General features: G+C 38.2%; 1 protein-coding gene and 1 long non-coding RNA gene across 9 annotated transcripts; one reads left to right on the top strand and one right to left on the bottom strand.

The window, feature by feature from the left end:
* Window positions 1-36,808: 36,808 nt before the first annotated feature.
* LOC122017404 lies at window positions 36,809-38,589 on the bottom strand. The gene is made up of 2 exons (XR_006121335.1): window positions 37,485-38,589; window positions 36,809-37,013 (listed from the first exon to the last, which is right to left on the bottom strand). It is a non-coding gene; the product is annotated as an uncharacterized LOC122017404 (long non-coding RNA).
* A 10,563-nt stretch (window positions 38,590-49,152) lies between these two features.
* On the top strand, window positions 49,153-61,891 carry LOC122016661 (serine/arginine-rich splicing factor SR45a-like). Of its 8 annotated transcripts, none has more exons than XM_042574040.1 (7): window positions 49,153-49,289; window positions 50,348-50,370; window positions 50,469-50,570; window positions 50,662-50,773; window positions 50,878-51,027; window positions 51,343-51,403; window positions 51,469-52,121. In XM_042574040.1, exons 2-7 carry the CDS (start codon window positions 50,348-50,350, stop codon window positions 51,951-51,953), a joined length of 933 nt encoding a protein of 310 aa, XP_042429974.1. In that variant the 5' UTR covers window positions 49,153-49,289; the 3' UTR covers window positions 51,954-52,121. The 8 variants fall into 8 exon arrangements, 7 of the variants coding, with proteins under 7 accessions (XP_042429974.1, XP_042429972.1, XP_042429975.1 ...); XM_042574038.1 differs by having other exon boundaries at window positions 51,454-52,121; XM_042574041.1 differs by having other exon boundaries at window positions 50,659-50,773; window positions 51,521-52,121.
* The last annotated feature ends 10,198 nt before the right edge of the window (window positions 61,892-72,089 follow it).

The raw sequence follows: 72,089 nt of genomic DNA, 5'->3' as shown, positions 1-72,089 counted from the left end.
CCCGACTGGCCAGGATTATTCACTCCCGACGATTTATTTCCAGAGCGCTTAATGGAATGTGCCTAAGCGGGGATGACCGAGCGATGGTATCCGCTGCAACAGTGCTAGAGTCAGAAATAAAGGCGTAAACATGAGCTAGGGCAGTGACAGTGTTTACCTAAAGAATGCGGTAGCTCTTAAGGAATAACACTCAACCCAAACAGATATAGCACATCCTCTATCAACAGCGTGCGCAAATCTAAGCGCTAGCCCGCTAGTTGCTCGACGCCTCCATAAAAGTTGGGTCTGACTGGTAGTCCCCCAGGAAAAGCATCTAGGGAAGACCTGTTTGGCGCTCGATATGCCACGCCACTACAGAGGGGAAGCGGAGGAAGAAATATTTTTCTTTTCACTCTGGCTCGGATGGAGTTAGGGGAAGAAAAAAGGAGGTTCTAGTGCGGGCCTGGAAATGAAAGAGACCCTCACTATGGTGATGGGGAGTGAAGAAGCAGTGAAATAAGCAAGGGGTCTAACGAATGTCGCACAATTTGCAAATAGCAAGGAACCCGCATAGAAGTCGGATGGAGTTGGGAGTAAGATAACACAGAGGGATGCGGAAGTAGTGGCTCACGTCAGAGAAAAAGGAGTGAATAGGAAAACTAAGGCCCGCTACAATCTGCTCCTTGAAGAAGGGCACATTGTTGGTACAATATCCCCAGGGTCTGGTTGACCAGGTTGACTAAGCTTGAGTTGGCTCAAGCTTGAGTCTTGATGTTTGAGTTTCGATCTTTGACAATACGTGGAGATTGCAGGTGCAATCGTCCGATTGGGGAGATTGCTGGAGCAGTTCCCCTCTAGTCAGGGATTGACCAGATTGTTATGAAGAAGAGTCGAGTAGGTCAAGGTTGACCGGATACTTAACTAGGAAAGCCCTAATTGAAGGTTAGGCAGGTGAAAGTCCTGGTGAGTAAAGCAAGGCAGTATGAAAGTCCTGGTGAGTGAAGCAAGGCAGTATGAAAGTCCTGGTGAGTGAAGTCAGACAGATTAAAAGCCCTAGTGAGTGAAGCTAGGAAGATTGTAAGTCTTGGTGAGTGAAACCAAGCACGTGGAAATTTAGGTGGGTCAAGGTCGACCGAACACCTGGTGTTGGGAAGTCCAAGTGGGTCAAGGTTGACCGGACACTTGGCACGAGGAGAAAAGTCCAAGTGGGTCAAAGGGTCGATCGGACACTTGACGAAGAAGTCCCGGCAGGTCAAGTTTGACCAGATGCTAGGCATGAGGTTTCAATAGGTCACGGTTGACCGGATGTTAGAATTGGGGACCTTGGACTTGAGTTTAGCCAAGTCCAAGGATGGTCAATCGATCGGTTAATTGATTGAGTCGAAGCCCAATCGATCAACCGATCGATTGGGGTAGTGTTGCGATAAAACAGTAGCCCAATCGATCAATCGATCGATTGAGAGCTTATATCGCGCACACAGAAGCATTCCCAATGGATCAGCCGATCGATTGGGCACCACCAATCGATCGGCCGATCGATTGGTAGCTGGTTTTCTTGCGCGATCGCGAGAAAGCTTGAATTGATCGACCAATCGATTCAAGCCTTCATCCAGAGAGCACAGAGGTGCTCTGAATAGATCGACCGATCGATTCAAGCCTCCCCAATTGATCAGGCGATCGATTGGGATTCGACCGTTGCGCAGGTACCAAGCGATGGACGGCTGGGATGGCGGAGATCTATCGTGGCAATCGATTGGGAGCATGCCCAATCGATTGGAAGCCCTAGGAGCACGAGGTATATAGTCGTTGGTGAGCTTCTTCTCTGTAACACTTCTCACAATCTTCACACGACGCTCATAACCAGTTCTTGGAGGCTCTTGGGGGCAAGTGCTGGTATGCTTTCAAGGTTCAAGAGGCAAAAACAAGTAACAAGTAAGTAAGAAGAGAGGGTTTTACACTTGTATTCATTATATTTTTCTTCTTGTGTTGAGTGTTGTACGAGGTTTCTCCACATCCGGTAGTTATCGAGAAGGTGGATTTTCTTAGTGGAGAGTGCTCATTGTTGGTGCAATCGACCTCTAAGGTTTTAATGTCCGACAAATATGTTTAAGTATGTTTAATAGAGCTTGATCATGAGAAGTCCTAGTCATGTCTAGGCAAGGGTGAGAAGTCAAGTGAGTCTTGGAAAGTCCTAGTTATAGGCTAGGCAATGGAAATCTCGGTATATCGTGTAAGCTAGGTGGATAGGTCTGGAGGACCTGATCCCTAGGTAGCCGAATACTAAGGCAAAGGAAATCTTGATAGATCGTGGAAGCCAGGTGAATAGGTCTGGAGGACCTGATCCCTAGATAGCCAAATACTGAGTCTTGGTGAGTGAAGCCAAGTGGCGAAAAATCTAGGGGGAGATAACTTTAGGTAACGAGAAGTCTTGGAGGAGTAAACTCCAAGCAAGGTTGATCGGATGGGCGGTCGACCGGACTAGTGGATCTCGGTAAATCTAGGTTTAGGTTTACCATTGTATTCTGAATTATTATTGTTGTTGGCTAATATAATATTGCAGGAAAGGTCTTAGTGGATCAGGCGATCAGACACTGAGCACGCAAAGTCCAAACAGGTCTGGAGGACCAATGTTTGGCAGGTAAGTTGAGGTATGCAACTGGAGGAGCGACAGTGAGGTCATGTTCCTGAAAGGAATAACCTAAGGTCGCTGATCCAACTGAAGAAACCGGGAAGGTTTCGAAGTTTCCCGGTTTCGAAGTTGAAATCAAGACAGTTCTACTGTCTAATATTACTCGTGCATTATATATATTACTGTGCTAACCTTTGTGTTGCAGGGATACTTTGTTTAACTCTGTGTTGCATATTCGGCCAGATCGGTCGACCGAACGTAGGGATTGGTTGACCAAACCAAGTTGACTCAGCATAGATCAGTTCTGTCAGCAATGATTAGAAGCAAACGGAAATTGAGTTGATCGATCGACCGAACCCATGGATCGGTCGATCGAACGATCAACATTAAAGGCACAGTAAATGTGAATCTCAGCAAATCTCGACGAACAGAGAAGGAGCCTGTTCGGTCAACCAAAAAATGAGATCGGTCGATTGAACCCTTAATGACAGTTAATGCAAAAGATCGAGCCAACGTCAGACTCCAACCAGAAAGGAAGGGAGCTGGTTCGGTCGACCGAACAGAGGGATCGGTCGACTGAACCTCAAAGACACTTATAAAAAGGGGGTTCAAGGTCTGAGGTTGTACAATACTTTTCTGATCATCTCAAAGCTCTTCTCTGCAAGCGGACCATGCTACAAGTTCTCTACGACTCTCAAGCTACTTCGTCCGGAAGTACTGACCGAGCTTCAACCTTCACTTACTATTGTCGGTATACTCTATTTGTATTGCACTTAAATTCATATAAGATAGTAGGATTGTTACTATCTTATATCATTGCATACTGTACGCATTACTTCTTTCTAAGGTTTTCGGGAAAAAGAATCTTAGTGGATTGCCAATCGGTGCGATCAAGGATCACGGACCTTGGAGTAGGAGTCAACCTAGGCTCCGAACCAAGTAACCGAATTTGTTCTCTACTTTTTCATTGCACGACTCTGTTTTCTAAAGTAAAAGAAAAGTTTTAAAAGCACGATATTCACCCCTCCCCTCTATCGCACTCATCTGATCCAACACTCGTGTGTGTAGAGCCTTGGATTAGTCACCTCATCTTGAGATAGATACCAAGTAAATCCTTATGTTCACGTTGTAATTTTGTTTCTTGTTCATTCTGCTACATATCATCACCAAGAAGCAAGCAACGAGATGCACGATGAGCTATTCCCCCCCCCCCCCTCCCAAGCATATTTTGACCCTAACACACATAAGCCTGAGGGAGCTGGTGAAGGCGATGAATGTCAGAAGGGATAATGATGTGCATATCTATGGACACTTCGTAAGTGAAATAAAGGTCGTCCAGATCCACGCTGTTGAAAGTTGAGACGCCAAGAGTGTGTGTGGTTGCTGAAGGATATATGAGACAATTAGGGAAAGAAGTAGAAAAATCGGGTCAAAAGGAAAAGAGGGGGAGAGATGCGCGCCTGCAGATGGGAGAATGGCAAGTCCAAGAGAAAGGTGGAGGAGGCTATTTATAGTTGGCAAAGGGGCACAAGGGGAACACCTCGATATAAACGCCAATCATGCGGTGTGAAGAGGGGGGCTGATGTCATCCAAGGGCAAAGAAGGTGCATCATCCATCAGATCGCCCTAAAAAGCCATGCAAGGGTCTATCTTGTTTGGAAAGGAGGGATCCAGAGGCTACATGGTGAAAGGAGAGTGGAAGTACTTAGTACGTGGGAAACAAGCGAGGCTATAGTGACCCCGCTTGGGGAAGTATAGCAACACTAAAGTCATTATAACTCTCGACCGGGTGAAGTAACGGACATGAACACATGTTGACTCGCTTGGGAAAGTAAGGGGATCGGTGTTCGCAGTGAGGCGTAGCCAGCCTGGTATCTTCCCCCAGGATGATACCCACTTGGGCTAAGAAGCCGTGATGATACCTGCTCAGGCGAATGAATTGGCCAGGTATCCACCTAGAGGTCAAGGGCTTAGCCTGAAACTTAGCCAAAGGAGAGGAAATGACAAAGGGGGTCCTGAGTGGACCTAGCGGATATCTTCTGAGCAACATAGTTTGTCAGCAACATCTTCATTTCCTCAACTAACATAATTCCTTAACATAGTCATTCCAACCATAGGGAAAATCATGTCATTGATTAGAAAGAAAAAAGCATTACATGATATCTTGCCCTGCTCATCCCATCCTACTCAAATGTAGGGAAGGCCTCCTCAGGGATTTCATTCAACAGGCGAGTGCAAGCCAAGAAGTCTACAAGTGGAATCGATCATAGTAATCCTTTCCCCAGCAAATGCACCAAAGCCCCTTCGCCACCGTAGCATAACATCTGATCGATCAGGTGGCCTATCTTAGCCCCAAACTCCTCGGAGGCTAAGTAAGAGGCTTTGTACGCCACAAGGCGGGAACTCTCGCATGTCTGGTACTCCTACAGTTCGGTTTGGACCTTATCCTGGTCAGCTGCCACCCCGGCCAATTCCTGGCGGGCGGTTGTCGCCTCAGTCTGGGCTGCTAGCATATTGGCGTGTAGGGACTTAAGGGTAGCCAGGGATGTGTCCATCTTCTTCTGAAGGGTGGCCTCCCGATCAAGGCTGGCCGACAGGGTGGTCGTTTTGGTAGCCAGGTCTATCTGCACAGAGGCGTACACCCCTTGGAGGTCCGAAAGTTGGGAGGAGAAGTTGGCAATCTTTGTATCTTTTGCCTCCAACTCAGACAAGATTTGGACGCGCCACAGGCCTTCAAACTTTAGTTTAGCCGCACTGGTCTTAAGAGAAGCCTCTAAGGACTTCATCTTCTCAAACTCAGTGCGGGCCAGGTCCCTAGCAGCCTGTGTGCGGTCCTCTGTCGTTTGTAGGAGGTACTGCAGTGAGTTCTCCGGGGTGCTAAGAACTTGACCTGTGGTCGAGGGAGAGGCCAGTTCTTGTATCTGAGCCCTTAAGGACTCATTCTCTCGATGGAGCCCAGCCAAGAATTGGGAAACACTCAGCCCTATAATGTAGGTCTGCATGAAAACACCATATCAGTGCCGCTCCCAAAAAATGAACAGAACATAGAGGAGTAGCTAAAGCTTACGGGCACTGTCTGCTGGGAGAAGGCATCATACAGGTCTAGGTGATTGAGATCCAAACTTTGCTAGGCGGATGTCTTCCAAGCATCGACCAGGGCCACATGTAGCTGCACCTGGCCATAGTGAGGGGAGGTTCCAGAAGGTGGAGTGGTGCCCAACATTTCATGGGAAGGGAGTTGGAAGGAAGACGTGAACATATATCGTCCCTTAGAGTGCTCCTTCGAGCGCGAGGACAGCCCAGGAGCCGTAGAAGATGGCTGAGCTGGCTAATCGGGAGGTAACGAGGTGGAAGTCGCGAGCGGGCTGCCCAATCGGGAGGAGGACGGTTCTACGACTTGAGAGGGAGTTGGCGAAGGGGCCACAGTCGTTGAAGAGGCGGGAGTACTGACCTTAGAAGGAGTCTTCTCCTGGGCAGACCCTTGCCGCAAGGGCGGTCTTTGTGGGGATGCTTGGACTGAAGGAGTCACATGGCACCTTTTGCGTTGAAGGCCCAGCGGTCGCTCAGAGGTTGGGGAAGGAGCCTTATCACTGGCAGCGGCGGTAGCAGAAGGCTCCACCGCAGGTTGAGAAGCTCCCTCCCGAGGCTCCTGCTCTCTCATTTGCTGGGGAGAGGCGCCTGTTGAGGCACAATCCTAAGGAGCCCCCTGGCCGATGATCTCTCTCCCGCGCTTCTGCAGGATGTCGCTGGGCAGAGTGGAGGAGTCAAGGGCGTAAGCTCTAAACATGATGTCTTCTGCAAGTAAAAGGAGATACCTCAATTAGTGAAGATACTAAAGAAGAGTTGATGATCTTACCAAAAGGGGTGTTTAGGGTCGTCTGAATTGGACTCAGCCCGAAGGTGTGCAGAACGCTTTCCTGTAGTAAGAAGGGAAGTTGGAACTGCACCCTGCTCAACTTCTCTGAGGCAGCAAAGTAGGCGGGTTGGTGTTGGTGATCAGGTAATTCAGAAGAAGAAGAGAGACCCGAGCACCACTCTGTGGGCCAAGCCATAGGATCAGGAAGCTGTACATAAAAAAAAGTAGGACTTCCAGCCTTTATTGGAAGAAAGCATGCCCGTGAAGAACTTGTACCCGAGTCTAGATTGCACCATGAAGACATCGGGGTTCGAGCATTTTAGGGAGTATAAGTGGTGGAAAAGGTGCGGAGTTACAAACTCGTGTTGGTTGCTACACGGAAAACCTAGAGGTTCCACTGTACAAAAATTTTGTACAAATGTCTGAACCTTTTCCTAGCTACCATGTGTTCTTTTAAATTAAATTTTGGATCACCTGCGGAACTTTACACGTTTGATCCAAAACTTAATCTATTTGTTCTTTTAGGTTTTGACTTGGGTCTCCTGCGGAACTTAACACGTTCGACCCAAATCACCTTAAGTTATTAATTCCATTAAATATTAATTTCCATAATTGGTTCCCAGTACTGATGTGGCGAGGCACACGGCCTTCTTGGATATGGGAGCAACCACCACCGACTAGACAAAACCTTTTATGGAAAGCTAATATTTAATTTCCTAAAATAACTTTAGGTTAACTGAAAAGAACAATCAAATCACAAGGATAAATAAAATAAAAAAAAAACACAATATCAAAAAACATATTCGAAATACTAGAATCGTAAGCCTCTTGTATTTGGTATTATTTCCATAAATAACTAGTATGATGCGGAAAGGAAAAATTACTAGTTATACCTTCTAGAAAGACCTCTTGATCTTCTACCGTATTCCTCTTCTAACCTCGGACGTTGTGTGGGCAACGATCTTCCGAGATGAGAAAACACCAACCACCTTCTTCTTCTTCTAGCTAGGTTCGGCCACAATAAAGAAGCTTTACCAAGGATGAAGAACAAAACACCAACCAAGCTCCAAGAGATGCAAGCTTTCTCTCCTTCTTCTTCTTCTTCTCCAAGTAGTATCCGGCCACCACAAGAGCTCCAAGGGAGATGAAGGATTCGGCCACCACAAGAGGAAGAGAGGGAGAGGATGATGGCCGGCCACAACACCAAGGAAAAGAGGGAGAGAAATAATAGAGGTTGCATCCAATGAAGGCACCCCCACCCCTTCTTTTATATTCCTTAGCCTTGGTAAATTAGGAAATTTAATTACAATAAAATTTTCTTAATTTCCTTGACATGATTTAATTGAGAAAAATAAAATAAAATTTCCCAATTAAACTATAATGGTCGGCCACATCATGGAGGAATAAATTAGATAAGTTTTAATCAACAAATTAAAACTTCCTAATTTGTTTCCAGAAATTTTAAAAATAAAATTTCTCTTCAAAAATCTCTTCATGGTTGATAAAAAGAAATTTCTATAATTTTAATTTTTCAACATGTGAATAATTTTTAAAGAGAAAATAAAATATCTCACCAATTTACAAATAAGGAAAGAGATTTAATCTCTTTCTTTAATCTTTTGTAGATCCTTTACAAGAGAGATATTTTAATTTTAATTCTCTTTAATAAATTATATGTTCCACATAATAAAAATTAAAATTAAAATTCTTTTAAGTTTTAATATGGCCGGCCCCCTCTAGCTTGGGTTCAAGCTAGGGCCGGCCACCTTAAACCATGCTTAGGCCGGCCCTAGCTTGATTCCAAGCTAGCTTGGCCGGCCCCCTTTAGGTGGGTATAGAAGGTGGGTATAGGTGAGTATAGTACTCTATAAATAAGAGGCTACGATAGGGACCGAGAGGAGAAATTGGTTTTGGTCTCCCGATAAAATTAAGCATCCTGTGTTCGCCCAGAACACACAACTTAATTTTATCAATAATAATTCATTCCACTAGAGAACTATTATTGAACTACCGCACCAATCCCAAATTACATTTTTGGGCTCCTTCTTATTATGAGTGTGTTAGTTTCCCTGTGTTTAAGATATCGAATGTCCACTAATTAAGTGAGTTACTGACAACTCGTTTAATTAATATCTTAGTCCAAGAGTAGTACCACTCAACCTTATCGTCATGTCGGACTAAGTCCACCTGCAGGGTTTAACATGACAATCCTTATGAGCTCCTCTTGGGGGCATTATCAACCTAGTATCTTTAGGACACAGTTTCCTTCTATAATCAACAACACACACTATAAGTGATATCATTTCCCAACTTATCGGGTTTATTGATTCATCGAACTAAATCTCACCCATTGATAAATTAAAGAAATAAATATCAAATATATGTGCTTGTTATTATATTAGGATTAAGAGCACACACTTCCATAATAACTGAGATATATGTTCCTTTATAAAGTCAGTATAAAAGAAACAACCTCAAATGGTCCTACTCAATACACTCTAAGTGTACTAGTGTAATTATATAGTCAAGATAAACTAATTTATAATTACACTACGACCTTCCAATGGTTTGTTCCTTTCAATTTTGGTCGTGAGCTACTGTTTATAATTTATAAGGTACTGATAACATCATCTTCTATATGTGACATCACATACTATGTTATCTACAATATAAATTAATTGAACAACTACAAATAAATTGACCAAATGTGATTCTTTATTCAACATAAATGTTTACAAAAGCTTAGGCTTTCAGTATACACTCCAACAATCTACCACTTATACTAATGACTAAGCTGCCATATCTTCTACCATACATCTGATTCCCATTCCCTCCACATGCCGATCGAAAGCTTTCGCCGGAAGGGCCTTAGTGAAAGGATCTGCCAGGTTATCCGCTGATGTAATCTTGGCGATGACAACTTCTCCTCGCTTCACGATATCTCGTATCAGGTGGTACATGCGCTCTATATGTTTACTTGCCTTATGAGCTCGTGGTTCCTTCGAGTTTGCAACTGCACCACTATTATCACAATAAATTGTGATGATTTTGGGCAAACCAGGAATCACATCTAAGTCCATTAGAAAATTCCTGAGTCATACTTCTTCTTTAGCTGCCTCAGAGGCTGCTACATACTCAGCTTCCATGGTTGAGTCCGAAACACATTTCTGCTTAACACTCCTCCATGAAATGGCTCCACCTCCTAAAGTAAACACATAGCCTGATGTAGACTTACTGTTGTCCCTATCTGATTGGAAATCTGAATCCGTGTAACCCACAGGGAGCAAATCGTCTGCTTGGTAAACTAGCATATAATCTCTAGTCCTTCTCAGGTACTTTAATATATGCTTTACCGCAGTCCAATGCCCTTGTCCAGGGTTACTCTGATATCTGCTGACCATGCCCACGGCAAAACAAATATCAGGTCTCGTACATAGCATTGCATACATAAGGCTTCCTACAGCCGAGGCATAAGGAACTGCTTTCATGTCTTCTATCTCCTTTGATGTCTTAGGAGACATCTCTTTAGATAGAGCTATTCCATGCCTAAAAGGTAAGAAACCTTTCTTGGAATCCTGTATGCTAAAACGAGCAAGGATTGTATCTATATATGAAGCTTGGGACAGACATAACATTCTTTTCTTGCGATCCCTTATTACTTTGATCCCAAGAATATGTGCACACTCTCCTAAGTCCTTCATATCAAATTGTTTGGACAACCATACCCTTACGTCTGATAATACCTTGACATTATTGCCAATTAACAAAATATCATCTACGTATAGTACAAGAAATACCACCACGTTTCCGTTACACTTCTTATATACACAAGACTCATCTGGACTTTGAATAAATCTATATGACTGGATTACTTCATTAAACCGGATGTTCCAAGATCTTGAAGCTTGCTTCAGTCCATAAATGGACCGATTGAGCTTGCACACTAGATGCTCTTTGCCTTTTTCAATGAACCCTTCTGGTTGCTTCATATGGATGTTCTCTTCAAGACTTCCATTAAGGAAAGCTGTCTTGACATCCATTTGCCAAATCTCATAATCCATATGAGAAGCAATGGATAAGAGTATCCGGATAGACTTAAGCATGGCTACCGGTGAAAAGGTTTCCTCATAATGGATTCCCTCTTTCTGAGTGTACCCTTTCGCAACAAGCCTAGCTTTGAAGGTTTCTACCTTCCCATCTGTCCCTCTTTTCCTTTTATAGATCCACTTGCATCTAACGACTTTTACACCATCATGTGGTTCTACAAGCTCCCAGACCTTATTAGAGTACATAGACTCTATTTCAGAACTCATCGTCTTTTGCCAAGATGCTGCATCTATATCTTGGAGTGTTTCGTCATATGTCTGGGGATCAGGTTCATATTTACCCGGGATCAAGTCCGAAGACTCTCCCAAAAACATGAATCTCTCAGGCTGCCTGACAACCCTCCCACTACGACGAGACACTGTTTGTGGTTGTGTATCACGTGTTGTAGTTTCTTGTGGTACTTCATCTTGTACTGTTGGTACTAAAGTAGACGTGTCCTCTCTTAGTTCTTCTAAAACAACTTTACTACTGGGCTTGTGATCCATTATATAGTCTTCTTCTAAAAACTGGGCATTGGTGCTAACAATGACCTTCTGGTCTTTAGGACTATAAAATAAACCTCCTTTCGTTCCTTTGGGATATCCCACAAACACTCGAACTTCTGTACGAGATTCTAACTTATCAGCATATGGTTTCAGCACATGTGCTGGACTACCCCAAATCCGAATATGTCTTAGACTGGGTTTTTGCCCATTCCACAATTCTGTGGGAGTAGAAGAAACTGATTTAGAAGGTACTAAGTTCAGAACGTATACTGTTGTTTCCAGAGCATATCCCCAGAACGAATTTGATAATTCCGAATAACTCATCATCGATCTAACCATCTCCATAAGAGTCCTATTCCTTCGTTCTGCCACACCATTCTGTTGGGGTGTACCAGGTGCGGACAGTTGGGATTGAATCCCGGCCTCTGATAAGTAATTTCTAAACTCTCCTAAGAGGTATTCGCCACCACGATCAGACCGTAGTGTCTTGATACTCTTACCTATTCGTTTTTCCACATCAGCCTTGTACTCTTTGAATTTATCAAAGCACTCGGACTTGCGGCGCATTAGGTAAATGTATCCATATCTTGAATAATCGTCTATTAAAGAGACAAAATATTCAAAACCTCCTCTTGCCTGGACAGACATAGGACCACACAAATCAGAGTGAACCAACTCTAACACTTCTTTGGCTCTATACCCCTTTGCCTTGAACGGCCTCTTGGTCATTTTACCTTCCAAGCAGGATTCACAAGTTGGAAAATTTTCCAACTCTAATGAACCCAAAAGTCCATCGGCTATAAGCCTCTGAATCCTACTTGAGTTAATGTGACCAAGCCTTAGATGCCAAAGATATGCTTGGTTCATTTCCGGAGGTTCTTTTCTCTTATTTGAGTTAGAAGATGAGTTATAAATTTCCATGTTTTTCTTTGTGAGAGAAAATAGATTTAAAGTATACAAATTGCCAACTAATGTACCAGAAGAGATAATCACTTTATTTCTCTTAATAACTACATCGTGACTAAAGAAAACTGAATATCCATCTAAAAACAGTTTAGAAACTGAAATTAAATTCTTTCTAAAACTGGGTACATAAAGATAATTTCTTAAAACCAAATTTCTATTTCTACTAAAAGATAAGTAGACGTCTCCCACTGCAACAGCTACCACCTTAGTAGCATTGCCCATGTAGACGGTAATCTCTCCTTCAGATAGTCGTCGGGTTTCCTGGAACCCCTGCAAGGAATTGCAGACATGATCAGTGGCTCCCGTATCTACACACCAGGTGCTGGTAGATAACATCGCTAAACATGTTTCAACAACTAGAGCATGAGATATACCTTTGTTTTGGTTCCAAAGAGGACAATCCGCCTTCCAATGTCCTGACTGCTTGCAGATGAAGCACTTGCCCTTCGGCTTCTTCACTCCAGCCTTTAATCCAGACCTAGAGATTCACTTTCTTTGTCGAGCCATCTTGTTTCTTCTTCTTCTTCTCTCGCTTTAGAAGTAGAACCATTTTCAAGATAGTGAATTTGAGAATTATGATGAAATAATCCTTCTGCTGCTTGTAAGTAGTTCCGCTAATGAATATATCCTCTTATTCATATTATAGTTCAAGCTGCTCAAAACTTCTAGGTAGCGCTTGAGGATCATATCGATCTGGGTTTCCCATCAATTTCTCCTCCAAGGATCCAGATTTCATTCGGATAAGCCATCATCTTTAGGATATGATCCCTCACAGAGTACCCTCTTGCATGGTGGCCATTATCTTTCTCATGGCTTCTTGCCTAGAAGCCCTATCCTGATGACCAAAGAGTTCCTTGAGATTGTTCATAATATCATAAGATGTTGGTAAATCTTGATGCTGATGTTGCAATACATTTGACATTGAAGCCAAAATGTAACACCGCGCCATCTCATCTGCTTTTACCCATTTCCTATGATATTCAATCTCCTCTTGGGTAGATTCACCAGTGAGTGCATCAGGACAAGGCTCAGTCAGTACAAACTTATAGCTTTCAGCAGTAAGAATAATGTCTAGGTTCCTTTTCCAATCTATGTAGTTAGGACCAGTAAAATTATGTTGTAGTATGATGGACAGTGGGTTGAAAGTCATCCTAAGAATCACAAATAACTTTTGGTCAGTACTCTAAATTTAGAATAATATTGATTCCTCAAACAATACTATTTTAAATTAACCAACACCTCAAAACACCGCGAATATTGTATGCCACGATAGTGTGGACGTATACAAATTCAACATTTGTAAAAGGAGGGTTTTAACCCATTAATTTTATTATCTTGTCAACCTAACTTTTTGACAAATAAAATTAATAGTTGGTATTCTTTGGTCACACAAATAACAGAAGTGACTCCGATGGGGAGGATACTATTAAATGTGCCTAAGTGTATACCATTACTTGACACTAAGTCCATTAATAAGATTGTGCCCCTTCCGATGGGGAAGATGACACGCTCTTAATTAATTTCCTATAGTCATCCTAAATAGAAGTTTGTTCTAGTGATCCACAAACAAGCTCATCCGATATGGAGGAAGGCACTCAGAGCCAACGCGCAAGCTTGTTTGTATCACTTACAAACCAGTAATATAGACCGTGGAATTTATTTAAAATTCCTCTCCCACTTAGTTATTTATAAATGAGAAATTTTAACTATGCTAGCCTACTGGACATGTATACTAACATGCACACATAGCACAATATAAAAGAAATAAATGAAAAACTATTTTTCAACTATTATGGCTTTTATCTATTGTTGTCTTCCATGTGTTGTCATCCCAAGCTGCTGTCATATTTGGCCACCGCCACCGGGTCTAGCTGTCACATCCATCTTGCTCCTTGTTCCGCTGCGCCTCTGGTCCTCAAAAGGTTCCACGCCTTGCAAGATTCGATCCGCGACATAAATAGAATTTTACATTTTTCGATCCTATATTCCTCGAAGGAATGTACATGTAAACTAGATCGAACATAAAATAAAAATTTACATCCATCGATCCTATATTCCATAAAAGGAATGTACATGTAACTAGATCAAAAATAAAATCCTAATTAAAAACTAAATACAGCTCCTGCTGTATTTTATAATACAATCATGCACACACATATAATTGCCCTTGACATGTCCAAGGGTCCAATCACACACATAAAGAAAATTATAAGCTATAATAGTTGGATCCTGCATCCACAAAGTTAGCACATCCTACTATTATCCTGCCTAAATTATGTATGACATGTGCATAATTAAACTAATACCAAATACACAGAGGTAAAACCCTAGCTCTGATACCAATTGTTGGTTGCTACTCGAAAAATCTAGAGGTTCCACTGTACAAAAATTTTGTACAAAGGTCTGAACCTTTTCCTAGCTACCATGTGTTCTTTTAAATTAAATTTTGGATCGCCTGCGGAACTTTACAGGTTTGATCCAAAACTTAATCTATTTGTTCTTTTAGGTTTTGACTTGGGTCTCCTGCGGAACTTAACACGTTCGACCCAAATCACCTTAAGTTATTAATTCCATTAAATATTAATTTCCATAATTGGTTCCCAGTACTGATGTGGCGAGGCACACGGCCTTCTTGGATATGGGAGCAACCACCACCAACTAGACAAAACCTTTTATGGAAAGCTAATATTTAATTTCCTAAAATAACTTTAGGTTAACCGAAAAGAACAATCAAATCACAAGGATAAATAAAATAAAAAAAATACAACATCGAAAAACATATTCGAAATACTAGAATCGTAAGCCTCTTGTATTTGGTATTATTTCCATAAATAACTAGTATGATGCGGAAAGGAAAAATTACTAGTTATACCTTCTAGAAAGACCTCTTGATCTTCTACCGTATTCCTCTTCTAACCTCGGACGTTGTGTGGGCAACGATCTTCCGAGATGAGAAAACACCAACCACCTTCTTCTCCTCCTAGCTAGGTTCGGCCACAATAAAGAAGCTTTACCAAGGATGAAGAACAAAACACCAACCAAGCTCCAAGAGATGCAAGCTTTCTCTCCTTCTCCTTCTTCTTCTCCAAGTAGTATCCGGCCACCACAAGAGCTCCAAGGGAGATGAAGGATTCGACCACCACAAGAGGAAGAGAGGGAGAGGATGATGGCCGGCCACAACACCAAGGAAAAGAGGGAGAGAAATAATAGAGGTTGTATCCAATGAAGGCACCTCCACCCCTTCTTTTATATTCCTTAGCCTTGGTAAATTAGGAAATTTAATTACAATAAAATTTCCTTAATTTCCTTGACATGATTTAATTGAGAAAAATAAAATAAAATTTCCCAATTAAACTATAATGGCCGGCCACATCATGGAGAAATAAATTAGACAAGTTTTAATCAACAAATTAAAACTTCCTAATTTATTTTCGAAAATTTTAAAAATAAAATTTCTCTTCAAAAATCTCTTCATGGTTGATAAAAAGAAATTTCTATAATTTTAATTTTTCAACATGTGAATAATTTTTAAAGAGAAAATAAAATATCTCACCAATCTACAAATAAGGAAAGAGATTTAATCTCTTTCTTTAAAGCTTTTGTAGATCCTTTACAAGAGAGATATTTTAATTTTAATTCTCTTTAATAAATTATATCTTCCACATAATAAAAATTAAAATTAAAATTATTTAAAATTTTAATATGGCCGGCCCCCTCTAGCTTGGGTTCAAACTAGGGTCGGCCACCTTAAACCATGCTTAGGCCGGCCCTAGCTTGATTCCAAGCTAGCTTGGTCGGCCCCCTTTAGGTGGGTATAGAAGGTGGATATAGGTGAGTATAGTACTCTATAAATAAGAGGCTACGATAGGGACCGAGAGGAGGAATTGGTTTTGGTCTTCCGATAAAATTAAGCATCCCGTGTTCGCCCCGAACACACAACTTAATTTTATCAATAATAATTCATTCCACTAGAGAACTATTATTGAACTACCGCACCAATCCCAAATTACATTTTTGGGCTCCTTCTTATTATGAGTGTGTTAGTCTCCCTGTGTTTAAGATATCGAATGTCCACTAATTAAGTGAGTTGCTGACAACTCATTTAATTAATATCTTATTCCAAGAGTAGTACCACTCAACCTTATCGTCATGTCGGACTAAGTCCACCTGCAGGGTTTAACATGACAATCCTTATGAGCTCCTCTTGGGGGCATTATCAACCTAGTATCTCTAGGACACAATTTCCTTCTATAATCAACAACACACACTATAAGTGATATCATTTCCCAACTTATCGGGTTTATTGATTCATCGAACTAAATCTCACCCATTGATAAATTAAAGAAATAAATATCAAATATATGTGTTTGTTATTATATTAGGATTAAGAGCACACACTTCCATAATAACTGAGATATATGTTCCTTTATAAAGTCAGTATAAAAGAAACAACCTCAAATGGTCCTACTCAATACACTCTAAGTGTACTAGTGTAATTATATAGTCAAGATAAACTAATTTATAATTACACTACGACCTTCCAATGGTTTGTTCCTTTCCATTTTGGTCGTGAGCTACTGTTTATAATTTCTAAGGTACTGATAACATCATCTTCTATATGTGACACCACATACTATATTATCTACAATATAAATTAATTGAACAACTACAAATAAATTGACCAAATGTGATTCTTTATTCAACATAAATGTTTACAAAAGCTTAGGCTTTCAGTATACACTCCAACAACTCGAATGCACCGACCTAAGGTCGCTCCTATCAAAATCAGAGTGAAAATACACGTACCAAGGAACTAAAGCCTCTCCTGCCATAATCCAAGAGACATAAGCACAGGGAGAAAGGGAGAAGAGCACTTACGAAAGAAACACGCACAGAGGCAGGAGAGATGAAGGTTAAAGGAGAAGAAGTTTCGGTGAGCAACCGCCTTATGCCTTTAGGGTTTTAAACTAAAACCATGAAGGGGCATCGAGATGTGAGCCGAATAATCAAAAGGGGTGCTACAAAGGTGGGTGGTTGGATCACTGCAAGGAGAGCATTATCGAGTCCCGTGCAAAAGGCGTGCGTCAAGCATCATATCAAAGGAGGTCATCCAGACAAGTGGCGGCTTCTTATGAAGTGACATTTATGATGGAAGAGATAGGAAAATTATGAAGGTGATATGGAGACGCAGCCACCATGCCTCGAAGAACAACAATTCCATTCAGTCGCCATGGGAAGAGAAGTGGAAGGCGGCGGGAAATAACAATCAATTTGGCGCCTCCTATTCTACCCCGAAGACAGTTCCAAATTCAAATTGAACCAAAGCCTCATCTTTGAGGAGGAATCATGAGCATAAGGGGGGGAAAAGGCCATGGAAGGTAAGTCCACAGGCTTGCTCTCTTTTGTTCACCTCCTGGTTGGGTTTCCAGACTCTCGCCCCTGTACGAGTTAAAAGCAAGTCTGCTCTCGTACCCAATGACCTCTCGGTCGATTTTCTAGACTTTCGCCCCAGTGTGAGTTATAAGTGAGCTTGTTCTCGTGCTCTAGACTCTCGCCCCAGTGCGAGTTATAAGTGAGCATGCTCTCATGACCAACGACCTCCCGGTCAAGATTTCCAGACTCTCACCCCAGTGCGAGTTATAAGTGAGCTTGCTCTCATGCTCCAGACTCTCACCCTAGTATGAGGTATAAGCGAGCATGCTCTCGCGACCAACGACCTCTCGGTCGGATTTCCAGGCTCTCGTCTGTTAGAGTGTATACTAAAAGCCTAGCTTTTTGTAAACATTTATTTTGAAATAAATAATCACATTGGTCAAATGTCTACATTTATATGCTAAGTGTAGTTGTTCAATTAATTTATATTGAAGATAACATGGTGTGTGGTGTCACATACAGAAGATCATGTTATCAATTCCTTATAAATTATAAATAGTAGCTCACGACTAAGATGGAAAGGAACAAACCATTGGAATAGTCGTAGTGTAATTTGGTATTAGTTTATCTTAACTATAAAATTACACTAGTACACTCTGAGTGTATTGAGCAGGATCATTTAAGGTAAGTTCTTTTTATACTGACTATATAAAATAACAATATCTATGTTATTATGGAAGTGCATGCTCTTAATCATGATATAATAACAAGCACGTGTATTTAATATTTATTTCTTTGATTTATCAAAGGGTGCGATTTAGCTCGTTAAATCAATAGGCCCGATAAGTTGGAAAATTATATTATTTATATGATGTGTTGTTGATTATAGAATGAAATTGTGTCCTAGTAATCTAGGTTAATGATGTCCCCAAGAGGAGCTTATAAGGATTGTCATGTAAATCCTGCAGGTGGACTTAGTCTGACATGACGATGAAGTTGAGTGGTACTACTCTTGAAGCTAGATATTAATTAAGTGAGTTGTCAGCAACTCATTTAATTAGTGAGCATTCTATATCTTAAACACAGGGAGACTAACACACTCGTGATAAGAAGGAGCCCATATAGTAATATGGGATTGGTGCGGTAGTTCAATAATAACTCTTTAGTGGAATGAGATATTATTGAGGAACTCGAGTTAGGTGTTCAGGGCGAACACGGGAAGCTCAAATTCATTGGGAGACCAAAACCAATTCCGCCTCTCGGTCCCTGTCGTAGCCTTTTAATTATAAAGTCTTATACCCACCTTCTTACCCATCCTTAGGTGGTCGGCCAAGCCAAGCTTGGAGCCCAAGCAAGGGCCGGCCAAGACATGGCTTGGATGGGTTGAAGTGTGGCCGACCCTAGCTTGAACCCAAGCTTAGGTGGCCGGCCACAATAAATTAAAAGGATTTTATATATTTTTTTAAATCTTTCTTATGTGGAAGTCATGGTTTTAAAAGAGAGTTTAAAATTTAAATTTTTCCTTTTATAGTTTTCTACAAAAGATTAAGAGAAAGGTTTGATATCTTTCCTTATTTGATGTTAAAAGGAACATTTTAATTTTTGATAAAACTTTCCTTTTTTGTAACCATCCTCATGATTTTAAAAGAGAGTTTTAAAATTTAAATCTTTCCTTTTATAATTTCGACAAATAATTAAGAAAAGATTTGATATCTTTCCTTATTTGTAGATTGAAAGGAAGATTTTAATTTAAGAGAAAACTTTTCTTTTTGTAAATCATTCACATATTTTAATAGAGAGATTTTAATTTATAAAAGTTTCCTTTTATGACCAACCATGAAGGGAATTTTTAAAAGAGAATTTTTTATTTAAAAATTTCCAGAAACAAATTAGGAAGTTTTAATTTTGTGTTTAAAACTTTCCTTCCTTGTAGGATTAGATATGGCCGGCCACATTAATAGAGAAAAGGATTTTTTAAAATTTTCCTTTTCGATGGTAAGAAAAAAAGGAAGTTTTTATTAAAACTTTCCTTATTTGCCAAGACCAAGGAATATAAAAGAGAAAGTAGAGGTGCCTCACCTCACAGGAACATACATATATTATTCCTCTCTTCTCTTCCTTGTGGTGGTTGGCTCTAATCTTCTTCCTCTCCTCCTTTTCTTCTTCATTGGTGGTCAGCGACATCAACTCTCAAGGAGCTTGTTGGTGGCCAGATTTTTCTTGGAGAAGAAGTAGAGAAAGGAGACTTTATTTTTTTGCATCCCTTGGAGCTTGGTTGGTGGTCGAAGACCTTCATCTCTAGGAGATTCTTGGTGGCCAAAACTTGCAAGGAGAAGAAGGAGGCTTGGGTGGATTCTCATCTCGGTAGATCGTCGCTCACACGACGTTCGAGATAAGAAGGGAAATACGGTAGAAGATCGTGAGGTCTATAAGCTATAAAAGGTATAACTAGTTATTAGTTTCCGCATCATAACTAGTTCATCCTTTTATCTAGATCTTGAAATACCAAACACAAGAGACTAATGAATCTTGGTAATCGAATTTATGTTTTCGATTTTGTGTTTCTTTTGTTTTTCGAACTTGTGATTCGATTATTCTTTTTGGTTAAACCTAGTGTTACTATAAGGAAATTAAATATTAAATTTTGTTGAAAGGCTTTGTCTAGGAAGTGGTGGATGCCCCCATACCCAAGAAGGCCTAGTGTCTCTCCATGTTTAACTTGGAAGTCGATCTCTAAAATTAATATTTAATTAAATTTGTAACATGGGTGGATTTGGATCAATAATGTTAAGCATCGTTTGTGATTCAAGTCTAAACCACTAAGAACAGATAGATTGAATTTGGAATCAATAATGTTAAGTTCCGTTTGTGATTCCAAATTTAATTTCTAAAGAACACAATAGGTTGTTAGGAATGGTTCAGAACTTGTACAAAATTTTTGTACAGGGGAACCGGTATGATATTTCGAGTAGCAACCAATAATTGGTATCAGAGCTAGGGTTTGCCTCTGTGTGTTTGGTTTTCAGTTTAATTATACACATGTCATACATAATTTAGGCAGGATAATAGTAGGATGTGTTAACTCTGTGGTTGCAGGCTCCAACTATTATGACTTATAGAGATTGTGTGTGATTGGACCCTTGGACATGTTAAGGGCATTTTATGTGTGTGCATGATTGTATGTATTAAATACAGTAGGAGCTATATTAGTTTTAGGATTTTACATTTTTGTTTCGATCTAGATTACATGTGCATTCCTTTGTAGAATATAGGATCGATATATATAAAACTCTATTTTTGTCGCGGATCGTATCCTTGTGAGGTGTGGTACTATTTGTGGACCAGAGGCGCAATGGAAAAAGAAGCAAGATAGATGCGGCGACTAGACCCGATTGCGATGGCTAAAGATGGTAGCAGCTAGGGTTGGCAGCATACCGAGGAAAGTGATGAAAAAGACCATAATAGTTGGAAAATTATTTTTCCATATTTATTGCTTTATTTGCTGTGATGTGTGTGTGCATGTTAAAATTCCTCATCTTAAATAACTAAGTGGGAGAGGGATTAGTAAATAAATTCTACGGTCTCCATTACTGGTTTGTAAGTGATGCAACAAACTTGTGTGTTGGCTCTGAGTGCCTCCCTCCACAACGGATGAGTTTGTTTGCAGATCACTAGATCAAACTTCCTTTATGGATGGTTATAGGAAATTATTTAGGAGCATGCGATCTTCTTCAACTGAAGGGGCACAATCCTATTTAATGGACTAAGTATCAAGTAATGGTATACACTTAGGCACATTTAATAGTATCCTCCCCAACAGAGCCACTACTATTATTTGTGTGACCAAAGGAATACCAACTATTAATTTTATTTGTCATAAATTTAGGATGACAAGATAATAAAATTAATGGGTAAGACCCTCCTCTTACAAATGTTGAATTTGTATACGTCCACACTAACGTGGCATGCAAAATTCACGGTGTTTTGAGGTGTTGGTAAATTTAAATAGTATTGTTTGAGGAATCAATATTATTCTAAATTTAGAGTCTTGACCAAAAGTTTTTTTGTGATTCTTAGGATGACTTTCAACCCATTGGCTATTATACTGAAAGAAAATAAACTTACTGGTCCCAACTACATAGATTGGAAAAGAAACCTGGACATTGTCCTAACTGCTGAAGGCTATAAGTTTGTATTATTAGAGGTCTGCCCTAATGTACCTAACGGCGATTCTAGTGAAGAGGAGATTGAGCATCATAGGAAATGGGTTAAAGCAGATGAGATGGCGCGGTGTTTCATTTTAGCTTCAATATCAAATGTACTGCAACATCAACATCAGGACTTGCCAACTGCCTATGACATGATGAACAATCTCAAGGAATCTTCGGACACCAGAATTGGGCTGCTAGGCAAGAGGCAATGAGAAAGTTAATGACAGCCACCATGTCAGAGGGGACACCCGTAAGGGATCATATCCTAAAGATGATGGCTTATTTTAATGAAATATAGATCCTTGGAGCAGAAATCGATGGGAAAACTCAGATCGATATTATTCTCCAAACACTACCCAGAAGTTTTGAGCAGTTCCGCCTGAACTATAACATGAACAAAAGGGCTTATACGTTGGCGGAACTTTTGACAGAACTTCAGGCAGCAAAAGGTATATTTCGTCATAGTTCTCAGATTCACTTTGCTGAAAATATTTCTACTTCTAAGTCGAAAGGCAAGAAGAAGAAGAAACAGGCTGGCTCAGCAAAGAAGGTGAAAAGATCTCTAGGTATTGGACCTAAAGCTGGAGTGAAGAAGCCAAAGGGCAAGTGCTTCATCTGCAAGCAGTTGGGACATTGGAAGGTGGATTGTCCTTGTAAGAGAGAGAACAATAAAGGTATATCTTATTCTCTAGTAGTTGAAACATGTTTAGCGGTGTTATCTACCAGTACCTGGTGCGTAGATACAGGAGTCACTGATCATGTCTGCAATACATTGCAGGGGTTTCAGGAAACCTGATGACTATATGAGGGAGAGATAACCGTCTAGATGGGAAATGCTACGAAAGTGGCGGATGTTGCAGTGGGAGACGTCTACTTATCATTTGATAGGAATAGAAGTTTGGATTTAAGAAATTATCTTTATGTGCCAACTTTAGAAAGAATTTAATTTCAGTTTCTAAACTGTTTGTGGATGGATATTCTGTTTCTTTTGATAATAAAGTAGTTATCAAGAAAAATAGGGTTATTATCTGTTTTGGTATATTAGAAGACAATTTGTATACTCTAAATCCAATAACTCCCATAAAACAATAAATGGAAATTAATAGCACATCTTCTAATTCTAATAAGAGAAAGGAACCTTCACAAATGAACCAAATATATTTTTGGCATCTAAGGCTTGGTCATATTAACTTGAGTAGGATTCAAAGGCTTATAGCTGATGGACTCTTGGGTTCATTAGTGTTGGAAAACTTTCCAACTTACGAATCTTGCTTGGAAGGTAAAATGACCAAGAGACCTTTTAAGGCCAAGGGGTATAGAGTCAAAGATGTGTTGGAACTGGTTTATTCTGATTTGTGTGATCCTATGTCTATCTAGGCAAGAGGTGATTTCGAATATTTTGTCTCTTTTATAGATGATTATTTGAGATATGGGTGCATTTACTTGATGCGCCGTAAGTCTAAATGCTTTGATAAGTTCAAAGAGTATAAGGCTGATATGGAGAAACGTCATGGTAAAAGTATCAAGATACTACGGTCTGATCGTGGTGGCGAATACCTCTTTGGAGAGTTTAGGAATTATTTATTAGAGGCTGGGATTCAATCTCAATTGTTTGCACCTGGTACACTCCAACAGAATGGTGTGGCAGAACGAAGGAATAGGACTCTTATGGAAATGGTAGATCAATGATGAGTTATTCAGAATTACCAGATTTGTTTTGGGGATATGCTCTGGAAACAGCAGTGTACATTCTGAATATGGTACTTTCTAAATCAGTACCCTCTACTCCCATGGAATTATGGAATGGGCATAAGCCTAGTCTGAGTCATATTCAGATATGGGGTAGTCCAGCACATGTGTTGAAGGGAGATACTGACAAGTTGGAATCACGTACAAAAGTTTGTCTGTTTGTAGGATATCCTAATGGAACGAAAGGTGGTTTGTTTTATAATCCTAAAAATCAGAAGATCATTATTAGCACCAATGCTCATTTTTTAGAGGAAGATTATATAATAAACCATAAGCACATGAGTGAAATTGTTCTAGAAGAAATGTGAGAGGGCACGCCTACTTTAGTACCAACAGTGCAAGATGAAATATCACAAGAAACTGCAACACGTATCACAAATGATACACAATAACAGACAGTGTCTCATCATAGTGGGAGGGTTGTTAGGCAATCTGAAAGATTCATATTTTTTGGAGAGTCGTCGAACTTGGTCCCAGGTAAACATGAACCTGATCCCCGAACATATGACGAAGCACTCCAAGATATAGATGCAGAATCTTGGCAAAGAGCAATGAATTCAGAAATAGAATCTATGTATTCTAATAAGGTCTGGGAGCTTGTAGAACTACCAAATGGTGTAAAAGTCATTGGATATAAGTGGATCTACAAAAGGAAAAGAGGGACAGATGGGAAGGTGGAAACCTTCAAAGAAAGGCTTGTGGCGAAAGGGTACACTCAGAAAGAGGGAATCGGTTATAAGGAAACTTTTTTGCCAGTGGTCATCCTTAAGTCTATCTGGATACTCTTATCCATTGTCGCTCATATGGATTATGAGGTTTGGCAAATGGATGTCAAGACACCTTTCCTTAACAGAAGTCTTGAAGAAAACATCCATATGAAGCAACCAGAGGAATTTATTGAAAAAGGCAAACAACATCTAGTGTGTAAGCTCAATCGGTCGATTTATAGACTGAAGCAAGCTTCAAGATCTTGGAACATCCGGTTTAATGAAGTAATCTAATCATATGAATTTATTCAGTGTCCGGATGAGTCTTGTGTATACAAGAAGTGTGATGGAAACGTGGTGGTATTTCTTGTACTATACGTAGATGACATTTTGTTAGTTGGAAACAATATCAAAGTGTTATCAGAAGTAAGGGTATGGTTGTCCAAGCAATTCGATATGAAAGACTTAGGAGAATGCGCACATATTCTTGGGATTAAAGTAATAAGGGATCGCAAGAAAAGGATGTTATGCTTATCCGAAGCTTCATATATCGATACAATTCTTGCTTGTTTTAGCATGCAAGACTCCAAGAAAGGTTTTCTACCTTTTAGACATGGAGTAGCTTTATCTAAAGAGATGTCTCTGAAGACATCAAAGGAGATAGAGGATATGAAGGCAGTTCCTTATGCTTCGACTGTCGGAAGCTTAATGTATGCTATGTTGTGCACGAGACCGGATATCTATTTTGTCGTGGGCATGATTAGCATATATCAAAGTAACCTTGGATAAGGATATTGGATTGTTGTAAAGCATATATTGAAGTACCTGAGAAGGACTAGAGATTATATGCTGATTTACCAAGCAGATGATTTGCTCCCTATGGGCTATACGGATTTCGACTTCCAATCAGATAGGGACAATAGTAAGTCTACATCAGGCTATGTATTTAATTTAGGAGGTGGAGCCATTGCATGGAGAAGTGTTAAGAAGAAATACGTTTCTGACTCAACCATGGAAGATGAGTATGTGGCAACCTCTGAGGCAGCCAAAGAAGCTGTATGGCTCAGAAACTTCCTAATAGACTTAGATGTGATTCCTAATTTTCCCAAAATCATCACAATTTATTGTGATAATAGTAGTGCAGTAGCAAACTCGAAGGAACCATGAGCCCATAAGGTGAGTAAACACATAGAGCGCAAGTACCACCTGATGCGAGACATCTTAAAGCGAGGAGAAGTTGTTGTCGCCAAGTTTGCATCAGCAAATAACCTGGTAGATCCTTTTACTAAAGCCCTTCCGACGAAAGCTTTTGATTGACATGTTGAAGGAATGGGAATCAGATGTATGGCAGCGTTTATGACAACATAGTCTTTTAGTATAAGTGGGAGATTGTTAGAGTGTATACTAAAAGTCTGGCTTGTAAACATTTATTTTGAAATAAATAATCATATTGGTTAAATGTCTACATTTATATGCTAAGTATAGTTGTTCAATTAATTTATATTGTAGATAACATGGTGTGTGGTGTCATATACAGAAGATCATGTTATCAATTCCTTACAAATTATAAACAGTAGCTCACGACTAAGATGGAAAGGAATAAACTATTGAAATAGGCGTAGTGCAATTTGGTATTAGTTTATCTTAACTATAAAATTATATTAGTACACTCTGAGAGTATTGAGCAGGACCATTTAAAGTAAGTTCTTTTTATACTGACTGTATAAAAGAACAAGACCTTTATTATTATGGAAGTGTGTGCTCTTAATCATGATATAATAACAAGCACATATACTCAATATTCATTTCTTTAATTTATCAAAGGGTGCGATTTAGTTCGATAAATCAATAGGCCCGATAAGTTAGAAAATGATATTATTTATATGGTGTGTTGTTGATTATAGAATGAAACTGTGTCCTAGTAATCTAGGTTGACAATGACCCCAAGAGGAGGTCATAAGGATTGTCATGTAAACCCTGCAGGTGGACTTACTCCGACATGACGATGAAGTTGAGTGGTACTACTCTTGAAGCTAGATATTAATTAAGTGAGTTGTCAGCAACTCATTTAATTAGTGGGCATTCTATATCTTAAACACAGGAAAACTAACACACTCGTGATAAGAAGGAGCCCATATAGTAATATGGGATTGGTGCGGTAGTTCAATAATAACTCTTTAGTGGAATGAGATATTATTGAGGAGCTCAAGTTGGGTGTTCAGGGCGAACACGGGAAGCTCAAATTCATTGGGAGACCAAAACCAATTCCTCCTCTCGGTCCCTGTCGTAGCCTCTTAATTATAAAGTCTTATACCCACCTATACCCATCTTCTTACCCATCCTTAGGTGGTCGGCCAAGCCAAGCTTGGAGCCCAAGCAAGGGCCGGCCAAGACATGGCTTGGATGGGTTGAAGTGTGGTCGACCCTAGCTTGAACCCAAGCTTAGGTGGCCGGCCACAATAAATTAAAAGGATTTTATATTTTTTTTAAAATCTTTCTTATGTGGAAGTCATGGTTTTAAAAGAGAGTTTAAAATTTAAATATTTCCTTTTATAGTTTTCTACAAAAGATTAAGAGAAATGTTTGATATCTTTCCTTATTTGTAGTTAAAAGGAATATTTTAATTTTTGATAAAACTTTCCTTTTTTGTAACCATCCTCATAATTTTAAAAGAGAGTTTTAAAATTTAAATCTTTCCTTTTATAATTTCTACAAAAGATTAAGAAAAGATTTAATATCTTTCCTTATTTGTAGATTGAAAGGAAGATTTTAATTTAAGAGAAAACTTTCCTTTTTGTAATTAATTATCCACATGTTTTAATAGAGAGATTTTAATTTATAAAAGTTTCCTTTTATGACCAATCATGAAGGGGATTTTTAAAAGAGAAATTTTTATTTAAAAATTTTCAGAAACAAATTAAGAAGTTTTAATTTTGTGTTTAAAACTTTCCTTCCTTGGAGGATTAGATATGGCCGGCCACATTAATAGAGAAAAGGATTTTTTTTTTATTTTTCTTTTTCAATAGTAAGGAAAATAAGGAAGTTTTTTATTAAAATTTTCCTTATTTGCCAAGACCAAGGAATATAACAGAGAGGGTAGAGGTGTCTCACCTCACAAGAACATACATCTAGTATTCCTCTCTTCTCTTCCTTGTGGTGGTCGGCCCTAATCTTCTTCCTCTCCTCCTTTTCTTCTTCATTGGTGGTCAGCGGCATCAACTCTTAAGTAGCTTGTTGATGGTCGGATTTTGCTTGGAGAAGAAGTAGAGAAAGGAGGCTTTGTTTCTTTGCATCCCTTAGAGCTTGGTTGGTGGCCGAAGACCTTCATCTCAAGGAGATTCTTGGTGGCCGAAACTTGCAAGGAGAAGAAGGAGGCTTGGGTGGATTCTCGTCTTGGTAGATCATCGCCCACACGACGTTCGAGATAAGAAGAGGAATACGGTAGAAGATCGTGAGGTCTATAAGCTATAAAAGGTATAACTAGTTATTAGTTTCCGCATCATAACTAGTTCATCCTTTTATCTAGATCTTGAAATGTCAAACACAAGAGACTAATAAATCTAGGTAATCAAATTTATGTTTTCGATTTTGTGTTTCTTTTGTTTTTTGAACTTATGATTCGATTGTTCTTTTTAGTTAAACCTAGGGTTACTATAAGGAAATTAAATATTGTCTAGGAAGTGGTGGATGCTCTCATATCCAAGAAGGCCTAGTGCCTCGTCATGTTTAACTTGGAAGTCGATCTCTGAAATTAATATTTAATTGAATTTGTAACATGGGTGGATTTGGATCAATAATGTTAAGCATCGTTTGCGATCCAAGTCTAAACTACTAAGAACAGATAGATTGAATTTGGAATCAATAATGTTAAGTTCTGTTTGCAATTCCAAATTTAATTTCTAAAGAACACAACAGGTTGTTAGGAATGGTTCAGAACTTGTACAAAATTTTTGTATAGGGGAACTGGTACGATATTCCGAGTAGCAACCAACATCGTCCCAGTGTGAGTTATAAGCAAGCCTGCTCTCGCATCCAACGACCTCCCGGTTGGATTTCCAGACTCTTGCCCTAGTGCGAGTTATAAGCAAGCATGCTCTCGCGTCCAACGATCTCCTGGTCAGTGCCCCAGACTCTCATCCAGTGCGAGTTATAAGCAAACATGCTCTCGTGACCAACGACCTCGCGGTCGGATTTCTAGACTCTCACCCGAGTGCGATTTATAAGAGAGCATGATCTGCGACCAACGACCTCCCGGTCGGATTTCTAGATTCTCGCCCTAGTGCGAGTTATAAGCGAGCATGCTATTGCGCCCAACAACCTCCTGGTCGGTGTCGCAGACTCTCGCCCAGTGCGAGTTATATGCGAGCATTCTCTCGCGACCAACGACCTCTCGGTCGATTTTCCAGACTCTCACCCCAGCGCGAGTTATAAGTGAGCTTGCTCTCACGCTCCAGACTCTCGCCCTAGTGCGAGTTATAAGCAAGCATGCTCTCGCGACCAACGACCTCCCGGTCGGGTTTTCTAGACTCTTATCCCAGTGCGAGTTATAAGCGAGCATGCTCTCGCGCCCAACAACCTCTCGGTCGACGTTCCAGACTCCCATCCCAGTGCGAGTTATAAGTGAGTCTGCTTTTGCGACCAATGACCTCCGGTCGGTATGGCAGCCTCACACCCCAAGCACGAGCGTTGTGACGCGATAACAGTAATGCAAGATTCACTTTGTGGAAAGGCGGTCAGCTCCTTGCCAATCCCTTGTATGCAGGTCAAGCCACAAGCACGCCAGGGTCTAGTCAGTCGGACTTGAGCCTCCTTCGACTAGACTTGGGGGGAGGCTTGTGATACGGTGTGTAAAGGAGGGGCCCCATGGGGTCAGGAGTCAAGAGGACGTGATAGCCAAGAGTCAAAGCGAGGTGGCAGTCAAGGTCACGTGATAGTCAAAAGTCAAGGTGACATGGTGGTCAGAAGTCAAGATGTCGTGGCAATCAACGGTCCAGAGAATGCAGGAGTTAGACCGCCCTGCCTCACCAACCATGTAATACCAGGTCGGACGCAGCCATGTCGGGTTTCTCGACCGTGAACCAGGTCCCCCGGACTTAGGTTTTATAGAGGGTCTCGACACTCCCACTCAGATAGCTCCTCACCGGCTCTTTAAAGGTCACAATATACATAAGGGGTTTCCCGCTACAGTCTCATATGAAACTCGGTCAGGTCATAACGCCTCAGCCTTTGCATCCGGAGTCAGTCCTGGTGATACATCTGAGTGATCAGCCCGAGCTGTCCCTGACCGAACTCGGGCGGGACGAACAACACTAAAAGATTACAGTGTCAGGGAATCGCAACCGCCTGTCAGAGAATAACTGTCATGCGTTAGTGAATATTCCAGTGGTTTGCCATTCTCTGAGAGAGGAACCTTCCTCTCACCAATGGGAGGCCTCCGTACATCTTCTCTCTCACCCGACAGACCCTGACACTTGACATTCCCTGGCAACAGTCAGGCTCTGGAGGTATGCAGCATCATATAAAAGGGAAGGCCCTCTCTCTTACGCAGATACGCTACGCACACTTACGTACTCGTCTTTTACAGTACTTTTTTCTTCATTCACTACTTTTTTAGGGAAAAAGAACCTGACTTGAGCGTCGGAGGACCTGCGCCAGGGACATTTTCCCTGGTTTCTAGTCTCTAACGCTACGAGTGTTTGTCTAAATGTGCAGAGGGAAGGTACCATCCGCACTCCTTTTGCAGACTCGGGGAGGGGAAGAAGCTCCACGCGAGGTTCCTCATTTCCCGGCACCAGTACACGGGGTGCCCCATGTTGGATCGAGACCACGCTAGAGGGGGGTGAATAACGCTCGTGGCTTTCACGCATTTTGTAATCAAAAAATGTACAAGTAAATGCACAACGGAATAAGAAAAACAAACACACATACAAAACAAGGACACTAAGATTTACTTGGTTCGGAGGCTAGGGCGACTCTTACTCCAATGTCCGCGATTGTTGATCGCTTTTGGTGGGCAACAACTATAATATCGTTAAAGTGTTACAGTTTAAAATACAATTAAATACAGTAATTAAGTATACCAACGACAAGAGAAATGGCAAATTCTGAGCTTCGGGTCGTCGACGTCAAGTTGTAGCTTCGTCAAAACTTCTCGTTAGCAGCTGGTTGCAGAAAGATCGCTTTTGAATTGATGTATCTAGTTGCTGGTCGAGATGTCCTTTTATTGGCCATTGAGGGTGCCTCCAATGCTCCATGGAGGCACCTCAAACCAAAATTCTATCCCGAGTTGACCGCTGCAATAAGCCTTTGAGTCGCTGTTGTTTATCCGCCTGGAGGTGCCTTCATCACCAGTCTAAGGCGCCTTTAACCAGCAGTCCAGGGCGCCTCAGGTTCTCTTGAGGGCATCTCCAACTCCTCTTTGCGACCAACTCCTGCCTTGAACCCAAGGCGCCTCTAAGCTCCATGGAGGGCGCCTCGGGTACTGTTCATCCAAGGCAAGCTTTGTGTTTTAGTACCTGCAAGATATGTTAGTCCCAAAAATATGCTGCAGCACAAAGTTAGCACATAATAAACATAATAAATGAAATGTTTGACAACATTCGGATTGTCCGCTTCTGACTTTGGATTTCCAACCTGAAACCCTAGGTCGAACTGACGTCTACTGTTCCCTCTTCCGGGGAATGCACCCTCACCTACTCCACTCAGGAGAAGTATACTTGTTTGTCAGTTCGGTCCTCCAGACCGACTGGACTTTTGCTTAACGTCTGATGCTTCCGGTCTTCATGCTGGACGTCCAGTCCATGACCCGTCCAGACTTCCACCTGGTTCGCGACATCAAGATTTCAACCTAGGGTTGCCGCCCCCTAGGATTTTTGCCCGAAGCTTAGACCCGCCAAGACTTTCCGCCTAGGGTTACCACCCCGTAGGACCTAGGGTTACCACTCCCTAAGGTTTTTCACTTGTCTAACCGTAGCCAAGACTTTTGCCTAAGAAACCTTAGGACTTTCCTGCAACACTCATTCAATATATCAAATAACAAAACACATTAACTTTGAACCCTTTGACATAATCAAAACACAGGTTCGATCGTCAGATGCTTCCCACACTAACAATCTCCTCCTTTTTTATTATGACAATACGGTTCAAAGTTAAGAAAAAAATATGACAATAGATAAGAAATCTAAACATAAGCATGAATGTAAAAATTTGTAAGACTTATGCTCCTTATGTTTAAATTCTTAAGATTAATCTTAATTCTTAATTTTCTTAACTCGTCTTAACTTTGACTTTCCTTTTCCTCTCCCCCTTTGACATAAATCAAAAAGAATAAACAGAGAGAAAAATAGAAAAATTTTCTATGTAATTCTAAGCTCCCCCTGAAGGGTAGCATTTTACCTAATTTTTAACAGGTGAAAATGACTTAGCGTTTTAAAATGAATTGTTATGAAAAATACTTAGCTAAATCTGAAAATGCTTTGAAAAATACTTAGTGCTTTCTACATAAACTGAGCAAAACTTAGCATTTTGAAAATAATTTCTTAGCTTAAATTTGAAAAATACTTAGCTTAAATTTGAAGCGTTCTTAGCTTTACAAAAGATTTTGATAAAATATTTAGCTTTAAATATAGGCTTTTAAAAAGAGTAAAAAAACACTTTGACTCTTATTTTGCTAAAAATTTAGTTAAGTACTTGAAAACATTCTTCAAAAACTTTTTCAAAATATTTGCTTTTTCAAAATGAATTTTAAAAAGAAAAACTTTAATTAAAAAAACTATCTTACTTCGTTGCACTCCCCCTTAATTAATGCCGGAAATTTCTTTGAGGTTTAGGTAATTAGTGTATCCTAGAGTCCAAGCATGTAAATAAGTTTAAAATTGAGAAGTAATTTATCTAATTTTCCATCTCACCCATTCTAGATTATCAAGCGCATTCAGCTTATGAGTGAGCGTGAGATGAACTTTATTTTAACATTTAAAGATATTGAGTTGTGAAATTCGCATTTTCAGTGAGGTTGAAAATTAGTTATCTTGAAAGTCTAAGAATATGAAAATTTATTAAATAACTTTTCAAATGATTTTTAAATAATTTTTCAAATGATTTTTTAATAATTTTCAACTGATTTTTAAATAATTTTTAAATGATTTCTAGATAATTTTTCAAATGATTTCTAAATAATTTTTCAAATGATTTTTTAAATGATTTTCAAATGATTTTTAAATAATTTTTCAAATGATTTTTAAATATTTTTCAAATGATTTTTTAGAATTAATTATGATTTGAATTAAATAAGATTTTTAAATTGATTATGAAATTAAAATTAACTATTTTAATCTTAGATCCATCTCACCCTTTTCTAAATTACCAATCAGGGAGTTTTAAGTAGTTTTGTAAGATGATTATCTTTTAAATTAAATTATTCTAAGGATTAATTTACATTTGAGTTAAGCTCAGATTTTTCAATTAGTCAATTAAATACACATTTCAAAGATCGGTTCCCAGGCAGTGGTGAGGCACTAGGCCTTCTTAGGTATGAGATTATCCACCACTTTCTAGACAGAGCCTCTCAAAGAAATTACGTATTTAATTTTCTTTTTGAAACCCCTAGGTTTAACTAACAAGTGTAAATTATGCCTAAGTCCTTAATCTATCCTATTCTAAACATACATATTACAAGAAAAATAAATAAACAATCATCAAGCAATTTATCTATTGATAAGGATGGTTTTCCTATTGGCTCCCCCTCGATCATAGCCTCGATATGGTATATCAAGGTAATGGATCTGATCCTTGGAGACCCAATATAGCCCAAGTCCAACTTGATTAACCAAATTCGACTTGGGGACCCATGCTTGGACTATGCTCCTTTTATTAACTAGGGATAAATATGATTTGCATTTTCTTTTAGTTTTAAATCTAAGTCCGGATTTGTTGTAAACGGCTCACTGTTTTCCAAGAATCAGATCAAGATTCTTGGAACCCAGGGTGAACCGTTCCAGTGTGTCCTTAAGTTCTTTAACTTGAGTTTTCAAATTAGAATTTTCTTCCTCAAGTTGTTGAACTTGAGTTGAACTTTCAATTTGAACTGGCTCAATTAAAGAACTTGAGTCAATCGTTTCCTTAAGGGTTGTTACCTCCTTTTGGAGTAACTTGACCCGGACGTTGGATTTAGCCAACTTTTTTTAATAAATAAGGAACTAAATTCTTTAAATCATCTAATTGTGTCTCGACGAGTAGAGAACTTACAGTGGGGTTCAGTCCTTTGGAAACGGATGCAGATCTGTGGCTTCGTTCAGACTCAGTTTCTGACTCGCTCTCGCTTTCAGACTCGAACTCGGACTCGGTTTTGACGATGTTCACTTGTACCGGTAGAGCAAGAAAGCTCGTTTGTTCTTCTTCATCGGTCTCAGATTCATCTGATGACTCGGACCAAGTTGCCTTTAATACCTTCTTTCTCCGATACTTTTTATTTAGACAATCCGGCTTGTAGTGCCCCTTCTGGTTACAACCGTAGCAGGTGACTCCAGTCTTGTCCTTCGTGTTCGTTCGAGTCACCTTTTTGTTTCTGCAAATCTTTCGTACGAACCTTAATAGCTCGGAAACAATCTCGTCGTCGTCCTCTAAGTCCAATTCATCTTTGGACTCGGGTTTGGTTTTGTGCTTTGTTTTAGCTTCCCGGGTTCTGCTTGTATCTGCAATCAAAGCAATTTCCTTCTCGGCTGGACGTGCATTAGTCTGCTCATGCAATTCGAATTCAGAAAACAGTTCATCTAGTTTAATTAAAGATAAATCCTTGGAAACTTTGTAAGCATCAACCGTGGATGCCCACAAAGTGTTCCTCGAAAAAGCGTTAAGCGCATACCTTATGACATCACGGTTTTCTATTCGTTGGCCAATCGCGTGGAGTCCGTTGAGGAGGTCCTGGATGCACGCATGAAGCTGGCTTGCCGTCTCACTTTCCTACATTTTTAAATTATACAATTTATTTAAAATTAAATCGTGCTTGCTTACCTTAGTGTCGGAGGTGCTCTCGTGCAGCTCGATTAGCTTTTCCCATAACTCTTTTGCACTTGAAAATGATCCGACTCTGTTCAGTTCTTCTTTTGTTAACCCGCATTGTAGCATGCAAGTTGCTTTGGCATCGGCTTCAATCTTCTTCCTTATGATGGCATCCCAGTTGATGCATGAAACTAGTTCTCCAGCACCGTCACGTGGAAGTTCGAGACCGGTCTGGATAATAATCCACATCTCTACTTACATCTTGAGGTGGTATTCCAGCCGGTTCTTCTAATAGCCAAAGTCCTCGCCGAAAAAGAGTGGCGGGCGGACTATGTTAAAACCTTCTTGGAGAGCCATTAAAGAATCTAGCACACAATAAAAAGAAAAACAAATCCCAGGACTTAATCCTAGATTAGCAGTGCGAGATGTATAATAAAAAGAAAACGAACTCGAGTGGTGTTGCACCAACTTCGAGCAAAAATCGATTCAAATGAGAAAATAGATCGGAATATAACAATTATACTAATTTCGATCGACTCCGAAAAATTGAAAAGACCACAAAAAAATTTGCTTGACTGGTGGTTGCACAAAATCAAAGCGACCCCGCTCTGATACCAATTGTTGGATCGAGATCGCGCTAGAGGGGGGCGAATAGCGCTCGTGGCTTTCACGCATTTTGTAATCGAAAAATGTATGAGTAGATGCACAGCGGAATAAGAAAAACAAACACACACACGAAACAAGGACACCAAGATTTACTTGGTTCGGAGCCTAGGGTGACTCCTACTCCAAGGCCCATGATCGTTGATCGCCTTCGGTGTGCAACAACTATAATATCGTTAAAGTGTTACAATTTAAAATACAATTAAATACAATAATTAAGTATACCAACGATAAGAGAAATGGCAAATTCTGAGCTCCGGGTCGTCGGCGTCAAGTTGTAGCTTCGTCGGAACTTCTCGTTAGCAGCTGGTTGCAGAAAGATCGCTTTTGAATTGATGTATCTAGCTGTTGGTCGAGATGTCCTTTTATTGGCCATTGAGGGTGCCTCCAATGCTCCATGGAGGCGCCTCAAACCAAAATTCTATCCCGAGTTGACCGCTGCGATAAGCCTTTGAGTCGCTGTTGTTTATCCGCCTGGAGGGGCCTTCATCACTAGTCCAAGGCGCCTTCAACCAGTAGTCCAGGGCGCCTCAGGTTCCCTTGAGGGTGCCTCCAACTCCTCTTCGCAGCCAACTCCTGCCTTGCACCCAGGCGCCTCCAAGCTCCATGGAGGGTGTCTCAGGTACTGTTCATCCGAGGCAAGCTTTGTGTTTTAATACCTGCAAGATATGTTAGTCCCAAAAATACCCTGCAGCACAAAGTTAGCACATAAACATAATAAATGAAATGTTTGACAACCTTCGGGTTGTCCGATTCTGACTTCGGATTTCCAACCAGAAACCCTAGGTCGAACCGACACCTACTGTTCCCTCTTCCGGGGAACGCGCCCTCACCTACTCCACTCAGGAGAAGTATACATGTTTGTCAGTTCGGTCCTCCAGACCGACTGGACTTTTGCTTAGCGTCCGATACTTCCGGTCTTCATGCTGGACGTCCGGTCCATGACCCGTCCAGACTTCCACCTGGTTCGCGACACCAGAATTTTAACCTAGGGTTGCCGCCCCCTAGAATTTTTGCCCGAAGCTTAGACCCACCAATACTTTCCGCCTAGGGTTACCACCCCCTAGGACCTAGGGTTACCGCCCGCTATGGTTTTTCACTTGCCTAATCGCAGCCAGGACTTTTGCCTAAGAAACCTTAGGACTTTCCTGCAATACTCATTCAACATATCAAATAACAAAATACCTTAACTTTGAACCCTTTGACATAATCAAAACACAGGTTCGATCGTCGGATGCTTCCCATGCCAACACCCCAGAGTTGTCTCTCCGTCAATGCCAACACCATCTCTACCGACCTTCATCTGACTCAGATTCTGTACAGGATCATTGACTAAATTCAAGGAAGGTTTTGGAGATCTGGAGGATTTAAAGTTAATATTGGAAGGTCCTGTATTAAAATTTTCAATGACGTCAATGATTGCTGGCAAACTAGGGTGCCTTCAAAAACCAAAATGAACAATTTAAATGAGTTTGGAATCATAACCTATGAGTTTGCATCACTGAATTATATTTGGCTGCACTAGTTGAGAGTGCCTGAAGATCCATTTAGGAAGTATACCTGAGATATCTCTTATGGTATTGTTTCTTTGCTGACTATTTTCTGGAACACGAGTTGTCATAGTTGGCATTGTTGGAGGAGTTATTACAAGAAAATGGGGCTTTAGAGATGAAAAAATTTGTCTCTGAAAGTCTTTTTTCCGTCTCTAAAGAAAGTTTGAGACGAAATATTTCATCTCAAAAATCCGTTAGTGAAAGCCCCGTAGCTAATTTTGAGACGAAAATATTCCATCTCTAATTTTAGAAATGGATAATAAAAATTGTTTATCAATCTGTTTTTAAGTTAACAAAATAAAATTAATTTTAAATGTAAATTCTGTCTCTAATTTTGTTTTAAATTTGTTAGTAATCTTGTTTATAAATCTATTTACAATTCCATTTATAAATCCGTATATAATTTTATTTTTAAATTTATCACTAAATATTATTAAATTTCTCATCAATATATTAAAACAAGTCTTCATTTCAAATAAATTAAAATTATTATAAAAAATAATTTCTAATTCCAAATGTATCATACAATTAACATAAAAATAAATAAATATTTACATTATCCAAATAAATTTGACCAATAATCAAACTATAAACAACTATACAAATTTGTAAATCTTATCATATGTAATCTAATTTTTATATTACATTGTCTATCACGACCCTCCCTGTCTTCGAACTCCATGAGAGAAATTGCTTCTCTTGTACAAATTAACGAACCAACTAATTTTGTTGAGACAATCTAACAAATCAAAACATGAAACGAGTAAGTCTTACAATATCAGAATTTTTAATACAAATAAATTGAAATGGTACAAAAGTCATAGTCAATATCAATGTTCATCCACTAATTAATCCATAGTTAGTTGTCAATGCTAAAGAATCAACAAGTCATGAAGACTCTTTTGGCTCTGAAACAATAGGCATAACAAAACCATAAAAATTAGGTCAATGTGAACAAATACTTAAGTAGGATTTTCTTCGAATTTGAATCTTAAACTTAGAATCTCTAAGTACATATAACAAAATCAAATACAAGACAATAGAAAAGACTCGCTGGTCTTCTTATTGCACATTAATTAATTTAAATCATAAACTAAAAAATCTTAATATCCACAAATACAATACCACACAAACTATAAATATTGCTAAGAAATATTCCTGTAATATTAATAAACAAGACTATAGCAGATAGTAAGTAAATAGTACCTACCAAAAGATTAAAAGATGGTTTTGAATGCAACATTTGCTCTTGGTTGTTGTGGTTAATGCAACATTTGCTCTTGGTATCCTGCATGATACTAACGAGTGAAACATAAGTCACAATAGAATATGGAAAAGTAGAATGACCTCATTAAATAATTACAGATCATTCTTGGATAACTTGATTGCCTCCAGATAACCTCATTCTCATCTACAAATTAGTTAGAATATTATGGCTATAAGGAAACAATATGTAACAACTTAAAATACAATACACACTAAACATAGAAATGAAGACATAAAACTAACTGCATTTAAATGAAGACACTAACTTAACCTAATTGCATTTAAATGAAGACATAAAACTTAGCAATTGAAAGATCAATACAAAGCAAGAGTTAAGCAAATTAAGATGCGTCAAATTGAACCAAACTATTGAAAGAGACATTTTACCGAACACGTTACATGCAGGAATTAGAAGATTAGAACATTTCATCAAACAAGTTGTGTGCATGAAACAATTAAAATCAAGTGCATTCAATCTAATTAAATAAGATCAAGTTTGATACAAGCATTCAATAAAAAACATCAACACACATCCATGATAAAAGAAACAACCCAATTTCTGTGAGGTGCATATGAAGCTGTCTGGTGGTGAAGGGAATTGCTGCGGACTTGGCGAAGATGAGAAGGTTGCTCGATCGAAGATGGATGAAGAAGATAGCTATCCGGATCGAATACGAAGCTGGGAAAGCCCAAGAACTCGTAGATCGAAGAGCGGATATGGAAGAGATGTGGTGGAGCTGCTGTTGGAAGCTTGAAGGCTTATCGTGGAAGGAAGATGAGAAGAGGAAGGAGATGCGCGATGGGCGATGACCAGAGGGAGAAACCCCCTTTCCTTGGTGTGCCGGTGGTGGTGGAGTTAGCATTGGGCAGCGTTCACGTCGGTAAGAAGATGAGGCCGGGATGGAGGAGGGTGACGGGATGCAGATGGGCGAGATGGAGAGGATCGATCGGCCGGAGGTGGAGTGGTAGATGAACTCGCCGGCCGATTGAAGGTGGAGTTCGATGAGAAGGGGTGGCGTCCCGGCAACGATCGCGTGAGGAAGCAGAGAATAGATGAACAAACTGTGCTTCATCCACTCTTATTTTCCCAGATCTGATCGGACGGTCAGGATTGGCCCGGATCTAGGTGAATGGATGAGATCAAATCTAATTGAATGGTCAGGATCGGCTAGAACTAGTTGAATGATCAAGATGACTAGATCATAGTGAACGGATCGAAAAATCCCAGATCTACACAGATCAACCAAAATCAATCAGATCTCGATGAACGACTAGAATTAATTAGATCAGAGTCCTTTGATTAGTTTACTTCATATTTGATCCAATGACTCATATTTCTCCATATTAGACTTTTCCTTGACTCAAGTCTTTAGGTTTAATTTGGTACAACTTGAGTTCAATCCCTACAAAAAAAAAAGTGTACAATTATAAATAGAAATCCATAAAAATAACAAAAATTATAACAAAACTCATAATATGCATCAAACTCAATAAACATGATAAGAATCAACAATTAACCATATGAGTGGATTAAAACATTAAAATATAGGGGAAAATAATGCATCAAAATGCTAGTTATCACATATTAGTAGTAGGCGACATCCAAGGACCGTAGGATGCACAACCTCTCGATTGCATGAGGGGGTCGATTGAAGCGGTCGCGAACTTTGTGGCCATGAGAAGCGACAACAATCAACCTCTAGTAGCCACGACCGACCTCACAGTCGTTGCCGACCTCGCAGCTGCAGCCAACCTTGCAGCCGCATGAGATGGCCCCAACAAGAACGAGAAAAAAAAAATAAGAGGCGGGGGAAGAAGAATGCGTACCTATTCTACTAAAACCAAAGGCAAATTAAGGCAAGGAGGAAGGGTTAGAAAACATAATTCATATTTATTTTTGTTTATAAAAAGTTATATGTAATTTCATGTTAAATTTGGTTTAGATTATGTTTAAAGTTTTTTCATATATTATATTTTATCAAAGTGAGTAGATTTATAATTTTGTATCAAATCTGTCTCTGATTTATATAAATCTAAAACAAATTTTATTTCCGTTTTAATTTTCATTAAATATTTAAACAAAATTTGTAATAGAGATTTTGCGGTCTCAAATTTCGTTTATAATCCACATTTATTTTTTGTTTATAAAATTTATATGTAATTTCGTATCAAAATTTATTTTAAAATTTATTTTAAATTTCTTTTCAAATATTATATTTTATTAAAGTTAAATAAATTAATGATTTTGTAGAGAATCTGTCTATCTGATTTATATAAATTTGAAACAGATTTTATTTCTATTTTAAATTTTAATTAATTTATAAACAAAATTTGTCACATAAATTATACCGTCTCAAATTCTGTTTATAATTCATATTTATTTTTGTTTATAAAAATTTATATGGAATTTTGTTTAAATTCTGTCTTATTTTTTTAAAAAAAAATATATAATTTACTAAAATAAAATGGATTAATAATTCTGTATAAAATCTATCTCTGATTTATAAAAATCTGAAACAGATTTTATTTTCATTTTAAAAATCTATTTTTGAAGTCATGTTTTCTTGTGTACTTTAGGAAAATCTCTTGTTAGCTTTGATAACACCTTTGAATTAGTTTTATCATCAAAGGAATTGTTAAAGCAAGATAGCTGAGTTTGACACAAAATAAGCTTTAACTATAGTCGAAATCAGATTGATGTACTATTGAAAAAGAAGCGGTGAAGTGAAAGAGCATATGAATGAACATACCAAAACTGCAATTGCCTCTTTAAATTAAATGTCTTCTTATATTACTTTTCCGTGAGGTCAAGAGACTTCTTATGTGATAAAATTATTGGTACAATTTACACTAATAATTTAAATCAGATTTTGATAAATAATAAGTTATTTAAAGTTAGAATAATTTATGATCTAAACTCTTTATCAAATGTGTAGGAATTGACTGGTCTGAAGGACCTGACACCAGGCTCTGAAATCCAGCTAGGTCTGAGGGACCCGATAGTTGGTGGAAAGTTTAAATAGATCTGCGGGGCTCGATATCAAGCGGGAAGTCCGATTGGATCCGCACGACCTGACAACCGACCGAAGTCTAGTTGGGTTCATTGACCTGACAACTGGCGGAAAGACCTGGTGGGTCAAAGACAAGTCAAACGATTGCAGTTGGTAAGTAAAGGTAAGCAACTTAAGGAGAGATCCAGAGAGGACGCGTTCTCGGTTGAGGAAACTGTAGGCGTTAGTCCAACTTAAGTTCCATTTGAGAAACCTAAGTTGAGACTTTGACTAGATACTGGTCTCGAGGAGATGGGATTTAATTATTACTACTACTTTATTATGGTGTACTAACTCTCTTGTAGGGTAAAATATATTTTTTATTGTCTGGACTAACTTTTTTACAGGATGCTAAAAAAAGGAGAGTCCGGGCGCCCGGAAGGGATCTGGGTGCCCGAAGTCCGGGCGCTCGGAAGGGATCCGGGTGCCGGACTCCGGGCGCTTGGAGTCCAGGCGCTCGGAAGGGATCCGGGTGCCCCGAGTCCGGGCCCCCGGACCAGACTCACCCGGGTGCTTGGACCCGAAAAGGAGAGTCTAGGCGGTCCAGGCGCCCGGAGTCGGTGCAAGCGCCTGGACCCTAAAACTTTATCCTGAAGCTGAGTTGGAGCATGTCGACTAGCCGAGCCCACATCAACGGTCTAGGCGCTCGGAGGTGGATAAATTTCGCGGATGAAGTTTCGAAGAGAACTCGCCACATCAGCAAAGGTCCAGGTGCCCGGAGGGGTTCCAGGTGGCCGAAGTGGACTTATATAAAGACATTCGACCAGGAGCTTCAGAACAACAACTACTACAAGTTTCTCTCTTGCTCAGTGCTCCGAAAAAGCTCCTACGATGCTGTGAAACTTCTCCGACAACCGACGATCAAGACGTTCTTATTTTCTTTGTTGTCGGTAACTTTGCTTTTAGTTCTTGTACTTAATTTTGTAATACTTTTGCGAACTATTAGTGGATTTGCCAACGAAAGTACTCGACGAGTACAAATATTGGAGTAGGAGTCGTCGAAGGCTCTGAACCAAGTAAAACTTAATTTTGTTAGCATTGTGCTTTGTTTTGCGTAATTTGTTTTAACTCTCGATTTTCTAAAGATCACTATCCCCCCTCTAACGTATTTACGGTCTTACATAAACAAGTTGGAGAATTTGTCTACGTCAAAGATCAAAGATAAAAGGAGATGACTATAGATAGAAACAACCTTGTTACTAGATGAGGATTCAACTTTCATCAATGCTGCAAAAGAATAAGGTTGGAACATTACTTAATACCATGACAACACAAACAATGAGACTATTCTTTAATCAAAGTTGAGCATACAACTAAGGGTGACATTTCTGTAGGAAATACCAACTATAATACTAAAAAGGAACCAAGTGTCAGTTGCAGCTTCTTTTTCATGTGCTAGTGTTTGCATATCCAGTTCTTTTGGTTGCTATCATCCATTTAAACTGACAGTAAGCATGAATCTATTTCTAAAGTTTAAGACATCTTATCTGTTATTTTTAGTTGAGTAATTGAGCATTGTAAATGAAACAAGTATTGAATGCTCCCAGATTAGTCTCTAGCAGTACCAGTTAATGGCAGATCATATTGTGCCATTAGGTCGGTCTCACATGGCATCACAATAAGGTGGTAAATTGGAAGCATAAACTCAAGCATCAGGTTGTAAATAAGCATTTTCTCCTTCCACATGAGTTTTAAGTAGAGATTTTTTTCATTAAAATCTGGTATGAACTTAATTTCCACCAGTCAAAATTGTAGGTAAAACAGATGGATGAAAAATAATATGCAAGACTATACCTTCGGTTGCCTCAAGCTAGTTTTGATTCTCTTCTATCAAAAATACATTGAGAAGTTTGCTGACCTTTTGCTCATTTCAAACGTTGAAACCTTTTTCAGAATTGAATAACTATGCTATCCCTTGTTTGCTAATACTTTACTAATTGGTAAAATCATTTTGTGACATTTTTAAAGAAAAGATTTAGTTGATTCTCAATCAAGGTTGTTTCTTCACCCTCCAAAGATAATGATCAATGAATATTACAAAGGTTGCATAGAAATGAGACATTCTAATATAGGGTAAATTGTTTACTTCTCTATCAACTTATAATTTCAGGGACTCAGTCAATCCTTTTGTAGTGCAAACTGTGCAATATGCTATAGTTGCATCCAAGGTAATACCCTTTGAAAAGGAAAAGGATAAATTACAAAAACTACTTCTACCAGGTATGTTTTTTAATTTATTTTTAGAAATATAATTTGTACTTTATTAGCTCTTTTATCTAATTTTTACACTTCTCCATGTATATCTTGATATTACAATCTTAGGAAGCAATGATCTCTATTCTTACAAAAATCAGGTGACTCCCATCTTTTTGTTTTGGAGAAATCATTCTCTCCTGGATTGTTTGCCCTTAGCACCTGATGGATTCAGTTTTCTATAGCTTAATTTAATTTTTTTTCACACTTTTTTATGTTATCATACTTGCTTTTTTTTAATTTTTCAATTTAAGTTCACATCTTTTGTTTATCTTCAGTTGTATTTTGATCATAAATATCAATTTACATAGTTAAAGTTATATATGGATAAACTATCTGCAAATATTATCTTCAGATTGATGCACATGGCTTACCTTTGCCTTAAGATACATTGACTTCACTTCCTCCAGTATTGGAAATATGTAGTTGATATGTGAGTACATATTTTAAATTTTATTAAGTATTTATTTTAGTCAATAAAACTCTCATATGTCCACTCTTATTGATGTATAAAAGAGCATAAGATTGTTTAATCTAAACATGGAAAAGAAAGGGAAAAAACATGTTACATGGGAAGTAATAAAGGTATGTATATCTATTGTTGTAGTTTGCACGATTCATAATTATGACCTAAATGGTTGTGTTTTATTTTCAATTAATTGTATGAAGTGATCTCTTGGGATTCAAGAGATAGCAGCAATACAATCAAGTGTTATTATGTGTCAACATGCTATTTGAGTCTTTTTGTGTTGAAGGATTTAATTTATTATAAAGGATAAGGACAAAGACAATTTATAATATTTTTCTAGCATCTCTTAGTCTAGCTTAGCTTTTGTTATGACTTTAACTATATATATATATATATTTTTATTTTGCAGAAAAGGGAGAAAACATGGTTTGCAAGTCTCTGAAATTCTACATTCGATAATCAATATGCAGAAAAAGGATTGGAGAAAGCATGGTTGTGGTCCACTTCTGTATAAACTTAATTTTGTGGTCTCATCTTTTGTGGTTGTCATGATTGGATACTTGTGGTCATGTTTAGGATATTTGTAGTAATTGTAGAAGTTTCTAAACTTAACTGAAGTAGATGTATATATGTATTGAATTGAATGTGTGTGTGTGTATATATATATATATAATAGCTTTTCTTACAAACATAACTGTTTATAACCATAGACGTTTCTTATCAAAGACAATGGTTTTAAAATATTGTGTGAAAAAAATATTATGTGACAACAATTTTTATCTATTCACAATGTATTTTAATCAAGATAGACAATGGTTTTTTAACCGTTGTGAAAAGTATTTAAAGACAATAGTTTTAAACTAAATCTTGAAGAAAGATAACGGTGTTTATTTGTTGTCAAAAGCATATATTATGTGCTATCAAAATTATTGCAAAATCGCCAATTACAACTGTTTTTAACCGTTGCAAAACTATTCTCTTTGGTATTAAAAGATAATAGTTTAAAATCGTTGCATGTCTGTTGTCTATTATGTTCAAAGACAACAATTTTAAACCGTTGTCTTTTACCACACATTTAACAACACTGTCAATTATAACGGTTTAAAGGGCCTACGACAACGGATACAATCCTTTGTCTTTTAACGTTTTTATTGTATTGTTGGTCAATTTTGACATACTTAGATTTACCGTCTCGTGCCAAGCATCTGGTCCACCATGATCCACTTGGACTTATTGTATCGTGCCAAGTGTTCAGTCCCCCATGACCCACTTGGACTTCCAACCATCAAGTGTCCCGTCAACCTTGACCCACATAGATTTCCATAAGCCTGGCTTCATTCACCATGTATTTTCACCACCTGGCTTCACTCACCAGGTTTCCTCACTACTTAGTTTCACTCACTAGGGTTTTTCACCTGGCTTTACTCACTAGGATTTTCATCTACCTAGCTTCACTCACTAGAACTTTCACCTGGCTTCACTCACCAGGATTTTCATCTACCTACCTACCTTCACTCACTAGGGCTTTTACATAGTTTCACTCACCAGAATTTTCAACTGTCTAGCTTCGCTCACCAGGAGTTTCTCAATTGCCCGACTTCACTTATTGGACTTTTCAACTGCTGGCTTCACTCACCAGGACTTTCACACCAAGTGTCTAGTCAACACTGACTCACTTGGATTTTCTTCTTCTGCCAACCTTCTCATTGGAGTTGTCATTGCCTAACCTCTATTTAGGACTTCCCAGTCAAGTATCACAACCTGAGTAATTGCTCGCCCCTTCTTCTTCTCCTTAAAGGTTCTTCTTGATGGTTAGAGAAGGTTCACTTGAAGTACCCAGGCCAAGAGCACAGTTATTATAGTTGATATTGAGTCCTTGTTCTGATGAAAGTGAAGTATAAGCAAAAGTTGGAGTGTCTAACCTTGGGGTCTCCGTCTATCCGCCACTTCCCACTCTGAGGACTACATACTAGTGTCAACATCTGCCTCATCTATGATCCCATCATTCATCAAGCATGTATTATTATGAGTTGCAACAGGAATGACAGCAAGATTGGTTGAGCATGCATCATAAGTCCTATCAATGTCTGAAGTATCATCAAATACATCATCACCATGTACAACAGTAGAGGAGTCTTGTAGAGTTGCATAATTATGATTGTAATTGCCATCAACTTTACATTCCATTCCCTCTAATATATAATTTGACTCAATCTCCAAGCATGGACTTGGCACATCAACTTACTGTAGGGATCTAGGAAACAAGATTCTTTATTTCACCAAGAGCTCTTCTAATTCTTATAGTTTGGTCTTCATCTATTTGGGAACAGGAATATCTGAGTCTTGGGAGTCCTCCTAGTCAGTCAACTCATCAAGTTGCAACTGATGTGATTCATCTGATAGTAAATCATATTGAAATTTTGATGGACTTTAATTTGCTTGAGAAGACTGCTCAACACTTTGTATGTTGTTCTACTCAAAATTTTAATGATCCATCCAATCTTGATTGCGGTGTTGAGGTAAGTTAGGGATCTGCTGTTGTGGTTGTAACTGTTCATTCCCCTCAGAAGTGTGTTGGGGTTGAAAGTTCTGAGTTTGATGATCCCCTAGTCATAGCTAGAAATACAAGGAACTAAATCATATATATCTTGATGTACATGTTAGAATAGATTCTAAAGTTCCATGGGAGATGTAGCAGCTTTTTGGAAGAAGTGACATATAGCAGCTGGATAAGATGAGCTGCCACAAACTGTGCGGATATCATCAATTGGTTCTATGGAATGACCAGCTTCATTTTGGAAGATGTGGCATATGACAGTTGGATGTGTTAGACTACAACATGCTCTGTAGATGTTCAGAATTTGCTCGTCATCTGAATTATACTTTGCATTTAAGCCTCCAGGTTGCCAAGAATATCAATCCATGGCTAAAGAAAATTTCTAATCTCACTTGAAAGAATAGCAATAAAATCACAAGACATAGGGAGTAATAATGATATAGCACATAGACATAGAAGATCTAAAAATAATCAAGACACTTAACCAATTTTTTTATTGATTTTTTTAAAAAATAAAAATAAAATAAAATAAATTCAAATTTTAAAAACAAGAAGGAAAGTGTATAATGAAAAATAAGAAAGAAAAAGAAAAATATCTAGAGTAACTCATATGTTAATCAACTAATATTAATAAGAAATAATCTCCCGATAACAACATCAAAAACTTGATGTGTACAATCTGCAAGTGCACGGTTGTCGTCAAGTAATAAAATATCGATTCCATATGGATTGTTGATTAAGCACTAGTTAACTTCGCACAGTAAATTATCTAGACAATCGAAGGTTGGCTCACGAACGCTTAAGAGAGAAAGAGAAGGGAAGAGAGTATAGAGAGAGAATAAGCGTAAGTAAGTGAAATATGATAGATTCTAGGATTTCAGTTTTGTTATGATGCTAGGTAATGTCCCTATGTATTGTTCATCTACCTAACTCCATACTTACATTCTTGTAGAGCTTCAAACTAAAGTCTGACACAATCCTGCGTAGGTTGTACCAACGAGTTTACCCATGTCCTAATGTCATTAAGTAAAGAAGCAACTCTAGAAAATCCGGTTAACAAGATACCTAGGGCCCCCCTGTCATACAATCTCTAGAGTTAACCGATTTACTTTCTAATGGTAGATTAATGCAATTAAATAGAAGATGTAACCTAGAAAGTCTGGTTAAAGGGATACCCTCTGTCACAGAGCTCCCGGTCATACAATCTCTAAAGTTAACTGATTTACTTTCTAATGGTAGATTAATGCAATTAAGTAGAAGATGTAACTTACAAAGTCCGGTTAAAGGGATACCCTCTGTCACAGGGTCCCCCAGTTATACAATCGTTAGATTATATAAATCACTTCCTAATATTAATTTGGGAGAAACCCTTTAAACTCTAATTAGCTTCCCTTGTAGGGAATTGCACCCCCTCCCTCCATTTCAAAGGTGATACCTTATAAAGTAAGGGATACCCTCTGTCACAGGGTCCCCGGTTAAACAAACTAGAGTATCTCCTCTATACGGTGAACAAAACTGTACATCTATATGAATTGACCTCACACACATTTCTTCAAACACATATAAAGTACAACACACATAGAACAAGACATAAAACATATCATAACATAAGAAAATGTCCAAATACATAGTTCATACATCACATCACATCACAACTACTTCCTACATCCTAAATCTAGAAAATCTACTCTATTGCGAAGGATTTACAAACAAGAGATAAGAAATTAAGCATCTTACAATCCAAAACACAAGATAGAGAATAGAGGAATGCTTATCTATGGACCGCCGATCTTCTTGCTTGCAATCCTTGCTCAGGAGGTGCACGAATCAGTGAAGATGAATGATCTAGGGTTCCCCTAAGGGGGAGAATCCTTCCCCAAGTAATGAGGGGAGCCTTAAACCAAAGATAAGTGAAAAGGAAAGAGACTCCCCCTTTATAGTAAGGGGACACAACCCCTCTTATTTTCTCCGCCACGGTCGTACCTTTTGGCACGACCTGAGCTTGAACCGTCACGGCCGGAGAGGCACAACTAGCCTCTGAAGTAACTTTGGAAATGTGGCATGGTCATGCCATTTAGCATGGCCAAAACACAGTTTGACTCTGGAAGGATGATACGATCATGTGGATTCACACGACCACCACTTGTTGGCAGCTGGTGGGAGGCACGGCCAAAGCCTGCTTTATCTCTGGTAGGGGATATGGTCGTGCTTATGGGGCATGGCCTATCCTTGGGCTGGCATACGGCCGTGTCAAGGGCACGATTAAATTATTGGTCTTCTTTATATCTATTTTAATGTACGTCTTTATTTTATTTTCATTCTAAATGATATCATGTTATATTCATAAAATATAAATATATATATGTTAAAAAATACTTTAAAAAATATATATTTTTATATTATCTTTGATAAATTATCAAAAATATATATATATATCTTACTATTTTATTAAAAATCTTCCTCCTTTACTAACTAACTTTGGTGAAGCCTAAAATGAATTTACGTTAATATCCTTTTTTTCTATTCACACTTAAAATAATTCCAAGGTTTATTAATAATTTCACAAACGAAACAATCAGTGATCTAGAGTTCGAGACTCAGCTGAGGTATATTATTATAAATTTTTTTTCATTATTAATTTTCTCTGGTTGTTTTATATAAAAAATATAGTTCTCTTTAGTCCCACATCTTAGAATTAATAATACTATGATCAAAGAAGCTTCTATAAATATTTTAGGCCAACAATGTTAAAAAAATATATTTTTCTTAATTTTTTTACTAAGATAAGTATAATATTAAATTAAATTAATTTTTTTCATCGAGAAACTGTAAGGGTGACACTCGAAAATCTAAACAATTTGGATTTTCAAAGACCCAAATAATTCAGATTTTCAAAAGTTAAGTACTTTACCCTAATGATTGTACTAATGACTCTACTTTAGTATTTTAATGTTAAAATACTTTAATTAATATAATTTCATTATAAAGGGTCAATATATTTTTAATGTATTATATTACAAATGCGACGTGTGTGTATGTTTATTAATATAGACGTGTGTGTACGATCACTAATGTATATAATAAATTTATAGTAAAAATATATATAGTAAATTTTCCGCTGAGAATGATGGCCCAATTTAATAGAAAATTCCGGCTCGATTCGATCCATTAATTAGACCATTGCCCGTCCATATTAAACGTGGCATGTTTCCGACCTGAAACGTGGCATCTTCTAGGTCGGTAGTGTACGTGGATTAACTTGATTTAAAGTCCAACTGGCGTCCGCGTCTCCAGAAGCTTCGGCTGCATCTTTATCTGTCGCGTAGGGGCGTCACCTTTTAGTTTCTCCGTAACCGGACGCAAGCGCACGGACGGAATCCAGGGAGAGAGAGGAAGAGGTCATCCGAGAGATCAATCAAGGTGCGTGCTGATCTCCCTTTTCCTGATTGTTATTGTATGGTATGCTGCCTTTTCTTTGTGAGTTATCGCCTCAGAAATTGGTTTGTTACAGATCGAAATAGTATGTTGATTTTTTTTTTTTAAAAAAAAATAGAAACTGGATTTTAGGTAGTTCGCACAACTCATGTTCTTGTTGTTTGGATCTAGAAGAACTTCCAAGTTGCAACTGATGGCATGAATCTTTTTCCTGATGCATATCTTATATCTAGGGTTCATGATTAATATCTAATAAACTTTACGTTCAAAATTTCAAACTTTTGTCCGGTTTTGAGACGTGAGATTAGCCGACGTGATATATTTAAGTTGTAGGTTATCATTCTTTTTTGACAGAGGAAAATACGCAGAACAGTATACAGTATGTGTAGGATCTTGTGCGTATTAAAATGATTAATCATTTTCCTATAAATTTTATTCTATTTTCATGTCGAAGGAAGATTGAAGTTCCTGGGAATTGTGATCATGTCGACCAATTCTGGATTATAAGGACATATTTAATGTTCTACTTATTAAGAAATCATCCAAGAGTAGAATTTGTAAATACAGTTTAAGTGATTACTTACATCACACAGAACTAGTTTTTGTTTGGATCCACCTCATAACAAATAGAAGACACAAGTAATGATATGATTGATGAGTTTTATTATTAATAATATTAGTTATTTTGTGAAACTTATGATTGGTGAGGTTAATCATGACTAGGTGAAACTTAACTATCACAATGTTCTAGAAAGCTACATGTTTCAGTCTTGGAGATCTGTTTCTGCTACAATTTGGGAACACAATTAAGACAAGACAACAAAGTTAATACATAGTGTGTAGCCATACTGTGTATTTTGTCAAATCGTTAAGATAATGCAGTTGACATACTTGCTGAACTTGTTTAGTTTTGTTTGCATCATATAGATTGATTAGAGTTTATGGAGGCACATTTGGCGATGGAATCATAAGTTTCATGAGGCCTTAAAATTTACTTACCTGTGCAAACACTAGAAGACTAATGATCTATCTTTTCCTTGCAGATGTCTCACTCAGGAAAGACAAGGTCAGTGATCCTGTTTCACATTCGACATTGATTAAAAAAACGTCTTCCCTGTTATGTTTAAGGTTCTTTACTATTACTAAATATATTTGGTAGTTCAGGTATGCGCACTCTCGTTATGTGTCACCTTCACCTCTATCTTCACCTTATCCGCACGGTAGATCTGTCTCGAGGTCTTTATCGAGGTCAAGGAGTCGATCAAGGTACTTACTTTTTTCCCCATTCCAATTGGGTGATGCATATATGCGGACTTTGTTGCTTCTGATACATCTTATATTTTTTTTTTTCTAGCAGAAGCAGAGATTCGATTGATGCTGAAAACCCTGGGAACAATCTGTACGTTACTGGTTTATCTTCAAGAATTACAGAGCGGGAACTTGAGAAGCATTTTGAGACTGAAGGGAAGGTATAGCAAGCCCGTGCACTCTTGCACGTCGGTCATTATCATAATATGAAATGAACAATGAGCTGCTAATTAGTTCTCTTCACCTTTGATTGGTTTTTGCTTAGGTTGTTGATGCTCATCTAGTGGTTGATCGTTGGACAAAGGAATCTCGGGGGTTTGGGTTTGTAACAATGTCCACCATCAAGGAAGCAGATCGTTGCATTAAGTACCTTGATCGGTCAGTTCTGGAGGGCCGTGTTATTACTGTTGAAAAGGTAAAGATTGCTTTTGCCTTCTTTTTTTTTTTTCTTTTCTGCACGATGGGCTATCTGAGATAGTTGAGCAGTTTTGTGTCCATCTTTTGAATTCATGTCTATATATTGCCTATCACCTTTTAAGCATTTGGGAGATGTTTCGCTTCAATGTTTTTGGTTAGCAGGTTAGCTGTGTATAGCAGCTCTTCAGCAAGCTTCAAGCAACTGCTTTGTATGATCTTTTGTTTTGCTTGTTTGCTGCACTTACTACTAGTTATGTGTTTCTGTACCAATTCTAGATTTTGCCGATTTGATTGAAAAATTGTGTTTTGATAGGCAAAAAGACGCCGAGGAAGGACTCCGACTCCTGGCAGATATCTGGGCTTGCACACCAGGGGTGAGCTCCTCACATAACTTATAGTTGTTGCTAATCTCTTGCCTTTATAGATTTTTCCTCTCTAGGACGCCATCATTCTGCAAGTTATTCCGATCGGTCTTGCTCGCCTTACTACAGGCGGCAGGCTTATTCTCCTTACTACCGGAGGTATAGATCAAGGTCAAGGTCTCCCTATGATCCATCAAGGAGAAGACGATCATACTCTAGAGACTTCAGTGACTACTCTCCAGAGAGATCTGTTTCGCCTAACTATAGTAGGCGTTATGGCAGGAGATATGCCTCACGGAGCGTTTCTCCTAGGAGATACCGGAGAGGCTATTCCAGAAGCTACTCACCAAGGTCCCAAGGAGATCGAAGAAACTACTCTCGTAGCTACTCGCCAAGGGATCGAAGATCTCGGAGGAGCTATTCACGTAGCTACTCACCGAGTGTACGAAGATATCGGAGTAGGAGTTCATCTTATAGTAGGTCGCCAAGGCCGATCAAGCTACGCTCTCGAGAAAGCTACGCTCACAGCCGTAGCAACAGTTGTAGCATCAACTCACGCTGAGAACTTAGTCATTGGAAATTGCTTTATGGAACTCTTTAACTTTGTGTGATGAACTCTGCATATCCAAAACAATTAATATAGTGTAGGCAGTTTTCTGGGTTTTTGTGGCATCCTATTGTACATGTGTTTTTTTTAAGTTTTTATAAACTAGAAATTGTGTTTTTTTTCCTTCTCTTTGCCAATAATTAGTTTTTTTTTTGTTGATGGTGAACTGTCACTTAATCTAATTATTCCACTCCTCGACACGTCATCATGAGTCCACTTATTAGAGATGCCAATGACAGAAGAAAAATTAATTTTTTGAGAAAAAAAATATTAAGCAAGTAAATATATAAATGTTATTTTTGATCGATTCTGTTCATCTAGTTTTTTTTTCTTCAGATTTTTATTGGATATAATTAAAGTTTATCTTATATTAAAGCTTATTTACTTTCCTTAGAACTTATTTATTAAGATTTAATTGATTTTGAGTTTCCACTTTTGGTGGTTCTTTCTCCTTCGGACGAGCGCTTTGAACTTGAAGGTGCGAACCAGCACAATAACTGATGTAGCGTGTTGTGAATGACCTAGAGGTATATCAACGGTCAAGATAATGTGGGGGAGATGCTTTGATAATCAACGATCAAGATGAAATGGTGATCGCATAGATAAGACTCCTAATATAAATCTAGGTAGCCCTAGAGTCGGCCGAATATACAGGGTGCAGCTCTCAACCTTTTATGAGAAAGACTCCTAGTATAAATTCAGACAGCCCTAAAATTGGTCGGACATACGAGGCTCAGCTCCTCACTTCTTATGAGCAAGACCTAATATATATCCGCTCGGTCCTAGAGTCGGTCAGACATCCATACTCAATTCCTCCAGGGCCGTATCAAGGTTCTATGAGGCTCTAGGCAAAAAAAAAATATTTAGGCCTTTAATATATTTTTTTTAAAAAAAAATTTCCCTTGCCCTTTTTCATTCGAACTTGGGACTGACAATGGTGGGTTTAAATTTTTTTTTAAAAAAATAAAATATTAATTTAAAATAATTTTATGTAAAATTTAGTTTTCTAACTTTTTGAGATGCAAAATTATTAATTAAATTTTTATATTCGAGTTTTGATAATATTTTTTTTTGATTGATAAAATTGCTAGATTATTTAATCTTTCTTGAGACATTGTTGAACGTAAATAAGACTTTATTAATTTTAATTTTAAAAAACTTCTTTCTGTTAAAACTACACTAACAGGTATAATTAATAATATTCTATAAGCTATCCATGCATTAGGAAAAGAATTTAATTTTTTTATAAGGTTTAATACCTCAAGTGCGATTTTTAATTCTGGATTTATTATTTCTCTTAAAACTTTTAATTCTAAAAATAAATCTAAACCATCAATATCAGATAACATGTCATGTGTTAAAAAGTTTTCAAGATTTAGACATTTTATTTTTAAAAACTCATCATCAAGCAATTTTAACTTTTCTACATCATATAAAAAATTAAAATTATCTTCATATATTTTAAATTGTTCAAATCTACTTTGAAGTGAAGAAATGACATGGTCAATAATATAATTAAAATAATTAATTTTAAAAGATTTTTCAGGTGAAAACTTCACTTCATTAATTGCAGATATAAATCCATTTTCTCTATAATCATTAAAAAAGAAACAAGACCTTTTAACTGATCTAATGCAATAGCAATGTTCATATTTTTATATTGTAAAAATTTACTAACAGTGTTAACTGCAAATAATATAAAATTTACTAACAGTGTTAACTGCAAATAATATATCATACCTAATAAAAATTCAAAATTTTTAAACTCATATGTTGCTAAAGAATTTGCTTCACTTTTTGTTTTAGGATCATCACTAATTTCTGCAAGTTTATATAAAGCTTCTTTTATCTGTAGAGCTTGATATTTTATTGTTTTAACGCTTTCAAGATGACTTTCCCAACGTGTTTGTGATAATGGTTTAAGAGTTAAATTAGAAACATGGTCTTGTAAAATTTTTCATCTTTTTGTAGAAGAAGAAAATAATGAGTAAATATGTTGTATCACACAAAAAAATGTTATAGCACTAGAACAAGAATTAGCCATATCACATAGTACTCAATTAAGACTATGACAACCACATGATGTATAAAAAGCCCTAGAATTTATATCTAACAATCTCTTTTGCACACCTTGTTGTTTACCTTTCATATTAGCTCCATTATCATATCCTTGTCCTCTTATGTCATTCACATCCAGTTCAATTTTCTTTATTATATTAATAAGCGTATCAAAAAGACCTTTTCCTGATGTATCATTTACTTTTAAAAATTCTATAAAATATTCTTCTATTTTGATTGGACTTGTTGAAATATCTACACATCTTAATATAAGAGACATTTGTTCTTGATGACTTACATCAGGAGTACAATCAAGTATAACTGAAAAGTATTTTGCTTCTTTTATTTTTTTTAATTATAATATTATTTACTTCTTTTCCTAATATATTTATTAACTCATTTTGTATATTATGACCAAGATAATGATTATTAATTTTATCATTTTGAATTCGTTTAAGGTGTTCTTGTATTATAGGATCAAATTCTGCTATCATTTCAATTAAACCTAAAAAATTTCCATTGTTATCTTGATAAATTTTCTCATTTGTGCCACGGAATGCCAAATTATTTTTTGCAAGATTTTTAACTATAGCAATAATTCTTATTAATACATTCTTCCAATGTTCTTTTTCCTTATTTATTTTTTCTTATAAATTTTGATCAATGGTTTTATTTTTAAGCAATCTCATTTCAATATCAAACCAAATATTCATATTTATAATATGTTCACTACTTGTTTCATGACTTTTAAGTTTGGCACTAAGATTTTTCCAATCACGACACCCTTCGTTTGCTAATTGAATTGTAATTGATTTTTGACTAAATAATTTACAACAAAAAAATACTTTATCTAATTCTTTTGAATATATTAACCATTTTCTATCATGTTTTTCTCCATTTGGTAATTTTCGAATGTAATGAATCATAGAAAAATATCTAGAATTTTCATCATTTGGAAAAGAAATATTGATTTCTCTATTTGGACCCTTTTCAACTAATAAATCTATTAAATTTGTATTTATATTTTTCCATTGTGCTGGATCGTATATATTTTGAATAATAGTTTCATCAATATTATTAAAAAATTATTTTCATGATTTATTAAGTTGTATTTTTCTTCTTCTAAATTATAATTATTTTCTTCATTAATATTAATATTTGATGAATTTGTTTTGTGATCATTAGAAAGTGCTTGATAGATTTTTTTTGTACCAAAGTATTATCTTCTGGTGAAAATTCAATTAGTTTTCCATTTAAATTTTCAATTATATTATTTTATGAGTTTTGATTTTGATTATTAATAATAAATCTATCGAGTGCGCCTTTTTGAGATTGGATAAATTCTTCTATTTTTTTCATACGTTTCATATATCCAGAATCATATTTTTTCATAGACATATTTATATTAAAATAATATTAGAAAAGAAAATATAAGTCTCTATTATTTTATCAAATAAAATTACTTAGAATTAAATGAACAATAAAACCTGATCTACGCCGTGTAGTTTTAATTTGATGATATTTCAAACTGATTACTGAGTATTACCTGCACAAATATAATAAAAATATAAAATATTAAATTTGATTTGAATCGGTTAATTTAAGCAGTTTATATTTTATAATAAACTATACCTAACAAATATATAATAAATGAGATAAGTGCATATCAAGTTTGCAATGGTAGTAATTTCTTTGAGAGAGAGGAAAAATGAGAAAAAAAATTTCATACAACTGCTAATAATCTATTTTTCCAACCATATTTCATATTTGGGTCCATTTCATCAATAATTTATTATTTATACAGAACAATAAAGAACATTTCAAGAATGAAGAAAAAATTTTAAAAAAATATTACCTGACGATTAAGGAATGCGAAGGGCGTTTTGTCGTATTCAGTATTTTGAGACTGAAAGAATCACCGTCGAGATGATGAAGGACAAAAAATACAGATTATAGTGGATGAAACTTAGAGGATGAAATCATGAAAATATGAGCAAGATGAGAGTATGAGACTTAGAGAATAAAAACTTGAGCAAATCAAGTTCTGTAGTGGTTTTATATAGAATACTAGGGGAAATATTTTATATAATTAATTGAAGTTTCGTTGGAATAGGTGGTTGGAATAGGTGGCTGCACAGTGCATTACTGTGCATGGAAAATGGAAAACGAAGCGGTTGTCTTGTACAATGTGTTAGAAAATCGAAGCGGTGGCGGTAAGTATATATCACTGTGCACCGTGCACGCCTGCACCGAAATCGAAGCGCCGAAGCGCCATTTTTTGAAATGAAACGTTCAGTTGTAATTAAAATTAAATTTTAATTATTAAATATATTTTTAAAAAATATAATATTAATGGACCCTAATTATATGGAGGCCCTAGGCATAGGCCTTATTAGCCTATGCCTTCAGCCGGGCCTGAGTTCCTCACTTCTTTGGGCACACTCTAGCATATATCCGCTTGGCCCCAGAGCTGGTCAGACATTCAGACTCAGTTACTCACTTCTCTTAGGTGTGACTCCCAATATATAGTTGCCTGATCCCAGAGCCGGTCAGACATCCAGACTCAGTTCCTCACTTTTCCTGGGACGATTCCATTCATATATCCGTCCGACCTCAAAGTCGGTCGGGCATTCAGACTCAGTTCCTTACTTCTCCTAGGTGCAATTCCAAGCATATAGTCGCCCGACCCTAGAGCAGGTTAGACATCCAAATTCAATTACTCACTTCTCTTGGGCGTCACTCCTAGCATATATCCGCCCGACCCTAGAGCCAGTTCGACATCCAGGCTCAGTTCCTCATCTTTCTTGGGCACAGCTCCCAGCCTACATTCTATCGTATAGCCGATTAGCTTGTCACCCACCCTTCGAGGGTACGGGTCGAGCTGAGAGGTCCGAAGGATCGTCTTATGAAAATGCATCCACTCAGAACATTCGAAGGAGGAAAGCTCTGATGGCTAGTAGCTCTCCCGAGCGAGTCAGTGTGTCATTCTCCCAAGAGATACTAGAAGGCAACTTGTTGAACCACTTCCAACCTTTAGCGATCAGAGAATATGGAGGAGCGACCGATCTAGAGGATCACCTACTCAAATTTGAAAATGCAGTCATCCTCCATCAATATACAGATAGAGTTAAGTATCGAGTATTTTTTATCACCCTCTTTGACTCAACACAGATATGTTTAATTAACTCCCGGCTGGGTCCATTTGCTGTTTTAAGGACTTTAGCAAGGTATTCCTCCACACTTCTCTAGTAGCCACCGTTGCCATAGGACTACAGAATGCGAGGCTCTCCCTCCACCTTTGCAAGGTGTAGGTCAGCATCTAAGACACCCACTTGAACCAAGAAGGGAGGAGAGCGCAACACAGAAGGTGGAAGGGGTTCCATAAGTGACTATCACGCTAGATCAATCGCTTCTTGAAAATCATCAATATTTTTATGATTACCATCAATTTCATCATCATGATACTAGTGAGTGTCATCAATATGCCAAGAGGCTCCGTCGACTGGTGGAGTCAAGAGAAATAAATAAAAGATCATCCTCGCTCCCCTCTCGAGGATCTCCTTTAAGAAACTTTTGGCATTACTTAAGGGGGAGTGAAAGAAGCCAAGTTAAGGGTTAAATATCTTTGACAATTATTCTTTTTCAAAATTTCAAAATTAAACTTTTCCATTAAAAGTTAAAAGTACTTTTAAAAAAACAAATTCTGTCTTTTTTTATTTACTTTTGAAAAGACAGTGTTTCTAATTTAATCAAAATATTTTAAAGCTAAGTGTTTAATAATTTTTTTTTAAAAAAGCTAAATTTTTATTAAAATCTTTTTAAAAAGCTAAGTTTTTTTTTTGTTATTTATCAAAATATTTTATTTTTTTTTTCAAAATTTTTTTATCAAAATTTTTTTAAAGCTAAGTTTTTTTTTCAAAACCTTTTTGAAAGCTAAGTATTTGTTCATCAAAATCTTTTTAAAGCTAAGAGCTTATCAAAATCTTTATCTTAATTACCAATCTTTATGAAATTTTCTCCACTTTTAAAAGTTAAAGTTTCATTTTTTTGATATATGTCAAGGGGGAGAAAAGCTAGAAAATTCTAAAATTAAGGAAAAAATTAAGTTAAGTGATTAAGAGCGAGCGAGCTATAACAAGCTTGCATCTTTTTGTACTTATGCATAGTTATACTACAAATTGCATTTCATTTCTAATCTTTATAATTGTGTTTGTCTTACTTAACTTTGAATTTTATTGTCATAATGAAAGAGGGGGAGATTATTGGTGCGGGAAGCATCAGACGATCGAACCTGGGTTTTGATAATAACAAAGGATTCAAAATTAAGGTTATTTGGTGTCTGACAAGTTTGAATGAGATTGCAGGAAAGTCCTAAGTGTTTTTAGGCAAAATCCTAGCAGAGGTTATGCAGGTGGAAACTCCTAGGGGGTGGCAACCCTAGGTCATAGGGGGAGGTAACCCTAAGAAGAAAGTCTTGGCGGGTCGAGGTTCTTTGCGCAAAATCCTAAACTCGGCGACTCTAGGTGAAAATCTTGGTGGTCGCGGACCAGGTGGAAGACTGGACAGGTCAGGATCAAGCGTCCAGCAGAGAAGACCTGAATGTTAGGACCTTCGGATGCGGCTAGAGAGGGGGGGTGTGAATAGCCGACCTCAAATTATCGTTTCTTCTTACAATTTAGGTTAGCGCAGCGGAAATATAATGTAGAAACGAAAGTAGAGAAGATCAAACCTCAAACACGATGATGTAACGAGGTTCGGAGATGATACTCCTACTCCTCGGCGTGTCCGTAAGGTGGATGAAGCCTATCAATCCGTCGGTGGATGAGACCCCGGATAACCGGCTAGTATGAACTCCTTCTGGGTGGAGAAACCTCGCCACAATCTCTCTTGCGACAGCAAGAATGGAGTACAACCAATAGAGAAAGAAAACAAGAACAATATAAATGTAAAAAATACTTTGCTTGCCGATCGGAGTTCGATGAAGCAAGAATTTCACGATGTCAACAAAGCAGCTGATCACCCAATGAGGGAAGCTCACACGAAGCTTCAGGAATAGGAGCTAAAGCTCGAATCGCAAGAGTGAGGAAGGAAGTTATGAGAGGCGCCAAGATCTGATTTTATCTCAACCGCGAAGAAGAAGACAAAGAATGTAAATTCAGTTGTGTTCAACCTAAGACTGGACCGATCAGCTCCACCGATCGTCTGAGCCATCTGATCGGCCTCGCGGACCGATCAGTTCTAGGCCGATCGGTCCCCTGACCCGGCCACCATCTCGTGAGGGTTGGCTTTAGCCCGATCGGCCTGTGGACCGACAGTGCAACGATCGCCAGCCTCGACTGCTCGATCGGCCTGTGGACCGATCAAATAACCTACAACGAACCACTGTTTGGTCACTAGACCGATCGATAAACTGATCGACTCCGGATCGGCCACTGGACCGATCCAATGCCTTAGAGCTTCCCAGCCCTAAATCTTAAAGTCTTCCCGGTCTAGAGAACGAGCTACCGAGCCCTCTCTGACCTAGTCTGGAGAAATGAGCTACCGAGCCCTCTCTGACTTCCATGTCCGGTCCAGAGAACGAGTTACCGAGCCCTCTCTGACCTAGTCCGGAGAACGAGCTATCGAGCCCTCTCCGACTTCCACGTCCGGTCCAGAGAACGAGCTACCGAGCCCTCTCTGACATAGTCTGGAGAACGAGCTACCGAGCCCTCTCTGACTTCATCCGGTCCAGAGAACGAGCTACCAAACCCTCTCCGACTTCATCCGGTCCAGAGAACGAGCTACCGAGCCCTCTCTGACATAGTCCGGAGAACGAGCTACCGAGCCCTCTCCAACTATGTCTGGTCCAGAGAACGAGCTCCCGAGCCCTCTTTGACCTAGTCTGGAGAACGAGCTGCCGAGCCCTCTCCGACTTCGTTTGGTCCAGAGAACGAGCTCCCGAGCCCTCTCTGACCTAGTCCGGAGAACGAGCTGCCGAGCCCTCTCCGACTTCTGATGCCAAGCTTCCATACTTGGACTTCTCCCGTGCCAAGCTCCCTGCTTGGACTTTTCCGTGCCAAGTCTCCATACTTGGACTTTTCCGTACTTGGAATTTTCCGTGCCAAGTCTCCATACTTGGACTTTTCCCCGTGCCAAGCTCCCTGCTGTCTTCCCTGTTATGTTTAAGGTTCTTTACTATTACTAAATATATTTGGTAGTTCAGGTATGCGCACTCTCGTTATGTGTCACCTTCACCTCTATCTTCACCTTATCTGCACGGTAGATCTGTCTCGAGGTCTTTATCGAGGTCAAGGAGTCGATCAAGGTACTTAATTTTTTCCCCATTCCAATTGGGTGATGCATATATGCGGACTTTGTTGCTTCTGATACATCTTATATTTTTTTTCTAGCAGAAGCAGAGATTCGGTTGATGCTGAAAACCCTGGAAACAATCTGTACGTTACTGGTTTATCTTCAAGAATTACAGAGCGGGAACTTGAGAAGCATTTTGAGACTGAAGGGAAGGTATAACAAGCCCGTGCACTCTTGCACGTCGGTCATTATCATAATATGAAATGAACAATGAGCTGCTAATTAGTTCTCTTCACCTTTGATTGGTTTTTGCTTAGGTTGTTGATTCTCATCTAGTGGTCGATCGTTGGACAAAGGAATCTCGGGGGTTTGGGTTTGTAACAATGTCCAGCATCAAGGAAGCAGATCGTTGCATTAAGTACCTTGATCGGTCAGTTCTGGAGGGCCGTGTTATTACTGTTGAAAAGGTAAAGATTGTTTGTGCCTTCTTTTTTTTTCTTTTCTGCACGATGGGCTATCTGAGATAGTTGAGCAGTTTTGTGTCCATCTTTTGAATTCATGTCTATATATTGCCTATCACCTTTTAAGCATTTGGGAGATGTTTCGCTTCAATGTTTTTGGTTAGCAGGTTAGCTGTGTATAGCAGCTCTTCAGCAAGCTTCAAGCAACTGCTTTGTATGATCTTTTGTTTTGCTTGTTTGCTGCACTTACTACTAGTTATGTGTTTCTGTACCAATTCTAGATTTTGCCGATTTGATTGAAAAATTGTGTTTCGATAGGCAAAAAGACGCCGAGGGAGGACTCCGACTCCTGGCAGATATCTGGGCTTGCACACCAGGGGTGAGCTCCTCACATAACTTATAGTTGTTGCTAATCTCTTGCCCTTATAGATTTTTCCTCTCTAGGACGCCAACATTCTGCAAGTTATTCCGATCGGTCTTGCTCGCCTTACTACAGGCGGCAGGCTTATTCTCCTTACTACAGGAGGTATAGATCAAGGTCAAGGTCTCCCTATGATCGATCAAGGAGAAGACGATCATACTCTAGAGACTTCAGTGACTACTCTCCAGAGAGATCTGTTTCGCCTAACTATAGTAGGCGTTACGGCAGGAGATATGCCTCACGGAGCGTTTCTCCTAGGAGATACGGAAGAGGTTATTCCAGAAGCTACTCACCAAGGTCCCAAGGATATCGAAGAAGCTACTCGCCAAGGGGTCGAAGATCTCGGAGGAGCTATTCACGTAGCTACTCACCGAGTGTACGAAGATATCGGAGTAGGAGTTCATCTTATAGTAGGTCGCCAAGGCCGATCAAGCTACGCTCTCGCGAAAGCTACGCTCACAGCCGTAGCAACAGTTGTAGCATCAACTCACGCTGAGAATTAGTCATTGCAAATTGCTTTATGGAACTCTTTAACTTTGTGTGATGAACTCTGCATATCCAAAACAATTAATATAGTGTAGGCAGTCTTCAGGGTTTTTGTGGCATGCTATTGTACATGTGTTTTTTTAAGTTTTTATAAACTAGAAGTTGTGTTTTTTTTCCTTCTCTTTGCCAATAATTCGTTTTTTTTTTTTTTTTTTGTTGATGGTGAACTGTCACTTAATCTAATTATTCCACTCCTCGACACGTCATCACGAGGGACGGACCCACTTATTAGAGATGCCAATGACAAGAAAAATTATTTTTTTGAGAAAAAAAATATTAAGCAGAGAAGACAACGAAGCCGACCCCATCAATTAAGCAATTGACAAGTAAATATATAAATGTTATTTTTGATCGATTCTGTTCATCTAGTTTTTTTTTCTTCAGATTTTTTGTTGGATATAATTAAAGTTTATCTTATATTAAAGCTTATTTACTTTCCTTAGAACTTATTTATTAAGATTTAATTGATTTTGAGTTTCCACTTTTGGTTCTTTCTCCTTCGGACGACCGCTTTGAACTTGAAGGTGCGAACCAGCACAATAACTGATGTAGCGTGTTGTGAATGACCTAGAGGTATATCAACGGTCAAGATAATGTGGGGGAGATGCTTTGATAATCAACGATCAAGATGAAGTGGTGATCGCATAGATAAGACTCCTAGTATAAATCTAGGTAGCCCTAGAGTCGGCCGAATATACAGGGTGCAGCTCTCAATCTTTCATGAGAAAGACTCCTAGTATAAATTCAGACAGCCCTAAAATTGGTCGGACATACGAGGCTTAGCTCCTCACTTCTTATGAGTAAGACCTAATATATATCCACTCGGTCCTAGAGTCGGTCAGACATCCATACTCAGTTCCTCCAGGACCGTCTCAAGGTTCTATGAGGCTCTAGGCAAAAAAAAAAAAAATATTTAGGCCTTTAATATTTTTACAAAAAAAAAAAAAAATTCTCTCACCCTTTTTCATTCGAACTTGGGACCGACAATGGTGGGTTTAAAAAATTTTTTAAAAAATAAAATATTAATTTAAAATAATTTTATGTAAAATTTAGTTTTCTAACTTTTTGAGATGCAAAATTATTAATTAAATTTTTATATTCGAGTTTTGATAATATTTTTTTTCGATTGATAAAATTGCTAGATTATTTAATCTTTCTTGAGACATTGTTGAACGTAAATAAGACTTTGTTAATTTTAATTTTGAAAAACTTCTTTTTACATTTACTAATTTACCCTTTAACTTTTTGAATTAATTTAATTCAATTAAAACCTTCCTCCTCCTCTTATCTGTCTGCTTTTCCAAACGAGAGCAGAAGGAAGGAAAAACAAGAAAGGAAAGCAGTCAAAAAAGGGAGAGAGACGCTCGTTGTTGTGTTCGTCTTCCTCCACCAGCCCCTGCTGTTGCTCCAGTGGGCACAATAAACTTCTTCACGCTTCTGCTGATGTTTCCCTTACTTGTTTCCGCCACCCCGCCTCCATCTCCGCCGCCGCCGCCGGCGGGGCGCAGCCGGGAAACCCAGGGGGAGATCGACGCGCTTACAGCGTTCAGGCTCACGCTCCGTGACCCTCTCGGCGCTCTCGACGGCTGGGACGAGGCGTCTCTCTCCGCACCTTGCGACTGGCGCGGCGTCGCGTGCGAGCCGAACGCCGCCCGCGTCGTCAAGCTCCGACTCCCTCGCCTTCGCCTCTCCGGCCTCATCTCTCCTCGGCTTGCTAACCTCCGGCTTCTGCAGCGTCTGAGCCTCCGGCTTCTGCAGCGTCTGAGCCTCCGGCTTCTGCAGCGTCTGAACCTCCTCATTGGCTCTGTGCCCGCTGCCTTTCTTCCAGGTATCCGCTACCTGGACCTCTCCTCTAATGCATTGGCCGACCTTGTCCCGGCCAACCTCTCTTCCACCGCCACGCAGCTCCAGTTCCTTGAACCGCCTCCGCAGCATCATCCCCGGAGACCTCGGCCGTCCCTGCGCTTTCTTTCCTCTACCGTGGAAACAAAGCTTTCCTCTTCGGGCAATTTTGGAAAAAAATGTTGATAACCCCGGAATAGTAGAAAACCTAAGGTTTTCAAGGTTTTTTGATTCCTGGTTCTATTCCCTAATTGCTGATGTGGCGGTAATGTTGCATTACTCGGAATCGCCAATTACTTAAACCAAACACGATTATCGTTGATAACCAACTAAGGTTATCAGCGATAACCCCGAACCAAACACATCATAGTTAATAATATTCTATAAGCTATCCATGCATTAGGAAAAGAATTTAATTTTTTTATAAGGTTTAATACCTCAAGTGCGGTTTTTAATTCTGGATTTATTATTTCTCTTAAAACTTTTAATTCTAAAAATAAATCTAAATCATCAATATCAGATAACATGTCATGTGTTAAAAAGTTTTCAAGATTTAGACATTTTATTTTTAAAAACTCATCATCAAGTAATTTTAACTTTTCTACATCATATAAAAAATTAAAATTATCTTCATATATTTTAAATTGTTCAAATCTACTTTGAAGTGAAGAAATGACATGGTCAATAATATAATTAAAATAATTAATTTTAAAAAATTCTTCAGGTGAAAGCTTCACTTCATTAATTGAAGATATAAATCCATTTTCTCTATAATCATTAAAAAAGAAACAAGATCTTTTAACTGATCTAATGCAATAGCAATGTTCATATCTTTATATTGTAAAAATTTACTAACAGTGTTAACTACAAATAATATAAAATTTACTAACAGTGTTAACTGCAAATAATATATCATACCTAATAAAAATTCAAAGATTTTAAACTCATATGTTGCTAAAGAATTTGCTTCACTTTTTGTTTTAGGATCATCACTAATTTCTGCAAGTTTATATAAAACTTCTTTTATCTGTGGAACTTGATATTTTATTGCTTTAACGCTTTCAAGATGACTTTCCCAACGTGTTTGTGATAATGGTTTAAGAATTAAATTAGAAACATGGTCTTGTAAAATTTTTCATCTTTTTGTAGAAGAAGAAAATACTGAGTAAATATGTTGTATCACACCAAAAAATGTTATAGCACTAGGACAAGAATTAGCCATATCACATAGTACTAAATTAAGACTATGACAACCACATGGTGTATAAAAAGCCCTAGAATTTATATCTAACAATCTCTTTTGCACACCTTGTTGTTTACCTTTCATATTAGCTCCATTATCATATCCTTGTCCTCTTATGTCATTCACATCCAGTTCAATTTTCTTTATTATATTAATAAGCGTATCAAAAAGACCTTTTCCTGATGTATCATTTACTTTTAAAAATTCTATAAAATATTCTTCTATTTTGATTGGACTTGTTGAAATATCTACACATCTTAATATAAGAGACATTTGTTCTTGATGACTTACATCAGGAGTACAATCAAGTATAACTGAAAAGTATTTTGCTTCTTTTATTTTTTTAATTATAATATTATTTATTTCTTTTCCTAATATATTTATTAACTCATTTTGTATATTATGACCAAGATAATGATTATTAATTTTATCATTTTGAATACGTTTAAGGTGTTCTTGTATTATAGGATCAAATTCTGCTATCATTTCAATTAAACCTAAAAACTTTCCATTGTTATCTTGATAAATTTTCTCATTTGTGCCACGGAATGCCAAATTATTTTTTGCAAGATTTTTAACTATAGCAACAATTCTTATTAATACATTCTTCCAATGTTCTTTTTCCTTATTTATTTTTTCTTGTAAATTTTGATCAATGGTTTTATTTTTAAGCAATCTCATTTCAATATCAAACCAAATATTCATATTTATAATATGTTCACTACTTGTTTCATGACTTTTAAGCTTGGCACTAAGATTTTTCCAATCACGACACCCTTCGTTTGCTAATTGAATTGTAATTAATTTTTGACTAAATAATTTACAACAAAAAAAAATACTTTATCTAATTCTTTTGAATATATTAACCATTTTCTATCATATTTTTCTCCATTTGGTAATTTTCGAATGTAATGAATCATAGAAAAATGTCTAAAATTTTCATCATTTGGAAAAGAAATATTGATTTCTCTAATTGGACCCTTTTCAATTAATAAATCTATTAAATTTGTATTTATATTTTTCCATTGTGCTGGATCATATATATTTTGAATAATAGTTTCATCAATATTATTAAAAAATTATTTTCATGATTTATTAAGTTGTCTTTTTCTTCTTCTAAATTATAATTATTTTCTTCATTAATATTAATATTTGATTAATTTGTTTTGTGATCATTAGAAAGTTCTTGATAGATTTTTTTTTTACTAAAGTATTATCTTCTGGTGAAAATTCAATTAGTTTTCCATTTAAATTTTCAATTATATTATTTTATGAGTTTTGATTTTGATTATTAATAATAAATCTATCAAGTGCGCCTTTTTGAGATTGGATAAATTCTTCTATTTTTTTCATACGTTTCATATATCCAGAATCATATTTTTTTATAGACATATTTATATTAAAATAATATTAGAAAAGAAAATATAAGTCTCTATTATTTTATCAAATAAAATTACTTAGAATTAAATGAACAATAAAACCTGATTTACGCCGTTTTAATTTGATGATATTTCAAACTGATTACTGAGTATTACCTGCACAAATATAATAAAAATATAAAATATTAAATTTGATTTGAATCGGTTAATTTAAGCAGTTTATATTTTATAATAAACTATACTTAACAAATATATAATAACTGAGATAAGTGCATATCAAGTTTGCAATGGTAATAATTTCTTTGAGAGAGAGGAAAAATGAGAAAAAAAAATTCATACAACTGCTAATAATCTATTTTTCCAACTATATTTTATATTTGGGTCCATTTCATCAATAATTTATTATTTATACAGAACAATAAAGAACATTTCAAGAATGAAGAAAAAATTTTAAAAAAATATTTCCTGACGATTAAGGAATGCGAAGGGCGTTTTGTCGTATTCAGTATTTTGAGACTGAAAGAATCACCATCGAGATGATGAAGGACAAAAAATACAGATTACAATGGATGAAACTTAGAGGATGAAATCATGAAAATATGAGCAGGATGAGAGTATGAGACTTAGAGAATAAAAACTTGAGCAAATCAAGTTTTGTAGTGGTTTTATATAGAATACTAGGGGAAATATTTTATATAATTAATTGAAGTTTCGTTGGAATAGGTGGCTGCACAGTGCATTACTGTGCATGGAAAATGGAAAACGAAGTGGTTGTCTTGTACAATGTGTTAGAAAATCGAAGCGGTGGCGGTAAGTATATATCACTGTGCACCGTGCACGCCTGCACCGAAATCGAAGCGCCAAAGAGCCATTTTTTGAAATGAAACGTTTAGTTGTAATTAAAATTAAATTTTAATTATTAAATATATTTTTAAAAAATATAATATTAATGGACCCTAATTATATGGAGGCCCTAGGCATAGGCCTTATTGGCCTATGCCTTCAGCCGGGCCCGAGTTCCTCACTTCTTTGGGCACAACTCTAGCATATATCCGCTTGGCCCCAGAGCTGGTCAGACATTCAGACTCAGTTACTCACTTCTCTTAGGTGTGACTCCCAATATATAGTTGCTCGATCCCAGAGCCGGTCAGACATCCAGACTCAGTTCCTCACTTCTCCTGGGACGATTCCATTCATATATCCGTCCGACCACAAAGTCGGTCGGGCATTCAGACTCAGTTCCTTACTTCTCCTAGGTGCAATTCCAAGCATATAGTCGCCCGACCCTAGAGCAGGTTAGACATCCAAATTCAATTACTCACTTCTCTTGGGCGTCACTCCTAGCATATATCCGCTCGACCCTAGAGCCAGTTCGACATCCAGGCTCAGTTCCTCATCTTTCTTGGGCACAGCTCCCAACCTACATTCTATCGTATAGCCGATTAGCTTGTCGCCCACCCTTCGAGGGTACGGGTCGAGCTGAGAGGTCTGAAGGATCGTCTTATGAAAATGCATCCACTCAGAACATTCGAAGGAGGAAAGCTCTGATGGCTAGTAGCTCTCCCAAGCGAGTCAGTGTGTCATTCTCCCAAGAGATACTAGAAGGCAACTTGTCGAACCACTTCCAACCTTTAGCGATCAGAGAATATGGAGGAGCGACCGATCTAGAGGACCCCCTACTCAAATTTGAAAACGCAGCCATCCTCCATCAATATACAGATAGAGTTAAGTATCGAGTATTTTTTACCACCCTCTTTGGCTCAACACAGAGATGTTTAATTAACTCCCGGTTGGGTTCATTTGCTATTTTAAGGACTTCAGCCATAGATGTCTCCTCGGCCACCCAAGAATTTTTGATGAACGTCTTCTCCCAAGAGCTCACTGATGAAGATTTCTTCCGCTCTTTAATCAAGAAGCTCCAAGGAACTTTGACCACCTACTTGGAAGAGCGACCAAATGCATCAATATGAAGGAGGCTCAATCCGTTAGAAAAGAAAATAATACATCAACTCTTGGTATCACTCAGACAGAATGCGAGGCTCTCCCTCCACCTTTGCAAGGTGTAGGTCAGCATCTAAGACACCCACTTGAACCAAGAAGGGAGGAGAGCGCAACACAGAAGGTGGAAGGGGTTCCATAAGTGACTATCACGATAGATCAATCGCTTCTTGAAAATCATCAATATTTTTGTGATTACCATCAATTTCATCATCATGATACTAGTGAGTGCCATCAATATGCCAAGAGGCTCCGTCGACTAGTGGAGTCAAGAGAAACAAATAAAAGATCATCCTCGCTCCCCTCTCGAGGATCTCCTTTAAGAAACTTTTGGCATTACTTAAGGGGGAGTGAAAGAAGCCAAGTTAAGGATTAAATATCTTTGACAATTATTCTTTTTCAAAATTTCAAAGTTAAACTTTTCCATTAAAAGTTAAAAAGTATTTTTAAAAAAACAAATTCTGTCTTTTTTTATTTACTTTTGAAAAGACAGTGTTTCTAATTTAATCAAAATCTTTTAAAGCTAAGTGTTTAATAATTTTTTTTAAAAAAAAACTAAGTTTTTATTAAAATCTTTTTAAAAAGATAAGTTTTTTTTTTGTTATTTATCAAAATATTTTAATTTTTTTTTCAAAATCTTTTTAAAGCTAAGTTTTTTTTTTTCAAAACCTTTTTGAAAGCTAAGTATTTATTCATCAAAATCTTTTTAAAGCTAAGAGCTTATCAAAATCTTTATCTTAATTACCAATCTTTATGAAATTTTCTCCACTTTTAGAAGTTAAAGTTTCATTTTTTTGATATATGTCAAGGGGAGAAAAGCTAGAAAATTCTAAAATTAAGGAAAAAATTAAGTTAAGTGATTAAGAGGGAGCGAGCTATAACAAGCTTGCATCTTTTTGTACTTATGCATAGTTATACTACAAATTGCATTTCATTTCTGATCTTTATAATTGTGTTTGTCTTACTTAACTTTGAATTTTATTGTCATAATCAAAGAGGGGGAGATTGTTAGTGCGGGAAGCATCAGACGATCGAACCTGTGTTTTGATAATGACAAAGGATTCAAAATTAAGGTTATTTGGTGTCTGATAAGTTTGAATGAGATTGCAGGAAAGTCCTAAGTGTTTTTAGGCAAAGTCCTAGCAGAGGTTATGCAGGTGGAAACTCCTAGGGGGTGGCAACCCTAGGTCATAGGGGGAGGTAACCCTAAGAAGAAAGTCTTGGCGGGTCGAGGTTCTTTGCGCAAAATCCTAAACTCGGCGACTCTAGGTGAAAATCTTGGTGGTTGCGGACCAGGTGGAAGACTGGACAGGTCAGGATCAAGCATCCTGCAGAGAAGACCTGAAGACTCGGAAGCTGAGCAAAAGTCTAGTAGGTCTGAAGGACCGGTCTGAAAAAAGGTAAACTCTCCTCAGAGAAGTAGGTGAGGATGTGTTCCCCGAAGAGGGAACAGTAGGCGTTGGTTCGACCTAGGGTTTCTGGAGGGAAATCTGAAGTCAGAATCGGATAGTCAGAGACTGTCAAAACAACTTATTATTTCATATTTTATTGTGCTAACTCTATTTTACAGGATATATTTTGTATTTTGGACTAACACATCTTGCAGGAAGAGAAAAGAACTTAAAAGCCTCTGGTGAACATTTCCTGAGGCGCCCTCCATGTTGCTTGGAGGTGCCTCGGGTACCTTGGTCAAAAGCCTCGCGCAACAAGGCACGAAGGTGCCTTCCAAGGAGATGGAAGGCGCCTTGAAAACTAGATGAAGGGTGTCCTCCATGGAGCTTGGAGGCGCCTTCGGGTGGATAAGCGACACAGACAGCGGAGTTTATCAGCACCGTGGAAATGGGGATAAGTATCCCCGTTGAAGGTGCCTCCTATGGAGGTTGGAAGCACCCTCAATGGCTTACTTAAGCCTGGTTCAAGCAGAGGCAAAGACACAATCAGATTTTGACAATCTTTCTATTACGCACTACTCAAAGGACGATCTGACAAAGCCGTAACTCAACTCCAACAACCGGAAGCCTTAAAATCTCTTTTCTTATTTGTCGGTATACTTTTATTTATTGCATTTAAAGTGTACTTTGATTTGTAAATTTCTGAAGCTATAGTGATTGCTCATCGAAAGTACTCTTACGTGCGGGCCTTGGAGTAGGAGTCACCACATGCTCCGAACCAAGTAAATCTTGGTGTTTGTGTTTGATGTTTACTATTCTGCTGCATATTTTTGATTGATTCTTTTAAAACGAACGAATTAGCCACGAGCGTTATTCACCCCCTAGTGCTTTCGATCCTACACTATGTCCTAGATTCTCAAGTCGTCTAGCCGAGTTAGAAGCGAGTCTGCTCTCGTGCCTGTCCCAGACTCTTGAGTTGTTTGGCCTAGTTATCACTGAGCTTGCCCTCACACTTATGACCAGACTCTCAAGCTGCCTAGGCGAGTTATAAGCGAGCCTGTCCTCGTGCCTATCCCAGACTCTCTAGACATTCGGCCGAGTTACGCCTATGTTCCAGACTCTTGAGTTGCCTAACCGAGTTATAAGCGAGTCCGCCCTTGCACCTATGTCCCAGACTCTCATTCCACTTGACAGACTTATAAGCGAGCCTGTTCTCGTGCCTGTCCTAGACTCTCGAGTCGCCCAGCTGAGTTATAAGCGAGCTTGCCCTCACACCTATGTCCGAGACTCTTGAGCTGCCCGACCGAATTATAAGCGAGCATGCCCTTGCATCTATGTCCCAGACTCTCGTGCTGCTCGACCGAGTTATATGTGAGTCTGCCCTCATGCGTATTTTTACTTTCATGTCGCTCGACCAAGTTATAAGCGAGTTTGCTCTCACGCCTGTCCCAGACTCTCATGACACTCGATCGAGTTATAAGCGAGCCTACTCTTGCTCCTATATTCTAGGATCTCGAGCCACTCGACTGAGTTATAACCGAGTTTTCTCTTGCGCTTGCCCCAAACTCTCGTGCCACTCAACCGAGTTATAAGTAAGCCTGCTCTCACGCTTATCTCAGACTCTCGTGCCGCTCGATCCAGTTATAAGCGAGTCTACTCTCGTGCTCATCCTAGACTCTCATGTCAGCTGTGATTTATAAGTGAGCAGGGCTCTCGCATTCAATGACTATCCGATTAGCTATTCCAGACCCTCGCCCTAGCTGTGAGTTATAAGTGAGCATGACTCGCTTATAACTCGCGACCAATGATCATTCAGTAGGCTGCTTCTTAATCTAGCCATAACTACAACTTATTCAAATGGACATGACTCCCAACACTCATTCGCTTGGGCATGACTCCCATCCGACTGCTACTTGCAAATCGCTGCCCACTTGGCACCATATGCAAATCGTCGTTCACTCGACACTACTCTCATTTTGCCGCTTACTTAGCACTCATATTGCCGCTTGCTCAGCATCGCCACAATTACTTGCTCGACATTATACTGCGGTCCTAACATTTTGACTCTATTTAGGAATGATTTCAGTGTCTGCGATAGATTATCTAGTCAGTTGGACTCGTGCCCCATTTGACTAGACTGGAAGGGAGGTTTGTGATGTGATGCACTGTGAGTGACCCTAGAGGTAACGTGGGGTCAACTGTCAAGAAGATTTCACAATCAACAGTCAAGATGATGTGGTAGTTAAAGTTAAGATGAAGTGATGATCTTATAGGCAAGGCTCCTAGCATAAACCCAGGTGACCCTATAACCAACTGAATATACGGGGCACAGTTTCCCACTTTTCACGGGTAAGGCTCCCAGCATAAATTCGGGCGGCCCTAGAGCCGGCCGGACATATGGGTATCAACTCCCTGCTTCTTATGGGCAAAGCTCCCAACATATATTTGCCCGTCCCCAGAG

Source organism: Zingiber officinale, chromosome 8B, assembly GCF_018446385.1.
Source record: "Zingiber officinale cultivar Zhangliang chromosome 8B, Zo_v1.1, whole genome shotgun sequence".
NCBI lineage: Eukaryota > Viridiplantae > Streptophyta > Magnoliopsida > Zingiberales > Zingiberaceae > Zingiber > Zingiber officinale.
The sequence above is the reverse complement of the archived record's forward strand: the minus strand, read 5'-3'. Positions and strand labels throughout refer to the sequence as shown.

Excerpts from the sequence above, each read along its gene's own strand:
- LOC122016661 (XM_042574037.1), top strand. The coding sequence starts at position 50,348 with ATGTCTCACTCAGGAAAGACAAG. Across the intron at positions 50,371-50,468 it reads TCTCACTCAGGAAAGACAAG|GTATGCGCACTCTCGTTATG; the intron begins GTCAGTGATCCT and ends TTGGTAGTTCAG. Across the intron at positions 50,571-50,658 it reads AGGTCAAGGAGTCGATCAAG|CAGAAGCAGAGATTCGATTG; the intron begins GTACTTACTTTT and ends TTTTTTTTCTAG.